General features: G+C 36.9%; 1 protein-coding gene across 1 annotated transcript; it reads right to left on the bottom strand.

Moving 5' to 3' along the window:
• Positions 1-15,423: 15,423 nt before the first annotated feature.
• LOC128857461 (putative uncharacterized protein DDB_G0282133) lies at positions 15,424-43,328 on the bottom strand. Its single transcript, XM_054093217.1, has 3 exons — positions 43,014-43,328; positions 15,967-16,339; positions 15,424-15,557 (listed from the first exon to the last, which is right to left on the bottom strand). The coding sequence occupies exons 1-3, from the start codon at positions 43,326-43,328 to the stop codon at positions 15,424-15,426; spliced, it is 822 nt and encodes a 273-aa protein (XP_053949192.1).
• Positions 43,329-72,089: the final 28,761 nt, after the last annotated feature.

Here is a 72,089-nt window from a genome sequence, read left to right as displayed (position 1 = left end):
TTGCGTGCTGTCAATCATTGCGAAATTTTCAAAGAACGTAGGTACAATGCCACCACAAAATCATGCAATCACAAGCAGGGCACAATGACAATAGCCTCTGGTAAACCCACTACACACTTTAACCCGCACAGCAGTGCCAATTCTTTGTTTCTATGCATCTGGATTTAAGTTTTCCGTTGTGCCCTTACGCTCTCATGCATTAGTTGTCCACTTCCAGTTTTGGGATGAGCTTGGCCTTCAGGTTGCTGTGCTGCCAATACCAAATGACTGCACTTAAGCTGTTTGCTTTCGGTTTGGCACATTTTCCAATTCTTGCATTCAAACTCTATTCGAATGGTGTTTGGCATATTTTTAAATGGCCATGCAAGGTTTTGTCCATGTGCATGTGACTCTTGTGAAGCATACAGCTTGACAGCCACGCTGCTGTGTGAGAAACCAGTTTATTTCGACCCTGCAGGAAAATCAGCTAAATAATATAACGAAAATTTAGATGACGGAGTTTTGGAAAAGTGCGCTCATTAGACTTGGTCGGCCTGCTTCATCGCAGGTATGTCATGATCTGGTTAAATTTTTGCACAATTCTTTAAGAAAATATTAACTGTTTTTTGAATGAAGAATTTTTTTTATCATAACAATTTTACAAAGCAACAAATTTTACCCTCAATAATAAATTTTCTGTGCACAACTCTGCCCAAAAGTCAAATTCTTCTTTTTGTTCAGCGGCCAAAAACGAACTGTATGTACACTTGTGCCTGTATAAGCTGGCGCAAAATTAATCACCCTACCGGAAGACTTACAATTTTTGCAAACTGCCTCGTACGTCCATCAGATTTGGCACTTGCGAATCAGACAGCTGCATCTTACAAACAAAAAAGCAGTGGAGCACCTAAAAGTGAAAATAAAGATTTCCAACGAGATAATTTTTATTATTATTATTTTTTTTTCATTTAATAAATAAGATGTTAAAAGCTAAAATGGATGATTAATTTTGCGCCCCTTGTATATGAAAAAAATTCATCAAATGTCCCAAGTACAAAAATTAAAGTTACCTATTTCGTTCATACTTAACCAAATATTTTCTGGTGCTACTAGTAATTTAAGAAGTACGATTTCCTAACACGATTTCCTGCGAAGTTTACGAGTATCACCATTGCAAATTTTACACTTTCTTTTAGAATCAAAAGCTTTAATGCAATATATTGAGTATTAGAAATTTCTTGCCCCAAAGGCCCTGCTAGAAATCTACATGGGTATCGCTCTTAATTACGTCGCCGTCAACTCAAAGAAAGCGAAGGTTATTTTCATACTCAAGACAGCGAAGAAGGGTCACGGTTCGGTCAAGGGATTCAAACCTATAAGTCTTAGCTCATTTATCCCAAAAATGTTTGAATGATTGATCGATTGCCGATTATCTTCAGAGCAGCGTGCTTACCTAAAGGAAAACCCACGGAATCCACCTTACATGAGATGGTGGGACAGTAAAAAATCTCTCAAGCGCAAACAATTCGGTCGTTATAGATATAAAAGTAGATGCACTAACGTTAGGGCAGAGTCACTGACAAGTATGATACGTTAGATACACTAGCATTCAAAGCCGAAGTGCAGGACTTGCCGTGCGGCTCACCGCACTAAAAGCCCACCCCTGCTTCGCTTTCGTCGAACTACCGTTAGGTACAGTCTGTTACATAAGAGTGTGGTCACTGCTACACGTAGATAAAAAATAAGAGCGTCCTGTTTTTTTTTTCTGTGACATAGAGGACACCTCAGTCCTTCTTGCTTTTTGTATAAAGTCAGCTGTCTGTCAAATTTTTTGCATGAAAAAGGTCCCAAATTAACGCAAACTCCTGCTGCGAAATGTATGGGAAAGACGAAGCAGTTCGTTAGAAAGTGGATAAATCGTTATAAAAAGGTTGGTAACTTTGATGATTTTCCTGATCGCGGAAGTGCAAGCAAAGCCTCAAAAAAAGACGAAAAAAAGATTCTCGCATTGTTCTCGAAAGACCTAACTTTGACTTTACGTGGAGCTGCTGTGAAATTGAAAGCAACAGATGTTGACATATCTTATGGAACGATTTGCCGGCACTTGCTTGCCAATAAACTGAAATATCGCAGTACATTGGAAAAACCAATGTTGAGTGCATAACACGTTGAAAAAAGAGTGGAATAGGCGAAGGAAAACTTGGACCGCGATAGGAGCAACGTAATTTTTTCTGATGAATCCTCCTTCTGGGTGATTCCGAGCATCAAACACGCCTGGACACCCTCCAATAGTAGGATGGTTCAACGGACTGTTAAACACCCCGTCAAGGTCCATGTTTGGGGATGCTTTTTAAACAAAGTTTTCGGTACTTTGTTCTTATTTACCCAGAATTTAAATGCCGAAAAAATGAATAAAATATATCAAAAGGCTTTGTTACCATCAGCTAAGCAATGGTATATCAAGAAAAATGAAAGGTGGATCCTTCAAGAGGACAACGATCCGAAACATAGGAGTCGAGCGTGTAGCGAGTGGAAGGCGCAAAACGGAGTTGTCACTTCAAATTGACCACCGGATGCAAATCCCATAGAAAATGTGTGGGCTCTGATGAAAATGCAGCTTCGCAGACGCAAGCCATCTAATTTAGATCAACTTTCTCGACAAATTCAAAAAAATTGGAATTATTTTCCAGTAGAATATGCAGAAAAACTATTGGAAAGTATGCCCCGACGGTGTCAGGCCATAATTGACAATGCAGGAGATTGGACTTGCTACTGAGGTATGTGCATTGGGTATTGACGACCAAATTATCAATAAATTTGTGAATTTTCGAAAAATCAATTGTTGTTATTATTTAACAGTGACCACGCTCTTACGTAACAGACTGTATTAGTTCGCAGAGGAGGAACGACATACTATCTTTCTATGAAAATTTGCGGATACGCTCCACGCAACGAAACTTTGTGATGGGCGTCTTCATGTGCGAATTTATGTAAATAAAATTTTAAACAACCGTGTCCTGTCAATATTTGGGTAAGTTGGAAATCCACATCCGCACATGTCTTGTCTAGCCAACTTCATACAGAAGGAATCAAGCCGAAGGTCACTGACTCTACCATTTCTGCTAACAACTCTTCTTCACTGCTTGACAACTCACCCTACTTTTTGAAGATTCGGCCAACTCCCTCGCCTAAATATCTATTGAGCAAGGCCCAGATAATACAAGCGCTGCTTCTTCTGATACAGTTCGGAACGTGCTACTTACTCTTATGCCGCAAAGCCGACACAAGGATCTCATTTCGCGTGCTTATAAAGTTTTATCAAGCGCATCAGAGCTGATAAGAGCACCGCACATAATAACACTTTTTACCATGCATGAGTACAGCAGCCTATTTTGTTGTCTGGGCCCTGCTGAGTTCACCATGAGCCGAGAGAGCACCGCTGTTACTTTTCGGGCTTTCTCTACTGCTTATTCATGTGGCTTAAATTTATATAGTACAGGTGAAGGGACCTATCTGTCTCTAGATCTGCATCTGGTCTCTACTAGGCTGTAGGGAAGTTAATGTGTGGGCAGGAGGGGCTAAAGCCACTAGTATCATTTCGCCGCTACTTTGGCTAGTTGCTTTTGATGTTGAAGTTCTGAGCGATGCCTGGGTCCTAATGGTATCGGAAGCGTTTCCCTCAATCATGGCTAAGATCTTGCAATGTTCATCATTGATTGTAGTCAGTCAATAAGCTGCTAGTTTCTACGTTACTATGTTGCGATTATTGTAAAAAGCTGAAGTGTCTTTATTGTGTGAGCACAATTGTATGTCTCTATTTTATTAGGAAAGAATTAAACAAATATGCTTGATTTTAGACTTCGAAACCAAAAATATGTAAAATTATTTCTAAGGCACTTATTCGTAGTAGAGTAAAATAAAACTAATGTTTTTAGAGGACAAAGGTTTCATATTATTTTCTAAACAAAATGTTGCCCAGAATGTAAAAAAAATACTCTGTGATAGTAGTGGTGGTGGAGGTGTTGCTTGAGTTACACAGCCCAAGCCCAATTCGCACATAAGATGCCATTTTGATACACCTCTTGTAGAACCACTGCTTTTTATTAGTCGGAACATTCTGATTTGACTGTGTCGTCCATTTTCTTTTCTGCAATTTCTTTCCAGTTAACTATCGAGAATTCCCCTAGAACTCTATGTCGTAGAGCACTCAAATATGGGCACTCATACAGACAGTGAAAGACTGTTTCTTTAAATTCTTCTTGATTGCAGCTTCTACATTTTTTCTTGTACGGCCACCTCATCTCCCAGGCATAGTCTTTCAAAGGCCAGTAATTATTAAATTTTGTACAACTATGTGTCAGAAAGTCTATTAGTTGCCAGTTTTTCCCTCTCTCTCTATCGCTCCCTCTCTCTCTCCCTCTCTCTCTCTCTTCCTTTCTTCAATTCAATTTTCAATACCCTTCATTCGATATCTCCATTTACGCAGCCTTGTTTCTGTCAGGCTGCTCGTTCTTCTCTGCGCCTGTTTATTTCCTTCTCCTACTATTGGTTTTGGTAGCCTATTTGAGTCAGTGATAAATGCTTGCAATGGTGTTACACATACATATACGTACGTATCGCTGTTGTCTACTCACTCATCTCCATTCTTGTTTTTGGCAGCGCTTTGCGGACGATTAACTTTCTTTGAATGCGTACTATGGCTCCACAGCCAGTGTGACGCACAGTCTGAGCAATCCCTAGACGCCACAAGAACTGCCACTCACAGCTCCTGCCGCTTGTTAAAGAGTAGAAGCAATTTCCCAACTCACTTCTTTTACTCAACTCAATACCTCTCACACACTTCATGGTTTTTGCTTGCTTTGTAGCCCTTTCGTTCACTTCCATCTTCAGTTCTAAAAGTAAGACAGCCCTATTTTACGCTCATTGGGCTCAATGAGTTGCTTACTACGAGTATAACCATTTTTCCATCTTTGCTGCTCTCACTTCACTTCCATTTCCCAAGCGAAACGCCATCTGCATGCTGGTCTGCCCACAAATATGTGTATGTGTATGTGTGGCTGTGTACAATTGGATGTAAAATTGATGGAAACCCGTATCAATTTTGACCATTTTTGATATGTGTCCATCATAGCAAGCACATTTTATTTTCGCCCACACTTTTACCCCATATACGTCACCTCACTCAGGGGCATTACTCAATTGTACTCACAACGTTTTGAATTCATCATCTGTGATTGTAATTTATGAAGGCAAACAGCAGTTTAGGAAGAGGAATTTTGGATATTATCATTGAAGTGTTATTTATGCTTTGGGAATACTCAACCATTTCGGAGTCAGTGCACACGAAAATCATCATTTCTTGTTTTGAGCAAAATGACTTTGTTTGATGTTCTGGCTTCACTTTCCGTAGGGAATTATTCTCATGCTTTTGCTCGACGGCAGCATTTTGGCAGTCCACTTATTTGTGCACTCACACTAAGGAATGGCGCTCTTGTAATTCGACAAAATACAAATTTATGAAAACTTTGCGTATGGTTTTAAAAAATTCTTGGGAATATGTATTTCAAATGGAATTTTAGAAATATTTTTAGATATTTAAGGAGACCTTCAAAAATATGCTCTTCAACGGATTTTTCAAATTTTGGAGATACAGCGGATTTTGTGACGTGGCGTCTAAACCAACCGATTGGAGCGAAACACACAATGAACGGCAGATGATACCGGACGGCTTGAGGACTCGTCCATTCCAGAAAATCTTTTGTATCCCTCACAACCTTTATTTATTATATACATAAATATATACTTTATAATTCTATAATATACACCTGGAAGTATATCGCCGACTAATCCAGAGTGAGTAGTAAATATTATGTTATTCTATTGGAATTGTTGCTCCAACTTCAAACGCGATTTTCTCAAAACTGGATACTTTTTTTGAGATGGTCGTCGATAGGAATACTTTATTATACATCTGCCTATCCCGCCTGCCTCGGATTTTGAAAAATTTAAGTTTGAAGTATTTTTTTAATTTGTTTGTTTTAGATCACTACAAGGGTTGGAATAATGTCAGCCATGGAGCACTGTTGTTTATGTAGCCCCTCACTCCGTCGGCCTGTAATTCTACGATTTTTTTTATTAATTTTTTTTGTATACTTTTCCAATATTAATAAAAAACCATAAAAAAATGGAGAGTAAAAATGTTTTCCATTTTTTTTTATCTTAGTTTTAAAAATGCCTAAAATTAAGGCGTCTAGACCAGAATACCCCCTTAAGAATATCATTACTTAGGTCATTTCTGATTAATTTGGTTAAGTGACATGATGTCTAAAACGGAACTGTTTTCGAAATACTCAGTTGTAAAAAGTATATGAAAAAACTGCCTTACAATGCCAGACCATGCACCCTGCTTTGTAGACCGCATCCAAAAATGCCGGTTTTATGGTCTGGTCTTTCTCCACCAGTATTTCCCCAAGGATAAAGTTCTGGATGGAGTCCATTTGCTCTGTTGTTAGGGGCGTATTCGGATAGTCCCTTGAGAGCACTGCCATTTTGACTTCGGTTACTACATCCTTGTAGGAGGCAAAGAGCTGCCTCTTCACGGATGTGATGGCGCTGTTTGCTGCTTGTTTTGCAGCTGCTGTTGCTGTTATTTCTGCGGCGTTGGATGTAGACGGTTGATCGTCTTTAGCCCGCTGCATCGAGGTAGTCTCTGGTGGTGTCTGTTTCGATGACCTCTGCCGCTTTGGACCTGGTTTAATGTCATCTGTCTACCTTGCGGGCATGGAAAGCAGAGATTTGGCATTTGCCTCCTCTCTGATGCGCTCTTTTTTAAGGAGGTAACTGAGCCTATTTTTGCCTGCCCCACTCAGTTTTTTGGGTTGCTCGGCTGTATCTGTGCCACGAGTAAGGGGGAAAGTTTGGTCCGCTGCGCCAGTGCCCCAGTAGCCCAGTAAGGCACTTATTGAGATGGAGTCTTGACTGAGCGCTCAAAGTTCGCATATTAGCGACTAGATACTCCCTAGCCACTCATCCATCGGCATTTGCTTGTCCACCTCGAATCGGGAATTTGTGTAGAGTTTACCATCCTGGTAACATTTATAGGCATATAGATATAGAAAAATGCTATTTTTTAATATAAATAATCGGATGTTTATTTCAATATAAAGAGGAAGGTATGCCATTAATAGTGAAAAATAACATCAGAGAAATGACCACCACGACCACGCTTACAAGACAATATCCTTTTCATGACATTTGCCATAACCGAATTGCAAAGTGGCTGCCCTATGTCCTCGATAGCCCACGAATTCTATGTTTGAGGTCTTGGACCCTCGGTTGTTGGCGTAGACCTTCTCTTTCACGTGGCCCCAAAGAAAAAAGTCACAAGTTGTTAAATTACAAGATCTCGGTGGCCAATTGTGATCACCCCGAGAGATAATACGGTCCGGAAACTTTTCCCGTAAAATACCAATGGTTTCGTTGCTTGTGTGGCACGTAGCGCCGTCTTCTTGAAAATAAACGTTGTTCAGATCAATACCGTCCATTTCTGGCCTTAAAAAATCGTTAATCATCTCTCGATAGCGCAATCCATTCATCAATAACACCTGTTATTGGAAAACCCTATACAAAGCAAGCCGCTTTTCTTTCTACCTCCTCATTTTTCAATGTTATTTCAAGGGTCTGGCGTTTTTCTGTTTTTAGTTAAATAGTGTGTCAATTAATAGAAATAAATTTTAAAATTTTTAATTTTTAATTTGACAGCTAAATGGATGCTTCATAAAATTTAAATTTTTTTTTTTTTTGATTTTTTTTTTCAGTTTTGAATTTTGAATTTTCCACTTATCCCATCTTAAGAACTAAAGATCTGCAAATTAAATAATAATTTTCAGAATTACTTTAAAAATTTGTATGCCTTTTTGATGGTATGAATGTAATTAAATTAATTAAATTAAATTAAATAATATTAAAAAACGTATTTTAAACACAAAAAAACACAATTCAGTATTTTGCATTTATGTTTCAAATATTTCTGTTTGATATAAGTCAGAGCACTTTGACACTAACAGTTTATAAAATTTTATAGAAGTAAACAAAATTTTGATATTTTCAATTTCATTATATTTGGATTCATATTTTAGGCTTATTTAGACTTTTTCGTTGTAAGGCAAAACTTTTTATCGAAAATAAGTGCTCTTCTATGTGCAAAGTAGTCTGATCTGTACATCAACTATTTTTTTTTTTTTTTGCCTTTTATACTAAAACCAAACATATGTGCTAAACGGATATATACAAGTATGTAAGTGCATATGCACTGAGCAATCCTCTTTGCCAACTAATGCATATCAAAAGCCAATTACAATCAGAAACGCATATTCGGGAAAATAGTCCATATTTACTAAAAGTATTTGCTTTTATGAACTTTATTTTTTAATATTTTTTTTCCAATTTTTGCCTACAAATGGATGAGTGCAGTATTTTCCGTTGAACAGAGGAGCAAAAAAAAGAAAAATATGACAGAAAGCTTTTCGTTTTCGATCTGTGTACACAAACGGTCGAAGTGTATAGAGAGAATTGGGTAGAAATAGTCAGCGTCAAAAGCAAGTGTACACCACATAGGGATAAGTTTTGACTATTTATTTATTTACTCTGCATCTCAATCTCAATTTTTTTTAAATATATAGCTCATACTACAAAAAAACCATATGTATAAAGCTAAGTTTTGAAATTTGTACAAAATTTGTGAACATTCGGGAAACTTTCATCAAAATTTCAAGCATTTTACTCAATAATTTTTGAAAATTTTCGGGTGTTTCATTGAGTTTTGTTATAACAAAGTGCAAGTTTCAAGTGGTTACAAAATCGCGTAGATATTTGGCAATTTCTTTTTCTGATGGTGTTCTGTGTTTTCTTTCATATGCAAAAAATGTGGAGTAGCTGTTAAATGGAGAAAATTCACAAGGAACGCAAAAATATCAGTATTATTTTTGATCTACTCAAAAGTTTTTCTTTACTATACCAAAATTGAATGATCTATGAAACTACATACACGAAATTTTTGTGAAAATCTTGAATAATAAGTTTGAAAATTTGATGAAAATTTGCGAATTTTTGTAAATTTTGTACAAAGTTTGAAACTTTATTTTATACGGTTTTTATTGTATTGTAGTATGAACTCTGTTTTATATAAGAAGATAAATAAATAAACAGTCACGCCTTCTCAATATATGGTGTTCACTTTCTTTTGACGTTGACTGTATAAGCTAGTACAGTAGCGAGTATAAAATAATGTGTGATTATTACTTTAGGTTTTTTGGAAAAATATAATGTTTGACAAGTTTAGTTCCTTTTTTTTTTTTTTTTGATGGGTTTCATTATTTAACCAAAACCCTACAAACATATTCTGCGGACTATTTTTGGACTTTTGCACACAAGCGACGGCAGGCTATGGAATAATGACCTTTATGAGCCCTCCGACGACATAGACATAGCGGATGGCTAGGTCATGTCGTCCGAAGGGATTTTTGTGCCTCTGAAAGTATTCCTTGCGGTACCAGCTGGTGGTAGCATAGAAAGAGGAAGGCCTCCTCTGCGTTGAAAAAATAGGGGGAGGATTTGGCTTAATTTGGTACGACCAAATCATTTCCAGCTTTTACAAATTCCGCTTGTTGAGCAACTGCACAGCATGACTCGTCAAGAAATTTGTTTTCTTTTTTTATATACGAGGTGTGTTCAAAAAATATCGCGAATTTTGTGTTTTTTTTCAAAAATTCTTTATTTATTCATTAATATCTATTTTATCCCCTTCAAAGTAATTCCCATGAGATATTATGCACTTGTGCCAACGCCTTTTCCAATCTTCGAAGCACTTCAAAAAATCACTCTTTTTTTCCTGTTCAGCTCCTCCTTCGATGCCGTCTTTATCTCGTCAATCGTAGCGTGGCGTGGGGGGGAATACGGTGGCTGTGGCATCATTAGTGTGTTGTTTTTCTCAAAAGGTTCGCGCACAAGCCACGATGTGTGAGGAGGGGCGTTATCGTGATGCAAGAGCCAACTTTTGTTCTTCCACAAATCCAGGCGTTTCAGACGGATTGCTTCGCGCAAATCGCGCATAACTTGCAGGGAATATTCCTTATTAAACCGTTTTATCCTGCGGCAAGAACTCATGAGGCACCACGACCCTGCAATCGAAGAAAACGGTAAGAAAAACTTTTACATTCGGCCGAACTTGGCGCGTTTTTTTCGGTCTTGGTTCCTGCGGCAGCTTCCATTGAGATGATTGAGCTTTGGTTTCCACGTCATAACCATAAACCCATGATTCGTCACCAGTTATGACCGTCGGGAGCAAATTTGGGTCGACGCGGACAGAGTCCAACATCTCATTAGCAATGTTCATGCAATGCTGATTTTGGTCGAAATTTAGCAGTTTTGGTACGAATTTTGCGGCGACCCGTCTTATGCCCAAATCATTGAAAAAATCGAATGGCACGAGCCAATCGATATGTCTAGGTCCTCAGCAACTTCTCTAACGGTGATTCGACGATTGGCAAATTTTCTTCACTTCATCAATTTTTTTGTCTGTTATTGACGTGCAAGCAAAGCAGCTGTCAACAATTAACTGAACATTCAAAATGGCCGAACTCGTTGGCATGAGTGAGAGACATGAGTACCAACATATCGCCACAAAAAAATCGAAATTCGAATATACGTAGCCAGCGAAAATTCAAAATTTGCGATGCTTTTTGAACACGCCTCGTATATATTCTTCTCTTCATCTTTATTGTAGGATAAGGTCCTATTTTTTCACCGAAAAAAAGATATATGTTATTGTTTTTTGTTTTACAAATACATAAATATAATTACGGCATCATTCGGAGACGGGATCCAGACCAGTCCAACATTCGCCAACGCTTTGGATGTCTTCCAGGAGGTCGTGATGTTTAAGTTGACATTTCATCACAATCTTTGCCAACCGATCGTCTCCCATTCACGTTACATTCCGATTCCATTATTATCTTCTCTTGCGGCTCCACTTAACGTCAGCGATTTCACAAATCTCTCGTATCCCCATTTCTCTCGTATTCTCATTTCTCTCGTATCACCCATCGTTTCGTTTAAGATTGTGCCTTCTGTGGCCAACTAATGCATGCTGCGTTTGCATTTCGGCAGTAGATATTCACTGTGTTTTAGTTGTGATGGCGCGAGTTTTAATTGTTATAATTGGCCTGACGCCTGTCTGATGTATGTGAACTTTGCTCTTGATGCTCATTGATTTCTGTGTCCATATAATAGCGCGTAAACACCCGGACACCCGTGCGGCTTTTTCGGATGGATTTCGCAATGCACTAACGACATTCTTTGAAGATGTTACTTTTGCGCGCAACTATTTAAATTTCATGACCTGCTCGATGCTTTTGCCATATAGTGCTAACTTTGCATGTTTAGTGACTTTGGTTTTGATGTGAATATTTGCTTGTTGTATTTTTGCGCGGATTTTTCAAAAGAATATAGTAAATGTTGAACATTTTTTAAATCAATTTTTTTAGTTAAAATTATTTGGCAGCTTAAAAAATTCCATGAGCTATAAAACTGTAGATACGAAATTTCTCTAAACGCTCATATTAAAAAAGTTTCAAATTTTTATCCGAATTTTAGCTCGTAAGCCACTGTAGGTATTAAAATAAGAATCATCGAGCACTCAGTTAGGCTCGTTACTGTATTTAATGGTTCAATAAGTTTGTTAGTATTTATGTACGAATATGTAAACAGCCCCACCTTCTCCCACTTCGCAGTAAACGCCGACCCAATACCATCTTGACACCACTCCCTTAATTCACCACTTATTTGATCAGATTTTCATGCTTCACCAGAGTTTATGCCAAACTTTGTCTTATTTCCTCTACTCTCCGCAATTGCGCGATATGGATAAGAACGCTGATTTAATCAAACGTCTCCCCTCATAACTTTTTCAACTACCCACTTGCCGTTTATGGCTTTCCTGCTCGGACTAATAAAACTTTTCTTATCATTCATTATTGATCACCAAACAACATTCGTATTCGAGATGAACGTGGCAGCATTTGTGGTAGAAAAGTTTTGTTCAGACGAAAAAAAAAACAACAAAAAACAGAAACAGAAAGACAGCACTCGCAAAGCAGTCGATATGTGTGCTGAGGGAATAAGCGCAACAAGAGCATACTAGAGTGTTAATTTTGCAGTTGTTGTTGTGAAGTTGTTCTCACTTCCTTTCCTTTTACCCGCTTGCAGGTGCTTTGTCTACCTCTCATTCGTATTCATTACGCTCGTATGAAGGAGTGTTTGACGCAACTTTGCATAAGCTGCAGAGAGATTAGTTTAAAGGTAGGCAGGTAGGCAGGCAGGCTGGCAGGTAGCGAAGTGTGCGGAAGTATAAAAGAAATAATGAGTGTTTTTCTACTTTCCCCCTCCGTGCAGTGAGTGTTGTAAAATTCATTGTCTAACAGCAATTCAATGCGCCTGAGTAGAGGAATTAATTAAAATTGGCATATTCCTGCTGCAGTAACCTGCAATAACGGCACTCGACAGCAGCAGCTATAAGCACAACCAGGTATGAACATCCAGTAGCTAAGAGGTAGGCAACTGAAGGTTCACTGCTTGCAAATTACTACAACAAAATGCTAGTACAAAAACAACAACAGAACAGCAATTACGTTGGCAGAAATTGAACTCATGCAGCAGCGTTTCTTATCGTCGAAGCTTTGCTTTTGCCGGCAGTTTTTAACCATTAAATGCGCAATTATTTTTCTGTTATGCATATTGGAAAATATTTATATATTCAAATACATTCAAGAAGCTATTTGGTGCACTAATAATCATAAAATAGTCATCTCGCCACTTTCGGAGTATTACTGGGACGAATAATTGCAAGTACAAAAATGAAAAATTGAAACAAAATTTCTCAAAAGTTAGTCTCACCTCTGAAATTATCAGTGCATTGTTTAACTAGAAGGATAATATAAAAAATTTTCACAACCTTACATGCAAAACTATAATTTTATCACCACATGCGAAAATTACAACTATCACTTATTAATATTTTATTGCTTAGATATCATTTCACTTTGCGAAAAGAACAACAGAAGAAAGGATAAGTGCTACTATCTGTTAAACTACAAGGTGAAGTCCAATACTGAGCTAAAATAGAAACGACAGGTGCTTTGTTCATTTATGAAAAATAGTCCCCTCTTGCCTCGATATACTGTTTTGTGCGATCTTCAAGCATTTCTAAAGAGTGTTTCAGGTCATTGACCGGAATGCCCTTCAGGATGTCGGTAGAAGCCTTTTGGATGGCCTCTACGGACGCAAACCTTTCATGGCCAAATGATAGAACTCACACGAAGCCATATCAGGCGAATACGGTGAGTGATTGATGGTTAAAATGCGATTTCTAGTCACAAAATCAGTCACAAGAGTGGATCGATGAGATGGTGCATTATCGTGCAATAACCTCCAGCTTCCTCCTTCGCGGTATTCAGGGCGAATTCGACGAATGCGATGCAACAAACGTTTCAAAACGCCAAGATTGAAAATTACATTGACGGTTTGGCCCGTTACCACGAACTCCTTGTGGATCGTAAAAACAAATGAGCATCGACTTGATTTTTGTCAATGTTGTAAAGGAAGTTCTCGTCTTTCGAATGTTGAATTCTGAGCAATTTTTGGTCCTCAATTCACTAGTGCGGAATGAAACGTGCACAGACCTTTCGTAAGTCCAAATGATCTGTTAAAATGCGATAAATCGATGTTTTGGAGATATTCAACTTCGATTCCATTATTTTCAACGATGATTTCGGTTCATTTTTAATAAATTTGATTACTGATTTTAGGCTGGCCGTATGTTAATTGTCATTTATGCCGTCACAACCATCTTTGTCATCATCATCAACTTTGTTCAGCAATTCAAATGTTTCGGTAAACATTTTGCTGATCTTAAAACAAAATTTGGTATTAGCTCTTTGTTCGAAACTCATTTTTGTACCGATGACACAAACCACAAAGATACTGACACTTTAGACGCAATAGCTTCGCTTCCACTGAACCGAATGACACCAAGCTTTCACTGGAAATCAGCTAGGGATATAACCTCTAACGCATTTACTCTATAAAAATATGGCAAACACATTGTTATGTCGCCAGACTTGTTTATTTTGGACTTCACCTTGTATATGTTCTTCGTTTTGAAACTTGTAAAAAGTTCATACAAGCAAAAAGCAAATAAACTAAATGATTACGAGTACAAGAGTAAATTTTCAGTTCGTTGCATTAAGCAGCAACGCGCATTTAAGGGTTAAAATAGCAAACGGTATCCTGTGCACATACGCCCAGCGGGTTTTTGCTATTCAATAGAATTTATGGTTGGCAAAGTTGCATGATATAATTATTTTTAGTAATTACTAATATTTGTAATTTGTTGCTGGAAAGGAATACGGGAAGCTTTATCGTATGTAAAAGATTATGCAAATTGGTTCCTTTAAAAGGAATAGAGCTATGATTTTGAATTCAAATTATGTAAGGTTGAGACTCCGCTGAGAAAGTATGCAATATTTGCAATTGAAAATATATCCATACAAGCGAACTCGTTTCATTTTATTTAATTTTACTATTATACAAGGAGGCGAAAAATTAATCACTCTATCAGAAGATTTATAATTTTTGCAAACGACACTTTTGAACTAGATAGCTCCAGTATACAAACAGGCACGCAATGGAGCGTATAATAGACAAAATAAAGATATCTATTACACAATATTTGGTTTGTTGTTTTAGTAAAAAAGCTGTTCAAAAACAAAATTAATATAGATGATTAATTTTTCATTAATCGATGTGTATATGCTCCGTTGCGAAATTATAAAATCTATTTGGTAATTTTTTAATTTGAAATGTTTAAAATAAGTATAATTTACACTATAAAAAAAACTCTAATAATCGAAGCTTAAAATTTTGCATACAATTTGTAAAAATCGAAAAAATTCTATCAAAATTTTAAATTAATCGAATTTTTTTTTTGAATTTGGGTTTAAGGTGACTTACCATTTTCATTGACTTTAGACAACCTTTTTCTTTTGAATTGATTTGAATACGAAGCTATCTTGGATAAGTAGTAATATATATGTGTACCGAGATTTGTTGAAATATATACATTTTAACTCGCATGCGCACGAACGTAAGGACGGACAAATACGGCTAAATTTTGACTTCTCTTATCCTTCTGAGTAGTTTGATATGTACTTATATCTATGTGCATATCTATTTCGATTTCTTAACGCTATGACATACAACCGTTATGCCGACAAAATTATAATACTCTTGGACACAAGTGGGCGGGTAAAAAAATAAAATATGATAGTATCAGTAAAGATATGACTCATGTGGCATTATGCAAAAACTCGGGACTGTTCGTATTCGCTCTTATACTTGTATGCGTATATTCGAATTAGTAGTCGATTTCGGACTAGTATTTATATTCATGTTCTTATTCAGTATTCGCATTAGTAGCCACAATCTAATAGTATTCATATTTCTATTCCTTTCGCAGTCGAATTCTTAATTCAATTCATATTCGTAATGGCATTCGTATTAGTATTAGTATTCGTATTCGCATTAGTTTTCGTTTTCGGATTTGTACTTATATTCGAATGAGTATGCACACTCGTATTCATATTTATTTTCGTTCTAGTATTGATATTCGCATTGCTATAATTTTATTCGCATTTCTAAAGGTATTCGCATTTGTATTTCTATTCATATGCGTAATCACATTAGTATTCGTATTTGTATTAGTATTCGTATTCGTATTCGTATTTGTATTCGTATTCGTATTCATAGTCATATTCGTATTCGTATTCGTATTCGTATTCGTATTCGTATTCGTATTCGTATTCGTATTCGTATTCGTATTCGTATTCGTATTCGTATTCTTATTCGTATTCGTATTCGTGTTCGTATTCCTACTCGTATTCGTATTCGTATTCGTATTCGTATTCCTATTCGTATTCGCATTCGTATACATACTCATTTTCGTTTTAGTATTGATTTCTGCATTGGGAGTCATAATCTTATCCGTATTCTTATTCGTCTTAATAGTCCCATTCTTATTTCTATTCGTTTTAGTAATCATATTAGTATTCATATTAGTATTCATATTCGTATACGTATCCACAATCGCGCTTATATTCGCGTTCGCATTCATACTCATTTTCGTTTTAGTATTGAAAATCGCATCAGTACTCACAATCTTATTCCTATTCGTATTCGCATTCTTTTTGGTATTCGTATTCTTTTCGTTTTCTAATTCACATTCGTTTTCGTATTTGTATACATTTTTCTATTCGTAATCGCATTTTTATTTGTATTCGTTTTTCTATTAGATCGTTCATTATGTTCTCTAATGCAATCTGCAGTTTTATACTGTCTCCGAGGTGCAAATGGGTCTTATATATATGTATATTCTATATAAATATAAGGGCGGGTCGATTTAAAAATCGCTCATTGCTCTGTGAAAATTGTATTCTAGGGATCAAAATAAGAAACTTTGCCGAAGGAACCATACCTCTAAAACGAATTCCGATGTCGAATAAAAAATTAGAAAAGTATGCTAACGGTTTCGTATTAAGAATGGCATTAGGAAACCCATTTTTAGCTTAAGTCTGCTTAAACTATTCTGATATACGACCAAAGAAGTATTTATCTTAACAAATTTAGGTCACTTTTAATTCCATACATTTCTGCACATAGTTTTCGTATTCGGCTTTCAATGTTCGTACACGTACTTTTTGCTTGAAAACAATATTTTGTATTCTCTCTTCACTTCTATTTCACCGCTTAATCATTTCAACTTCATTGCATATTAGGATCAATACTTGTGGCATGCTACGCTAGGCAGCAATAATATTCAAGTAGCGCAGGTACAACCGCTTGCTGGGCAATCGGCAATGATAGGAGCACCCCGCCGAGAAAATCACTGGTTACGGACAAGGTCTCATTAATTTGGAGGAACATTATTGACTACTTCGCATTTCTTTTGGTAATTTTGGGCAGCTGTTAATATTCGAAAAAGTAACAGTTCTTCGTGCTCTTCACAAATCCCTCATTAATTCAAATTTGAAACTTCTCTTACAGCTACTTTATTTTTTCGATAGTTCCCTAATAATGTTTCTTAGGACAATTTGTTAAAATTAAATTTCCTGGGCATTTCTAAATTATGATATTATAACTTAAAAGAGTGTTTTTGTGACTTTCTTCTGGTAAAAGAAGGGAAGCAATGGCTAACAATATTACTTTGGGGAAAAGGAATTTGAGGAGAAATCCATTATTTTCTCGGTAGTTGGCTGTAGTGATCGATATCTCGTAAAGTATGGATTAAGCAATTTAAAGTTTCTGCTCTTTGTCAAGGTGACATTTCACACTAAAAAATTCGTTTGCTAATTTTTGTTTGTTCCATTCAGTTGTCAGTTACAGCGTGTTAACAATGGAAGTAACAAATTCGTTAGATTTCACAGTTTTTCTTTGATAAAGGCGAACATGCGAAAAAGTAAGCCAGGCCGCTGAAATTATGAATGGTATTTATAGAGCGGCCGCCGTAGCCCAATGGGTTGGTGCGTGACTACCATTAGGAATTCACAGAGAGAACGCTGGTTCGAATCTTGGTGAAACATCAAAATGAAGAAAAAGTTTTTTCTAATAGCGGTCGCCCCTCGGCAGGCAATGGCAAATCTCCGAGTGTATTTCTGCCATGAAGAAGCTCCTCATAAAAATATCTGCCGTTCGGAGTCGGCTTGAAACTGTAGGTCCCTTCATTTGTGGAACAACATCAAGACGCACACCACAAATAGGGCAAGGAGCTCGGCCAAACACCCAAAAAGGGGTGTACGCGCCAATTATATATATATATATATTTATAGAGCCGATACTGAAGCAGCTAATTATGTGCAATTTTATTTTTGTCGATTTCGCAAAGGCGTTTTTGATGTTAAAGGAAATGGCGATAATGTCGATAAAATCACAGAAATGATTGGAGTTGACCGGGATGTTAGTAGTCATAGCATTACCGAGGAGCTAACGATCGGCCATGAAATAATTGTAAGCCACTTACGCATAAATATTGGATTTCCTTTTCCTCAAACTAATATTTTACTTGTGCTGAAACGAAAACTGTTTGCGCTAATTCAGTTCATCCCTACAGGGTGTGTACAATTTATATTATGTACGTACGTATGTACATTCATTTGTATATAAAGCATAAGTATAACATCCATTACTGCTTACATCCACTCGAAACGTATTCCTTTACAAACGAATTCCCATAAAACTACAAGTTATAGTAGGCAAGAACAGCAACAGCTAAGCTGTCGAGTGGCCAGGTGCTGAAGCTACAACAACAATGTGGTATGAGTGTTACAAGAACGCAAACAAGCAAGCCAGGGAGAGAGAAGGACAGGGAGAAAAAGAGGTAGAGAGAGAGAAAGAGTAGAAGCCTCCCTGCATTCACGAAAAGCTTGAGAAAATACCATGAATGGCTTAACTAATAACTGCAGAATTCCGAGTGGAACTGGTGGCATCCACCAGGAAATGTACAGTTATAGGTATTTGCAAAAACTCTATACAACTTTCAATGCCTGTGAAACAACATAGCAGCAGCAGCATTCAACTGCAGACGAGTTTACTACCGAAGCTAATTGAATGAAAAACCAGCGCTGTAAATCGAGGGAAAATTTTGACAAAAACAAACGAAATCGAAGAACGACGGCTGTATGGCCATGGCTGAGTGTTTTGTGAATTTGTGTAAGGTAAAATAAATAAAAACGAATAGTTTTTATGTTGTTGCGTTCAACAGTATATCAATAGTGCTGGTATGTACTTATGAGGGCGGGTCGATTTAAAAAGTTTAGTTTCTTTTCTCATGTAAAGCCCAAAAATGGTGATATTTTGAAATGATTGTATGGGGAAGTTCCCAGGGGAGTTCCAGGGGGTGTGCCACTGGCATGGGTGGATCGGCCGTCCAAAGTTAGTGGGGGTCGGTCATACATTTGGACTCAATTGGAGCACTCTAAATGGGTCAAAGTGGGATTTAACGTTCGACCCAAATTGGGGGACATCAGAATTCGATTTAGAGGTATGGTTCCTTCGGCAAAGTTTCTTATTTTGATCCCTAGAATACGATTTTCACAGAGCAATGGGCGATTTTTTTGCCTCCCCACAAATCGACCCGGCCTAGTACTTATGTATGCACTTATAACGGTAATGCTCCGAATTGCTACATATTTAATACGTAGTGCCTTGCGAAACCCGAACAACAAATAGTAGTGGTAGAAATTTTAACAGAAAATCATCAGAATTGGAATGGAATCCGATTTACAAGAAAAGGAAATTAAAAGTCCATATGAAGAAATGTGGAAATGTTAAACCAAAGAGTGTTAATATCTAAAGGGTTGCAACATTCGGATTGCAAATGAAAATGAAGTTATTGAAATTGGGTAAAGAAAAATGACAGGAATTTACATATAAGTTTTCATTACAGTAATAATTTTAACATTAAGAACAGCCTGTATTCGCGCTGCCTTCTGATGAAACGTCAAGTCAAGTTAAGACTAATTCATTTTCATTCCCTCTAGAGTAGGGTTGTCAGTTAGCCTTTAAGTTCTCACACTCATGTATTAATGAACTCATTGGACTTTCAGTCATAGAAAAACTTGGTATTCAAGTAGCTTCACTGAGGCCCTCAGAAGATGTAATAAAACATGTAGAGAGCCGTTGTATTGCAAGAAGTTATATCATTTTGTTTCCAAAATACCCTTCATGCCGCTGCACATTAATCCCGTTTGAGGCAGAATACTACAATCCGACAGATGTTGTTAAAATTTTAGAAAAATTTTACTCAAAACCGACTTCCCAAATTAAATAACCACGTTCTTCCGCTTACATCGGAAGTTAGGTATCTTGGAGTGATGCTTGACTCCAAACTCCATTGGAAGTTATACAATGAAAATCGGGTATATTTTTCTACTTCTGCAAATCTATGTTCGACAAAAAATGCGGACTCAAGCCACAGATCGCGCTTTGGATGCACAACGTGGAGATTCTGCCAATTTTAACACATGAATGCCTGGTTTGGTCGACAACTCTTTGGAAGAGCTATATTCTGAGTACATTGGAGAGGGTGCAAAGACTGCATGCATCACCGGAGCATGCAGAACTTTTCCCAGTGCTGCCCTGAATATCGTTTTGCATTTACTTCCCATCAGATTTTTCGTTATATCCATTGCTGCTTCAAGCGCAATCAGAATAGAGGAGGTTGGCCTCTGGAGGAAATCATTCATGGGACATGGTATTTCTCTGCACCTCGGACGGATCGCTCTATCCGCAAACTGGAGTTTGAGGGATGTGCCAGGGCAATCTTTCCAAGTAGGCAGGAATGGAGGTGCAAATCTGTACCGATATGGCACCTCTGTTTTCACTTACAGCTCCAACATAGAATCGAGAGTCGGAGAAAGGGATTTTCTAAATCAGCCAGTTTATCTAAATATTTGCTTAAAATTACCGAAAACTGCTAGTAATTTCAAGCAGAAGTCTTTGCGATCCAGCAGGCATGCAAAATGCTCAGGGAATGCGAAAGCGAGGGAGATGTTAACATTTTCTCCGATAGTCAAGCTGCGATCAAGGCTTTGATTACGCCATGGTGAAGATACAAACTAATCAACTCCTGTAAGAAGGAGATCAAATAACTTGGGTGTGTAGGTAACATTTCTCTGATCCGAGTTTCAGGATATTGGAACATAGAAGGAAATGTAGTTTTAGGTGACTGAACTGGTCTCAGAGACCTCCTACCCGGTTATCTGACTGTTTTTAAAGTGAATTCCACAACTTGTTTCTCAGAAAAGCGCAGAAAAAAGGAGTTCCATTTTTTCGTGTGCTATTTCGAAAACCCTGACGTCCCAGTACAATAGACGGAAAGCTCTCAAAGTCCTGAGAACTCCACGTCATTCAATTTCTAAACTTGTAGCCATGTTTACTGGTCCCTGGACGATCGGCTTACACGCGGAAAAGCTGGGTTTACCATTAAATTCCTATTGCAGAAGCTGTAGAGGCCTTTCAGAGAAGGAGACTGTTGATGCGGTTTGCAGATGAAAATTCGCTCCCACAAAAAGGCTTGGCATGACGTTAAAAACAAAATTTGTATGAATCTTTCCCCAGATTACGCTAAAAAAATAAACGGAAATTGTCTGAGATGATGTCAGTTTATTATAGGCAGCGCTAATTTTATGATAGGTGGCGTATTAACTATAGCGCGCCCTTCATACTGAAGTATGTAACTAAAATTTTAAGGTAGACCTTTTTGTTGTGTAGACTTTTTTTCATTTAACAGGCATGAAACACACAGTAGCTTTGCTGAAACCATTCAACAGCATTTTACTTGCTGGAATGCACCTACCTAGAGTATTCTTTCTATAGTCAGAGTATTCCCTTCTTTAGAACATCTGCTTAATTTTTTTCTACTCACTATTTCAAAATATTTTTCAATGATTGCTTTCAGCATTCTAAGTAAGATCACGTTGAATATGCAATTTGGAAGAGAGCAGAAAAACTGTTTCTATTTATTCAGCACGAAATTGTAACAGAGTCCAAAAACGAGAAGAAGAAAAAGAAAAATAGGAGTGCATTAGCGCGCAATAGCAAAGCATATTGGTGGAAAAGCAGCAAAGAGTATGCGGCACCAAACGTTGATTATATTTCAGCTATAACACAAGCCGACTGGTTAATAGCCACACACACACAGAAGCATGTAGAGGATATGTGCCTAAAGGACGTTCGGCTTACTTGCCTGACGACTTGTGAGATGTGCAGCTGGTGTGCCACTTATACTGGACACTTATATTCTGAAATTTTTACTGGTGACTTGTTGTACTTTTTCTGCGTCCGCTTTGCCGCACACTGCTACTCACAAGCCTGCTCTAGCCTGTATAGTACGCAGGCAACAATTGCTGCTGACAACGCGACGACCATGACGTCAACATTGGTTGGCGGCAGCTGCATAAACTTTTGCACAACTTAATTGAAAATGAAAATTTCAGTAGCTACTCAAACGAGGCGGCAAACTTTTTTTCGGCAAATACCAGCCGAGTAGAGAAGATAGCCAGCCAAGCAATGAATATAAGGAAAAAACAGAAGTAAAACTAGAAAACAAATTGCAATGAAATAAAATAGAGTAGCGCCAAACTTTCTTCTGCCTTCAACGGCATGTGGCAGCTTCTACGCTAGCGACAAAACAAATGGAAAATTTTCAACAATTCGTAAAGTTGTAGATGGAAAAAATTAAAATCTATTTGTGTCCAGTGTTGCCAACTAACTACAACGACCACTCAACACTCGCAACTCAACTTAGCTGAACTCCTTCAAGTTTCACAATTCATTTGTATATTCATTCGTCTTTCGATTGAATTGAGTTGAGTGGTGATTGTTGTTGCAACAACAGCAAATAGTTTGAGCACCGACTAGCTAACAGTTTGAGATGGTTAGTCAAGTGGTGGGAAATTAATGATTTGCAGCTCGAGATGGCAGGTTGTTTACAACAACCACAATGAAGAAAATTTACCGTATTTTCTTGTTTTTATTTGCCTCAGGCAAGTTGCAACTCATTATTTCTTTTATTTTATGGTAATTGTTTTTTATTTTACTTTTCTTGAGGAGCCCAGCAACAGGAATTGAATTTGAATTCGAAAACCTTATGCATTTGATTTAATTAATGCAAATGTTGCAAATTTGTTGTCAAGTTGAAAGTTGCGAAATTGCAATGCCTGCAACGCCTGCAGATGGCTGCCGCACAGCTTACTATTGGAACTTGCAACAAAAACTTCCAATTTACTCGCACAGTCACGAATGGAACTATGAGCGGTAGCGGTGCGGGCTACGAATTGAGTTCATTTTGTGTAAATGAAATGCCAGTTGGTAGAGAAAAAAAATTTCATGAAATGCAAATGGTTGAAGTACCAGACTGGCACTCACCAAGTAGTGTTAAAGCGTCGTAAAAAAAAAAAATAATAGAAAAAAGTAAAAAAAACAAATAAATAAAAATGTGAAATTCAAAACCAAAGTCCAAATTTTATTTATTTATTTATTTATTAAAAGAGTAACAATTATAAATAACTATTCCACTTAAAGAGCTAAAGCACTGGCTACTATGGCCTTCGGCTATTAGTATAATGTAATAAATGACAGCGTGTCTTATAGCCTTAACTTACATCGAGATACATAATCACAAATCTTATTTAAGTTGCATACCGTTGTCTGTTTGAGGAGTTCCGATGGTTTGATGCTTGAGAAAAAGGATGTTCTGATATTTTGTAGGGAAGGACAAGTATCTATCAGGTGAAGTGTAGTAAATTCGTTGGAGCCACAAAAAGGGCATGTAGGCTTCGGTGAACCGCTGAGCAGGTGGGCATGTGTCATGAGTGTGTGACCGATTCTCAGTCGAGTAAAGGTTTTTGCTTGGTGACATAATGCAGATGGAGGGTAGGTATTTTTTCCCTCAAAGGGGTTAAAGTTTTTATAAGGATGCTGATAAATGTTCCATTTAGTTGCTGCGTTATCTGCGGCAAGTTCTTTCGCTAGTATCTTTATGTCATTGCAAGTGATATAGTTAAATGTGAGTAGAGGTTCCTTATTCGCCTCTTTCGCTATCTTGTCAGCTTTTTCGTTACCATTTATCCCAGAGTGCCCAGGAATCCACATAATTTTGATTGCACCTGTGTGTATTGAAATTATATTGCGGCTTTTTGTTATCATCGGGGTGTCATTTGTGGGATTTAAGATAGCATCGATTGAGGATTTGCTATCGGTGCAAATTAAGTGCTTGCTACATTTCTGGGAGGCAAAGATTACTGCTTCAAGTAACGCAGCTGCTTCAGCTGTAAATATTGAAGTGAATCTTGGCAAAATTCGGGCACAGATGATAACACCTTCTGCGTTTGTCACCGCAATCGATGTGCAGGTGTCGGTTTTTGATCCGTCGGTAAAAATGATCTCCCAATCTTTCTTTAATGGGGAAATGGTTTCGAGAAAAATCTGGTTGTATTCGTTTGTATTAGTGGAATCTTTTAAATATTTGTATAGATTGTTCAAAATCGTCGAGTTGGGAACGACCCACGGTGGATGTATTGCAGGTTATAAAAGTACTGGCTGAGCAATGATATCCAGTTTTTCGGCTTCTTTTAGAATGATGGAGATTGTTGATTCCCGGCTCTTTCTGTTTAATTTTTGAGTACTAGAGTTGGTGTGTTTAAACAAAAGTCTGTTTCTACATTGAATTATCTTCAAAATACTTGTCCTTGTATTGTTGGCCACCCTTTCCGAGATGGTGGGAAGTCCAGCTTCCGCTAAGGTAACGTTTATGGGGGAAGTGGGGAAGGCCCTGATGCTTCTCCTGACTGCAGCATGGTAAGGTGCTTCTAGGCGGTTTAGATGAGTTTTAGCGCAGTGTCCGTATATAACCAACCCGAAGTCAATTTTAGATAAGATTAGAGATCTAGTGATACTTAATAATGTACTTGTATGTATCAAACAGTGCTTTAAGGATAAGTATTTAACTATGTGTAGTCTAGATAATAGGCTTAACCAAATTATTAACTGAAATTTCTCAAGCCACTTTTCATACCCATGCGCCTTAATGTTAGCCTAACGAAATTGGGAAATTCTGTAGGTAGGTAGATAGGTAGATTAGATGGCAAGAGTACCACCCCAGGTACACTACAAGTAGCACTTATGTGCCGTTTCATTACCATAATGTGGACCACTACCTGCGAAAAAATTTAGAGAAGAAAAAACCTTCTACAGCCATCCAGTGCTGTTGATGTAGTGGAGGAGAGAAAAAAGATCTAGGCTGCAGAATTTCTTCAAGTCATCCCCAAAGTGCATGCTAAAGATTCTCAAGCGTCTAACCGCCAGAGCCGGACATTTACAGAGAAAGTGCTCAACAGTCTCTTTCTCTGCTGGATCCCCACAGCTTCTGCAATAGGAGTTGTACGGAATTCCAAGCTTCTCCGCATAAGTACCGATCACCCAGTGACCGCTGTGGACACCGCAATGAGTTTGGAAATTGAATGGCGGGCGATTCCCATCACCTTAAATCTGTATTATATATAAAATTAATTAAATAAAAATGTACAGAATAAATGGAGGAAATTACTACCAATGTATGTCTGTTCATTCGTCTGTTCAACGCATGCCCCGATTAATAACTGAAGCAATTCAAGGAAGCACGCCACCGTCACCTTCACAGCGCTATTAAAAAACAGTTATTTTAAATTAAGAAAAAGTATAAAAGAATTTGGTTTCACTAAAATTTAAATATATAAGCATTTTAATTTATTTATTCTTCAATTTATGACTTCTCCTCTCAAATTAAATTTTTAAAGCAAAATATTTAAAATCCACAATTTCCTCCTATCCACTGCAACAACCCTCTTCTTCATACAAGTGGCCCACTGCAGCCATCATCCTAGCTCTCTGCTACCCTTGGAATTCACTTATAAAATGAATAGGATTCTTTACTGTAGAATTTCGTACGCAAAATTCGCGCGTAGTTGGGGTGCTTTCTTGAACTTGCAAGGGAAAGCCAATATTTTCTTCACTTCTCACAAGTAAATGCTTGCACACAAAATAGAAGCACAACAAAAAGGTCAAATAAAATTAATAAAATTTCGTAAATTCCTTGTTTAAAATATTCGCTAAATATACTTAGAAAAGCATCATTGGACTGATTATATTGAGTACATAAAAAATTTATAATAAAAAATATGTGGAAGTGCTTTTAAAAAAATATATTTTACAGAAGATGAAATTATTTTATTATTTCTTTAAAAAAGGAAAGTTATTTTAATAATTAAAAGGTTATTTACATTTGAAATAGGATATTAATTTTGAGCATTTTTGTCACTTTTGGCGTTTTTGTGCTATGTAAAGTGTTGAATGCATCGCAGATAGTTTAAACTATTTAAATTTCTTTCTATTAGGTGATTGTGTGCCACTTTCAGTCTTAGTCGCTTAGATCCTAATAAATTTCTGTCCACTAAAGTCAAGTGATTTGTAACGCTGAGCTAAAGCTTCTCCTCATATAGTCCGGGAGCCAGGGGTCGATTTTTGACTGCGTTTTTATACCTTTAAATTCTTGACTATACGAGGGGTGCCTTGTATATGTCAGGATTTGGCAACCCTGGTATTGCAATCTGGTAACTGACAGCTGTATCGCAAAGTTTGGCATTTTTTGGCTTTTACGTACTCAGAACGTTTTGAAATAGCAGCGCTATTTGTGTTGTTTACAGTAACTTAAAAGATTCATCTCGGTCCAAAATGGAATTAAATCGTGAAAATTTTCGTGCGATTATTTTTTATAACTTTCGACGTGGATTAACTCAGCAACATTGCATGGATGAACCTAATTCGTTTTTTGGCGATGAAGCTCCATCAAGGACCAGTGTTTATCGATGGTATGGTGAATTCAATCGTGGTCGTAGTTCACTCCAAGACGAATTTCGTGAAGGTCGTCCAAAATCAGTTGTTGTTCCGAAAACCATTGATGCTGTGCGCGAACTGATATTGCAAGATCGTCATGTGACCTATCGTGAGATTGAGACAATCTTAGGCATTAGTGGGACCAGCATAGTACATTCAATATTATTAATCGCTCGAAAAAAGGCTCATGTCGATTGGTCGAAGAAAATGCTCAAAAAATACGATAGCGGGGCTTCGAAACACGTCTATGACAGCAGTCGACTGTATGGGTGTTTCAAGATGAGCCAAATCCAACAAAAGTTGTTCGCGCACGAAGCACTTCCAAGCAAATGGTCGCCTGTTTTTTCGGAAAAACTGGGCATGTCGCAACCGTATCATTAGAACAACGCAGAACAGTAAATTCTGAGTGGCGCACAACCATTTGTTTGCCAGTTGTCTTGCAAGAAATTAGGAAAACGAATCGCCAAAGACGGATCACTCTTCACCAGGACAATGCGAGCTCTCACACATCGGCTCAAACAACTGCATTTTTGAGCACCCAAAACATCGAATTAATTGGTCATCCACCGTAGAGTCCTGACTTGGCACCGAATGACTTCTTTTTATTCCCGTACGTAAAAAACAAACTGAGAGGTCAACGTTTTTCGACACCTGAAGAAGCGGTTGCGGCATTCAGAATGCATGTTTTGGAGGTACCTCATTCAAAGTGGTAAAAGGGCTTCGACAATTGGTTCAAACGCATGCAAAAGTGTATAGATCTTCATGGAGAATATTTTGAAAAACAATAAACCACCGCGGTGGGTGTGATTGTAGGAGGGTACGAAACGTGTCGAAAAAAAATGTCTGCCAACTCATTTTATACCGGCTAAAATTTAAATTTAAAACTACTTTATGCCGATTGAAATTTTTTACATAATTTTTGACACATACAAAAATTTTATAATGATGGTCAGCTGCGTTTATAGCGAGGGGAAGACCATCAGCCGAAGCAAGAATGTATAATTGCGTTCAACTGACGTATTTTCCTCCCTCTACGGTGCAGCTGACTATTTTTTTTATTCCCCGAAATGTCAACAATACACAAAAAAAAAATCAGCCGGTATTAAATGAGTTGTTCAACATTTTTTTTCGACACGTTTCGCAGCATCTCACGCACGTACCCACCGCTACTGGACCAGCTGACGGTTGGTTTCGTCATCCATTGGATGGCGTCTGCCTTCAGTATTAAAATCAGTCGGCATGAAATGATCAGGTCAAAATGACCCCTGGATCCCAGACAAATATTTCCTAAATTTTCTGAAGGCCAACCAGTTGGTGCGTCATTTTTGTAAAGCGAAGAAGATCAATTAGGAGTGCAACTTTGAGTTGTGTTGTTTTTGTTGTACTATATGGCCACATAAAAATAAAAATTCAAAAATATATAGGTTAGGTTAGTTTAAAGCTTGTGTCCCCTGTGGGGCACACTAAGGCTCATGGCCCATTGTGATGCCGTGTGGAGAACTAGCTCTTATCCCTCCTAAAACCAATTTGTACTCTTCAAAAATTTCGCAAGATCCTTAATTTCGACAGAGCCGAGGTCTTCCAATTCATTAAAGGATTGTCCAATCAAAATGGCGAGTCTACGTCTGGATAGAGCAGGACTGTGACATAGAAGGTGCGGGATCGTCTCTTCCTCTTCCTCGTCCAGACAACTTCTGCAGAAGTCATGTGTTTGTACACCCATTCTCTGGGCGTGCCTACGTAATAACTAAAATTAGTGTGTTAAGACTGTGCTTATCTCTTCTTAGTAGAAGTTCCGTGCGTTTAGCACTAAGAGTCGGTCACGGTTGATGGGCGATTTCGCAAGTGGCTTCATAACGTCATCTTTCACTCGCTACTCTTACAATTTCTTCGCGGATACTTAGTTTACATGTTTGCAAGGGTATCCCTATGTCATTATCTATGTACTCATCAGTCAATTTGGTACCGATTTTCGCTAGTTCATCGGCTCTGCAGTTCCCCTCAATGTCGCAATGGCCAGGAACCCATGTTATCATAAGGTGAAATAACTCAGCCATCTCGTTAAGAGATGCGCGGCATTTCCTGGCTACATTGGAGGTTGTCGACTGTTTTGTGAGGGATTTTATCGCCGCCTGGCTATCTGTAGATGTAGATATCATCTCCAGGTATCGCATCACACTGCACCAATGTAATGACTCTCATTATTGCCATCAGTTCAGCCTGAAAGACGCTACAGTAGTCGGGAAGCCGAAAACTGAAGGAGATCCCCAAATGCTCGGAATACACACCTCCTGCCCTCGCGATTTGAGCCATCTATGTATACATGGATGGACTCGCCCTGTCTTACCACGTCCCGTTCTCACTCTTCCCTCGAGGGTAGGAGGGTCGTGAACGTTGTAATGGCAAGTATAAGAGGGACTGTATAGTCCACCTGTCCGAGAAGCCCCAACGTGCCATCCAGGATTTTACCATGGTCATAGTCTGTGTTTGACCACTTACTTAAAGTGCTTAACCTTATTGCCGCTCTGTGCGCAATGTATCGTACTTTGCCTGTAGGTATACCGAAAGGAAGTTTAATATCACATACAGCGCCTTCGATGGTGTGGTTGACAATGCACCGGTTATAACAACAGATGCAAGTCTTTGAACCTTGTCAAGTTTTTTGTTGTTAACGCCCTTCTCAAGGGCTTTCCACCATATTGCTCTACCGTAGTAGAGAATTGGTCTAATTACTGCTGTGTACAACCAGTGTATCATTTTGTAATGAGCCTTCCGCAGGAGTATAACGCCGTCGTAGCTTAGCGTACTCTATCTGCAACTCTGAGCCGCCAATTCAGCTTCCTATCCAGTACGAATCCTAGATATTTAGCGCCCTATGTTACTTTAAGGGGTTTCCCCCCTAAAAATATTTGTTGAAGAGCAGATGTCTTATGTTTTCTGCTGAATGGTATCACTTCCGTTTTTTCTGGACTTACTTCTAGTCCTAGACTTTTGCACCAAAGTGATAGTCTGTTGAGAACTCTATGTTCGAGATCACACAGTGTTGGAAGGTGTTTGCCCGAGATTGTTATTACAATATCATCATTTTTCCCAGTTCCTGAGGAAGATTAATGACGGTCAGGTTCCACAGAAACGGAGAGACTACTCCACCCTGTGGTGTAAAAAAAATTAATAGGTATATATAATATAAATATATAAAATATAAATAATTAACTACTAATACATTGCAAAATGTCGCTGTGCGCCCTCTACATGCCACCTGCAACAAAACAAAAGGTAGGTAGGTATGTATAGTGGTTGCCAATTGACACACCTAGGTTTGATATAGGCCCATTGTGATATACCAGAGCTGTCCCTTCTCCTCACTCTACATTATCCTCATTGTACCAACCTGTGGCTTTAATATATCCAACAACGCTTGCTATTTTTAAATTGGCTACTTCTGCCAAGTTATTCAAGGAACTTTTTCCTAAAATATTCTTCTATCTAAAGCCATGCACCCGCATAGAAAGTGTTCTATAGTCTCTTCTTCTTCAGTGTCGTTATAGATTCTGCAGTAGTCGTTACAGAGTGTTCCTAATCTGCTGACATACCTGCCAATCAGACAAAGGTCTGTTAGAGCCCCAAGAAGATTTCTCATGTCCTTCCTGTTCAGTTTCAACAGCCGGTTTATGTGGCCCATGTTCCATTCAACGAAAGCACGCCAACAGTTTGACCAGTTTTTTCTATGTTTCGTTATTTTTTTGAATATTCACTTTTTTTGTATAAAAGTTTAGCCGTCGTCAACAAAAACTATATAAATAAAAATGTCAAATTTTATGCAATAAATAAAAAAAATTCACAAAATTTTTCATCCCAATTCCACGATTTTTAATTGAAATTTCTGGATAGACTTTTGGTATGCAGTTTTATAGCTTATTACATTTCAGTACAGTAAGGTGCAAGTATGGAGTTGCTATAATACCCCATTGATTTTTTAGAATATCTTTCCTCAACGAATACAAAGTCACCTATGAAATCCCCCTGCTTGGGCGCGGTATGAAAGTAGAGTAAATTATATATGCACCAACCAAAGCCTCAGTGTCGACTTTTAAAGCATTATTTTACAGTGGCTTAAAATTCAAATCTGTTCTAGCATCACAGCAGCTTTTCATTTAAATTATTTGTTTAATTCATGCCGCCTTTTACATAACATAAATATATAAGCACCGTTTATTTGTCACAAATAATTGATCCAATTATGGCAAAGAAAAAGGTTTTTGCAACAAAAAGGCAAAGTAATTGCTTGTCATAAATCTAAATTATCTAGAGCTTAATGCTGTTGTACGCCAAAGTAAGTGGCGATACACAGAAAAGCAATCCAAACACACATAAAAATGCGCTTTTTTCGCGCGTACTTCAACACGTCCCCTGGCATGCATTTAGGCGCAAGAGGAAGCTATTACGCATGGAATTGCTTAAATGAAATGAGAAAACAATTAGTAGCAATTTACAAGGCAGGCAATTAATTTCAATGAAGCAAATAAGAAAAGTTACCTAAAGGAATGAGTAAAAGTAGGGTAAGATGTCTCCCTTACACATCTTTGCCTACTTTTGCTCATTCCTTTAAGTAACTTTTCCCACATCTTTGCCTACTTTTACTCATTCCTTTAAGTAACTTTTTATGGAGAAAGATTATTTATAAAGAATGCACATAAATATATGTAAGAAAAGAAAGAAAGGGGGATAGTTATAGGGAGAATGTTAATGGTTGTATGGCAGTAATGCCAGTGAAGTAAAAATGATTTCCAGCGAGGGGTGAAAAAGCGCTAAATATACAAAATGGCTTGTGTTATATAAAAAAAAATATAGTAGCAGTGAAAAAAAGGTGAAAGGTATTTAAAAAAAAATTGATAAACTTAAATAAAAAAAAAATAAAATATACATTAATTTTCTTACAGTTGAGTGTATAAAAATTCGACCACATAGAAAGTTTATATTCAAAGTGTCATAAAGTCTTTCAAACCCAAAAACCTCAGAGTGTAGACCACTTTTTAGTATAATTACCTGGTGGGCATTTCACAATAGTTTGCGTATTGGGAAATATCGCTGTGTAATTGCATTGAAAAATAAATTTATTGTTGCAATTTAAGTAGACTACCGAAAGTGGTAAGAGCAAATTTGTTTTTTTCCACAGAAAAAAATTTAATAAGCGGCAAATAACTGAAGAAGTAGTTTAACCTTGGACAGAGGGAGTATTACAATAAATTAGTTTTTGTATGGTTTAACCTATCGCTATTAGGTTGACGGAGGTTGGCCTCTGGAGCCTATTTCCTGCAGGACATAGTAGTATCTTGAAGCAGATCTCCCCTTCCTTCTCTGTTCTTCGCACTGATCTCTCCATCCGCAAACTAGGATTTGAGGGTTGTACTGGGGCTATCTTTCCGCGCAGGCAATACTGGAAGTCGGCGCGGATATAGGTACCTCTGTTTTCACTGACGAATCTCAGATGGAATCTGGAGTGGGAGCGGGGTTAACTCTAAATCAGCCAGCATTTCGGTCTTCTTTAAACTGCCGGAAACGAGCAGCGTTTTTAAAGCAGAGGTCTTCGCGATCCTGCAGACATGCAAAATGCTTCGCGATCGCTGTTGAGAGGAAGACATTAATATTTTTTCCGATAGTCGAGCTGCGATCAAGGCCCTGTCGTCGCCGTAATGCAATTCTCTTCTGGTGAACTCCTGTAAGGAGGAACTCAAACATCTCGATCGAGCAGGAAACATCTCCCTTATCTGGGTTGCTGGGCTCAGGAATATAGAGGGAAATGAAGTTGCCGACGAGCATGCCAGGAATGGGTCGACAGAACCGGTTTTAGATGTCCCCCTCTCAGATATCGGTGTCCCTTTGACCGTTGTTAAAGGGAAACTGCACAATTTCTTTCTAAAAAAGCGCATCGTGTGCTATTTCGAAAACACGACGGCCTCAATACGATAGTAACAGAACGCTTAGGGCGATGGGAATACCCCGCCAATCAATTGTGAAACTCATTGCGGTGTTCACTGGCCACTGGCTGATCGGTACTCATGCGGAGAAGCTTGGAATTCCGTACAAACCCTTATTGCAGAAGCTGTGGGGATCCTGCGGAGAAAGAGACTGTTGAACATTTTCTTTCTTTGCAAATGTCTGGCTCTGGCGGCCAGGCGGTTGAGATTCCTTAGCATGCCCTTTGGGGATGACTTGAAGAAATTCTCCAGCCTAGATCCGTTTTCTCTCTTCCACTACATCAACACCACTGGATGGCTGTAGAAGGTTTTCTCTTCCCAAAAATGTTTCTTTGCACAGGTAATGGTCCACATTATGGTCCACAAAACGGCACATAAGTGCTACTTGTAGTGTACCTGGGGTGGCACTCATGCTATTTTACCTACCTACCAACCATAATTTAACCAGAGGATGAAATAAAACTCGATGAAATAGGACAAATACTAAAATTTGTTGAGGAAGTTGTGCTCAGAGAAATACCTTGAATCCATGAAGAGTGCGCAGTAGATCCATCAGGTCGCAGTGCTAAATCCTCGCATATGAAAAACAAACAGTTTACCCACTTGTTTTAGGAATTCACCTGCCAGAGACCTGCTAGTACTCATTAGAGAGGCTGCAGGTATCTTGGGAAACCTGTGCTTTTACTGGTCAGAGTTCCTTCGTTATGCTTTAGACAAACCCCTTCTCTATCTCTCTACAAACGCTGAGGTCACAAAGCCGTTGCTAAAAGAAATTCAGCTAAATATTTCGAATTTATACTAAAGGATATACCAAATAAACTTACTTTTATTAGCCACTAAAAATATGGAGACTCTTTAGAATTAAAAAAAAAAAAAAATCAAACAAAAAATTCCAACAGTTTCACAACTTTTTGTTTTAACACAGGTATCACTAAGTGGTTACTATTCCTTGGTATTGATGTAATAAGAGTACGCAAATAAATATTTTTTCTCTACATCTTAATTCCCAGCTAAAAAAGGCAAATCCGGAATCACGTCATTTTGTACAAACTAAAATACCGACTTTAACTTTTACTGAAATTTGTATTTTAACTGCAAAGTTGTTTTAGTCCAGCTAACTCTCTTCTTCTTCTCGTCTTCTACGAGGACATCTCTCCGTTTTCACCAGTAACTGAAAAATGGGTTTTCGGGCGAAAAGCTCAAATGGAGTGAAGATAACGCGCGTTATTAAAAACTAGTGAAACAGAGTCTTAAATTATTTTGGTGCAGTTAATTTTATGATCATGACTGTACTTGAGCATCAAAAATCAATGCCGCTTCTACCTTTTCAACACACCGCAAGCACTCAACCAGACATACTTCGCATGCTCATATGTACTCATATCCGAAATTGTGTGTGTGTGCGTGCATCATTGCATACTTTCCGGAGCACTATTACAAATTACAATGCCGCTTAATGCGCATTAATACTTAAGGCCTCGAATTAATGTCATGACATTATTTATCAATGATGACCCGAACCAAATAGGCGATAAGGTTTCAGCATCAGAAGTGCGATGAGTAAAAAAGAAGATACAAGTCGACGTTGAGCACTAAAGGGAAGGACAAGCACACGCTAGTAGATATACAAGGCGCAGCCCAACCACAAAACCATTATCAGCATTTTCAGCATGTTTAACAGCAGCTTCATTATTATTATTGCAGCTCTACATTGACGTGAGGCCGACGACATTAAGCGACGGCTGTGAGGACGTACACACGCATGTGTGTTGCTGAGTGGTCAGTTACTTATTTGGAATGCTGGTGGTGGTGGTGCTGGTGATGGTAGGGTGTAGTGGAAACGCCGAAGCAACGAGAAATTCGTTCGTTTTTGTGACAGGCTTGTATGAGCTTTGTGTTGCCCGTTCTCTGAGCCATCGAAAACTGGTAAAATTAATTTCCGGCTTTTGAGTGGCAACAGTCGACGCGTCGTCTTAGTTGTTTGCATAAGCTGGGCAGCTATTTTTACTTGCTTTTTTTTGCAATTTTACTTTTTTATTTCTGTTTGGTTCAGTACTGAAATATTAATTAGATGAAATTGGAATTGTGTTTTAATGTGACGGATATTGATTTGCGAATTGAAATTGAAATGAATTGTGATTCGTCTTTTGGGATTTATCAAAATCACACGGAAGTGAGTGATTTGAAATGAGAAAAGTTTTATTGAGAAGGAATGTTGAGTTAAAGACCATAATTAAATTTTGAATAAAACATATTGAACACTCTCATATAAGCTATTTAATGAAATCAGCAAGAATTTTATAAATAAGAACAACTTCTGAACTGCCGAGAAAATAAATCTCGATCTCAGCCTTGTTCGGATTGGTTTATATAGAGGAGATTAAAAGCTTCCACTGATAATATTACACCACTGTAAAGAAATCTGCACAACTCAAGAGGATATAAAAGTGAATACGGAGTTTATTCACAAACTCATCTTCGCGATTTTGCAGATAGCGGAAACTATCTTGACAAAAAATTTTGTTTCTTCAGGATAACGACACTTAGTATTTGGTCAAAAGCATGAAGGAATGAAGAACCAATATCACAAAGCTTGATGTAGTCGTTCTGCCTAAGCTAAAAGGAGCCACAATCGAGCTATCCAAAGAAATCAAATATCTTGAAGTAATCCTCGATAGTGAACTCCTCTGGAAATCACACGTTGAAACAAAGGCAGTGCAAGGGTGTTATTAGGAAAACGCGGGGTATTTCTACTAGCAAGGTCCTATGGATCTACATGGTTAAGATAAAACCTATTATCACCTATGCATCAGTGGTTTGGATGAGTAGATTCGCTCTCGTGAGAGTCAGGAGAACCTTATCGAGACTACAACGCAATGTGGCCATCTGTTGCATCGGAGCTTTTCCGACTACTTCAGACCCGGCATTAGATGCTCTGATTAGTCTACCACCACTTCATATTTTCATCCAACGGAGGCTTTGAAGGCCATCTGTAGGCTGAAACACAATGGGAATTGGTACGGCCCCTGTCCTGCATCGGACAACAGAGAAGGCATGAACTTCGATGTAATCGATCGGTGCCCCTTGACTCCATGCCATCAAGAGTCGTGCTTGACAAGAGATACAGAGAGGTGCTGACAGAGGCTCAACTGTGGTCGAACTCTGAAAATGAGCCCGGCAAACACTGTTTTCGCATTTTCACGAATGGCTCCAGGACCGAGCACGGCTCCGGCTCTGGGGTTTACGTGGAATCCAGCGGGACAAAACCCCACTTTGCTCTTCGAATGCATGCATCTGTGTTTCAAGCGGAGGTGTAAGCTGTTCAAAAAGCGATGAACTTTGTTGTGGAAAACAAATGGAGAGGCAGATATGAATGCATCTGCAGCGACAGACTTTAGACAGCCCCCCAACCCCTTCAAGGGTAGTCGAGTACTGTAAATCCATGCTGAACTATGTCGGTAGACATAACAGCCTGATGCTAACATGGCTCCGGGACACGTGGGTATCGTGGGTAACAAGAACTCTGACTCTTTAGCTAGGGTGGGCTGTAAGGCCAACTTCTTTTAACTCCCTTATACAGCCATCAAAGCCACGGTTAGCAAACGGGTTACTGTAACCCATAAGCGAGCTTGGAAGGCTGATAAAGGCTGCAGATGAACGAAACTGATGTTACCTGTCATGTCCGATCGACTGTCGCAGTTCCTGCTGTTACTAAGCAGAGGGGACTGTAAGCGACGGGATTGGATTGATCACGAGCTACTTTCTATGGGCAAAGCACATGGAAATGTTGGGCATCTCAGACAGTGCACTCTGCCCAGCGTGTGGAGAAGAGGATGAGGGGACCCACTTTCTGTGCGTCTGCCCCGCCTTCGCTCGAATCAGGCTTGAGGTCTTTGGCACTGATGTGTTAAGAAGCGACCACCTTAGCTCCTTGGCACAAGAAGAACTGCTCAGATTTCTTCGGAGGTCGAGTAATCAGTATGGAGCTGGAAGGCGAAGTTGTGCGTTATTGGACCAAAAAGAAATTCGATGTATATTATTTGGTTGAATTTTGTAAACGAATAAGACCATAGTTGGGCATTTAATATTTTTTTGTTTTTTTTTTTTTTTTGGTTTGTGCAAATATCATACAATCGCTTAAAATTCATAGCATAATCATTTTACTTATTTTCGCTTGTTTTCGTATTGTAAGTTCGGAGAAATTTTTAAATCACTTCTGAATTTTAATTGTATTTATCTTTCTTCTTTGATTTGGTTTTTGTTGTTTTATTTAATTTTTATTTTTTTTTTTTTTAGTATTTGGTCTGTTACTATGCGCCTTTCCGCTCGAGTGCCGATGCAGCGGGCAAAAATCAGCAGCATTAAAAGTAATTAAAATTTCAAATAAAATTCCATCAGTGTTACAAGCTGAGCTGGAAAGTAAAGCCGAATCAAGCGGATACCTCTTCCCATAAAAAATGAAAAAAAAACGCTTTCTGCCTCTCCAAAACTTCACAATTCCAGTAACTCATTAAAAAGTGAAAAATTATGCCAGGAAAACAGTTTACCAAAAATATATTTTACTGCTCAGGCAACCACAAAATTTTGTTAAAAAAAGTTCAAATATTCTGAATTCTTTGAATTTTTTTCATGACAAATACTTTTCTAAGTAGTGATTTCTTCGTCAAGAAAATGCACAAACTTTCAGACTTTATGCTGAAAATGTAGGGAAGTAAAGAACACAAAAAAAAAAATCATTTGAATTTAAATCGACTTTCAATGAGACAAGAATAGCTGCGCAATACAAAAACAAAAACGAAAACAAGCACAAGCACAAGCAAGCAGCAACAACAATAAAACATTAAGTTTATCACTTTGAGTTTTGAGTAAAGCAAAACTTTTCACTTTGACTTTGCGAATTTTTAGCCGCAATCACCTCGAAGCAGCTACCGATGGCCTCTCTCCTGCGTCTTGTCCTACAATAGAGTGTTGTTGTTGTGAAGCAGTTGTTGTTGTCATTGTTGTGAAAACTTTATCGTTTGTCTGCACAATATTTATGCATATGCCAAAAACATGTCGGCAACGATAACAACAACAACAACCACAACAGCCTCGATGGCAACAATATACAGCGAGGCATTTTAGGGCAGAAAAGCAATAAAATACAGCAATACATTGAAAGCATTAACACCAATAACGGCTATCAGGCACACACACACGCACACGGTACGCACAGATATTCGTATGTATGTGGAGGCAGACAGACAGTCAAACAATGAGACTTACTTTCGCGGAGGCATAGAGAAAACCGAAGAGACAACAAAGAGGCGCTTGCAATTTATTGCCACTTGTTTTTATTGGGATGTTGGTTTCGCTGTTACTTTCGCTGCTGCCGTCGAACAAATAAAGCCGATTTCCATAAAGCATTTGTTGGTAAATTCAAATTGAAATATAAAGCGGATTGTTGGCACCTTAAAGCCAAAAGGGTGGCACAAGCAAAACGTATTTTTTTTATTTTTAATAAAATTAATTGAAGACAAAGTAACTTTTTCGGCAAAATTATGACTTGAGGCTATTTTTCCTGAGTTTCTACTTGTGGTTGCTAATTTCTAGTGAGAAATAACACTGCCAACTTTTTGGCGCTTGTTTGTTGGTGCAAACTTGTAGGAAATATATTTTTGGTGCCTACTTTTTGGCGTTATATTTCCTTGGTGCCTACTATTTGGGGTGTATTTTGGTCCCAATGTTTTTGGCGTTTTTTTTTTGGTGCCTCCTGTTGGGCGCTTATTTCCCTTACCTGGCTAGTGCCTGTGCGTACTATAAAGTGCCATCCATTCCGTCGTCGGATTCAATCGTGTTGCCTTGCGGTAATATGTGCCGTGGCTGCGGTCCTGGAATCACTGCGTTTGTGCGGGTGATAAACGCTCGGAGTAGTGCGCGTTGCTGCCACGGTTTGTATCTGGCGTTTGCCTACACCGGTCGACACTGTTCCGTTTTTTGTAAATTTTGTCTCTTTATATTCTCTGAAAATGTTGTGGATCTATTTAGATATATACTCTTTCCCTCTCTCTCTGTCATTCTCGCTCGGGGCTCTCCCTCTTTCTTTGTCTGCCTTGAAAGTTTCACTTCTGTTATGTGTACTACGCTACACGCACTCTTTTTTTTTATTTGGAAATGACTGCAAAATAGCCTAAAAATTAGATTTCTTGCCTATATCTCAAAAGCGCTCATCCAGAAAAATAAATAGAAATTATTTTTATATGCAGCAAACCGCAAGTAATCTCAAAAACACTTTTTTAACGAGGTTTCACTTTTTAATAAAATATTTCTACTAGTTTTACTAGTCAAAATTTTTGCCGAAAAAGAGCTGCTATTGTGAAAATTTGCTATGCTCAAAAGATAAAGCTTACTTGAGGCACCCTGTGCAAGCAAGCAAACATACGCTTTTGAAATAAAATTTCGTTCCTGGTATCAACACATTTGTGCTTGCTAACGCTGAAGTACCCTCGAGATTTACAAGAACATACTTATACGAAATTTTACATACGCACAACACTTATTGTACTTAGTATATTAAAATTGAAATTGAAATTCACAAATAAGCGCAAGAAAAAAGTCATTATTTTTATTTAAAAAATTTTTTGTTTATAAATTTTTTATGTATACAGTAGGTTCTGTTTTTATGCGGTAGATACGTTCCGAAAGAAACAGCATAAAAAAAGCTACTAGTTCTATAGTAAAATTATAGATACGTTTCTAAGTGCTAATACCGCATAAATCTGAAATAATGTAATAAAATCGCATAAAGAAAGGGTACTAGTCCCATATTATAACTATAGATATGTTCCATAGACCGCATAAATCTGAAATAATTAAATACAATAATATCGCATAAACAAAAAATTGTATTTTTGAAAATTATATCTCTATTTAAGAAACGTCAGAATCGAAAAATAAATTTAATTCAGAAATAGAATCAGACAATACCCACATGTTGCGCAATCGTTTAGGATTTCGAGTAAAATTACTTTCGTCACTTGAGGAAATGTACACGTCTGATCTAGATAGTTATGCAGGCGGTTCCATACTTGTAGGGTTAGCATTTCTGATGTAGTCTGTGATGAGTTTTTGCTTAGCTGGTTTAGAATCTTGTTTATATGTACAATTCCCGATAGGTCGACATGCATTTTGTAATTTAAAAAAAACCGCACTATTTCAAAACCGCTTAAAAAAAAGCCGCATAAAAACAGAACCTACTGTATATAGATAGTTCTGATTGATATATATATATTACATAAAAAAATAATAAAAAAAAAAAACTTTTAATTTAAGAAATAAAAATAATGAATTTTGTCTTGCATTTATTTGTGAATTTCAAAGCACTCTTCATCGCAAATGCCATTGAAAAGAATTTGGAATGCACTACTTTTTTCGGTATGCGAAATATTGAAAGCACTTTTAGATCTTCTGGGACCGACAAACCGGCTAGAGCATCAAGTTTGATACTGAAATGAGTTTAAATATTGTTAATAAATAAACAAATAATTTGCTCCGAGCTCTTCCTCCTTTTTAGTGGTGTGCGTTTTGATGTTGTTCTACAAATAGAGAGATCTACTGTTTTTAATTATTATGCAAAATTAATAATATACATATATTAATTTGATTAAAAATCTTGATGTGTTGACCCAATTTGGGCATAGGTAGGTAGGTAGGTACAGAGGTTGTCGTTTGACGCCCCTAGGTCTGCTGTAGGCCCATTGTGATACCACCGGGGCTATTCTCTCTCCTCACTCTACATTGTCCTCATTGAACCAACCTGACTTGACAAGGCTAGTTATTTTTATATTGGCTACTTGTGCCAAGTTATTCAGGGAGCTTTCTCTTAAAATATTGAACCTTCTTCTATCCAGAGCCATGCATCCGCATAGAAAGTGTTCTATAGTCTCTTCTTCTACAATGTCGTTACAGCTTCTGCAAGAGTCGCTATAGGCTGCTCCCAGCCTACTGGCATACCGGCCATTCAGACAATGCCCTGTTAGGACCCCGAGAAGATGTCCTATGTTTTTCCTGTTTAGTTTCAACAGTCGGCTTGTGCGGCCCATCTTCCATTCCGGCCACGTATTCTACTAGTTGCACAGGTCAGGGACTGAGACCATAGCCTGTTGTCAGCACTGATAGTGTGTTTATCTATAAGCATCTTGCAAGTTGCTAAAGGTATACGTATGTTCGCTTTGTCTGGTTGGATCGGTAATGTGGTACCGTGGTTTGCATTTGCCTTCTATGTCTCTATGACCCGGCACCCAGAGCAGGTTTATTACAAAGTACTGTGATAGTTATGTCAAAACATCGATACATTCTTTTACTGCCTTCGAATTAATATTAGGCGATTTAAAAGCTTTTCATTTGGGCACAAGAATCGCACACGACTGCTCTCGCAACTGGTTCTAGCAGGCTATAAATTTTAAAATTCCAATAAAAGCACCACACATTGACAGCTTTTGACTACTTATTTATTTGCTTTCTAATTTGAGTATTCGTTTTATAGAAATATAGTTCATTCTATAACAAGTGCTACATGCAAATATACACAACGCAAGTTCTAAACTTTGCCCAAGAAAAATTTGAACAAATTCGAAAAATTTTCAGCAAAATATTCAAAATTATTTTTCAAAATTTAAAAAAGAAAATTGGGTATGGAGGTTTATGGTTCATTCAGTTTTAGTACAATAAAGTGCAAGTTTGAAGTCACATAAAATTTAACTTACGTAAAACAAGGTGCCGAAAAGTCAACGAGTGATTTTAGTCACTTAAAACATGAGTTTTATTATACCAGAATTAAATGAGCACAAAAACTTGCTAAAACTCTGAATAGAAACTATGAAAATTTGATGAAAATTAGCTGCAAGCTGAGAAATTTTACACAAAGTTCAAAGCTTGAATTTGTGAGGATTTTCGTTATAGAATGTCGTATTTGTTAGAAATAAAAGTGCTTAAAAGTAATTGAAGAAAAAATATTGTTGAAATTTGTCACTACAACACAACGACCGCTTCATTACGTCTCACACTTAATAATTTATGAATGGGTAGAGGCTCCCGTGCGACCTCACTTTCGCTTTCCACTAATGCACCTGATTCAGAAACTTTAAAGAGTTGTATTAAAAAGTACTTGAAATATTTGCAAGACTTTATATTTTCCGCTAAATATAGAATGAAAACATCAATAAGCTTCTTTCTTCAATCCCTATTGGGCAATAAATAAATAGAACTTAAAAGTAGAAGTAAGAACGAGGTTTAATGCTTTGTGCAAAGTATCATCCAAGGAGTATGAAAAGTGAGAAGAAAAAAGTAGACATACAAATAATAATAAAATAAGATCAAAGTCAAAATTCACGGCAACAACCTGGCGCCAGTGAAGCGAAGCTTATACACTTGAGTAACTCTCACACACCTTGAACAGCTACGCCAAGGTCACATGCCTTGCGAAGGAAACACGCGTTTAATAATATTGTGCTTTGTTGTAGCAACAAATGTTGCTGTTTCCTATTGTTAAGTTCACTTTTATGTCGCAGTTTGCGTGAGTGTGAGTAATATCCTGAAGCAATTTGGTTCATATGAATGTGAAAATTAATGTGTGTTTGTATGTATTTATGTACGTGCTAAGAAATCTATGGCACAGTTTCAATTTTATTTGCATGATGGCGCCATTATTTGATTGTCAGTGAAAAGTTTGGTAACACAAAGGAGTGTAGGGAAAAGTGACAGTAAAATGAACCACAGAGCAGAATCTAATGATGTTATGAGAATGAGACGGGTTGAGAATTGCAGTCTGAGATCTAAAATGAATTTTTAACGCAATTTACAAAATAAGGCTTCAAGTGTGTGTAGGAGAAGATTTTCATAAAGCAAAGTAAAAGAACTGGATGTGAAATGTGTATTTTCTTCGATGCGAAAAACGATAGTAAAAATTTAAGATGGTAATAAAAATAATAAAAAAATAAAAAGATAATAGCAGTAATAATAATAATAAAAAATTGCAATTAATGAATAAGAAAAATAAGTCGATAAAAACAATAATAAAACATCGCAAATATAATAGTAATAATAATAATAATAATTAAAAAAAAAAAAGTTACAAAAAGTAGGACGATAAAAAAATCTCCTTTATACTTCGTTCAATAATGTGTGTGACTAATTAATTAAAACACATTTTTTTGCCAAAATTCGTTTTTATTCATCAACATAGTCCCCTTTTAGGGAGATCCAATCATTCCAACGCTTTTCCAATCTTTCGATACCGCCTTTGTAAAACGATTTTTCTTTGCCTTCAAAATAGGCCTCAGTTTCGGGGATTACTTCATCATTTGAGCCAAATCACTTACCACGTAGCATCTTTTTGAGGTCTGCGAAGAGCCAGTAGTCGCTGAGGGCCAAATCTGGAGAATACGGTGGATGTGGAAGCAATTCGAAGCCCAATTCGTTCAATTTTTCCATCGTTTTCATTGATTTGTGACGCTGGGCATTGCCTTGGTAGAACAATACTTTTTTCTTCGCCATATGAGGCCGTTTCTTTGCGATTTCGTCTTTCAAACGCTCCAATATCGCTATATAATAGTCGCTGTTGATGGTCTGCCCCTTCTGGAGATAGTCGATGAATATTATTCTATTCGCATCCCAAAATACAGACGCCATAATCTTGCCAGCCGACTGCTGCGTCTTTGGTTGCTTTGGGCGGTTTTCACCGGCTGCATGCCACTCAGCAGACTGCCGATTTGACTCTGGGGTGAATTGGTGGATCCATATTTCATCCATTGTGATGTACCGACGCAAAAACTCAGACTTATTGCGCGTAAACATGTCCAAACAGCTCTTTGAATCAACGACTCGTTGTTGTTTTTGCTCCGGTGTGAGCAAACGCGGCACCCATTTGGAAAACACCTTTTTCATACCCAAATGTTCGTGCACTATGGTGTGTACACTGCCTGCTGATATCTTTAGAATGTCAGCAATCTCCCTCACTTTCACTTTACGGCCGGACATAATGATTTTCAGTATTTTTTCAACGTTTTCCGGAATAACAGCGTCATTTGGCCTTCCAGTAGATGCAATGTCATCGGTGTCTGTACGACCACGTTTGAATTCGGCATACCAATAACAAATGCTTCTTTTTGATGGAGCAGAGTCCGAATAATGTTTTTCAAGCCATTACTGGCATTGAACAGTATTTTTTTTCATTAAAAAACAATGATAAATCAGCACACGGAATTGCTTTGAATTCCTTTTTTTTTAAAACTCAAAAGTAGCGTCACTTAAAGCACTGTAACTTGTAAACAAATGGTCGGATTAACATATGATTTTGACAGTAAGCCTAAAAGGTTGCCAATTTTCGAAAAAAATATTGATTTAGTACTAGTGCCGCCATCTATGTGTCAGTCACACACATTATTGAACGTCCTGGCCGATTTTTTCGAAATAAAACGGCTTAGAATGAATTGAATATTTGGTACTGATTTTTCTTTAAAGTTATTTTTCTTAAATTTATTTTAGTTCTTGCTTAGCAACGCGCGCCGGGCACACCTGTAAGAAAAAAACATAGAAGTATTAAAAAAAATAATACTAAAAAATAAAAATACAGAAAAAAATAAAAAAGTATTGGTAGGTAATAATAATAATAATAAAAATAAAATTCAAAAATTAATAAAAGAAGTCGATAAGATAATAATAAATTGGTGAGGTAGGGTTCAAAATGCATTCGTACTTACAGTGACCGTCGTCTACTGCGTAGAGCGAAAACAATCACTCGTCCTTTTCTGGGGAAAAATAAGTCGAAAAAAACAAATAAAAAAAACAAAAAAATATAATAGTAATAATAATAATAAATAAAAGAAATAATAATAATAAAAATAATGAAACGATGCAAAAATAATAGTAAAATAATAATAAATGAAACAAAGAAAAACAAATAAAAATAAAAAAATAAACCAATAAAAAATTAAAAAAACAGATAAAACGATGAATAAACAATACTAATAATAAAACAAAACTGAAAACAAAATAAAAAAATTAAATAATAAAACAAAAAATTAAAAAAAAAACACAAGTATTAAAAAAAAGTCGATAAAAGAAATAAAACATTAAAAAAATAATAGTAATAATAAGAATAATAAAAAATAAAAAATCATAAAATTGTATCGGTAGATACCTATGAAAAGACACTTTTTTTTAATTTCAAACGTTTATTAACAAAAAATGGTTACAAATTTAATCTTCAAAACAATAGCCATCGCTAGCGACATATTTTTCCCATCTCTCAGGCAATTTGTGGATGCCGCGTCAAAAAAATTGGCTGTCTTTGGCCGCAAACCAATCATCGAGCCATTTTGGGTCACTCCCAACTGCTCTGCCATCATTTCTTGCGTTTGACCATCATCTTTATCCAACAATGCTTGCAATTCAACGTCCTCAAACTTGTTGTATGAAACGCAACAAACATAGAACTGAATATTGTTGACAGATGACAGACGAAAAAACAAGATATTTGGGAAGGTTTAAAAACACTCTTAGCGACATCTATGGACTAATAGCTGAAAGTCTAATTTCATAGGTATATACCTGGTAACTTATTTTTTTGGTTTTTCTTTGTATGTTCGATTTGTATGTTTGTAAATAACAAACAAATGGTGATGGGAATTATATGGTTTAGGAAATAGTAATTAGTCATATCTCCAAAAATGTTAATTTGCGAGTCCATGTTTATTAAGGCTTTTTTGCTTCACTCGGTTCATACTAAACCTCTTGAAAGTATTACAAAGGCACCACATTTTGACCAACTTTACTCATTAGTTTTTAATTCGCATTATTTGTTTACAAGAACGAGTTTATTCCATAACAAATATCTTAATAGTGGGAGCTTCAAACTTTGTACAAGATTTAAAAAATTTCGAGATATTTTCGAAAAAAAATTAAAATTTTGATGATTACTTTCGAAAAAAATTTGGTACGCTGTTGTATAGCCCATTAAGTTTTAATATAACAAAGTGTAGGTTTGAAGTCGCTGGTTGGTTTTTGATCCGCGACTGAAAGAAATATCCTGCATTCGTTGTATGAAGAAAATGCGGAACACCTGCAGCGAAGAATTAATCAAAATTCACCGAAAATTTTCAGCTTCTTCGAACTTTGACTTTTCGTAATACAGTATAATGGGCTATAAGACTATATACCCATTTTTTCTTAAACTTAAAGTTTTTCTTAATTCACCATTTTTCTTAATTCTTTTTGTAATTTAAGAAAACAATTTGGGATTTTGATCAAAATTTGTTGATTTTTTATAAATTGCAAAGTTTTTTATAAAGTACAAATTTGAGACTAGAATTATTATCATCTCTCTATAAAGCGAACTATATTATTATAAAAAAATAATTAAAATTAAAGCATAAATAAATAAAAGGTCTATACTTGTCAACATGTGTGGCTTTTATAATAATTTCCTTAGATATCTTCAAAATTTGTTTTAAACAGCCACATGAAAGGATTCACAGTGATTGCAATTGGCCAGATCGTTGTATTTTACTGAACTTTGTGGAATATTTTTCAATACTTGTATACATAAAAACAAAACAAAAGTACTCTAGCAAAGAATTTCGATATTCTTCATTGTGAGACTTAAGACTTCCCCAACCATCACAAGTAAGTTTTTGTGGAATTTTCTCATTTTTCCTATCTGTTACTCTATCAAATACCTATCTTCGCATTGCTTTTACACGAGCCGTAATGTATGCTTTCCCATTTTGCAGCACCTGCATATTTCCCACGCGCGCATTAGCTCACTTACTTATTTTATATGGGCTGGTTTTATATTATCTGTGTTATTGTTTTTGTCACGATTTTCTACAGAAACATATCTCATTACTTTGCGCGACATTCAACCTCTGCCGTTCCACCTGCACAAGTCAAACGTAGCAAAATTTACGCCTCAATATTTTTATATTATTCAATTTCCATTTAAATTTATTTCACACATGCGTATTTTTGCATATTTTACAATTTTTAATATGATTTTTATGCACACCTGTCAATTCTGTTTGCCAGCTATCTTTGCGATTCATTGACTCACTGAGAAAGCGGTGAGCTGTGTTACAGCGGCAAAAGCGACTGTTGCTCAGCAGAGCAGAGGTGCGACACAGTCTAGTGATTTATGATAATCATAACATTAATGCGATGTCACAAGTCACAAAAGAGCGTGACACACTGACTACGCAACGACACTAATAGAATGTACTAAGTACATGGACGTACCATGCATAAGTGTGCATGTGTGCATGCATGTAAGGGAGCCATGTGCGAGTATTTACGCGCATAAGTTACCTGTGTGAAATGTTTAGGTACGCAAAAAATTTTAAAATGAGATTTTTATGCATTGTCAGCTATAAATATTTATGTGGAAACGTGAAAAATTCTATTGAATGTAATGTGTATTTGTGTAGCAAACACATAATAGCAGTTAATATATCGTTCGGCATGGCGTATGAGTAACTTTTTGCTTGATAACGAGTAATTTCAGATATGAAATTTAATGCGTGATTGACGTTTATTTAGCGCATAAATTAAAAATGTTCAAAAAGCAATTATTTTCGATTGAGTATACATTAACTTATTATCTGCAGTTTATAAACGAGATGTGTATATTTTTCAAGCTATTGTTTTTTTTCATTAAAACTGGCATTTAATTACCAACAAGATGAGTGTACTTTTACGGTCTTTTTATTTGTTCAATGGATATATTGCCATTCTCGCCCCATCTCGAGCAGACTAATCATCAGTACGCACAGGCGATTAACTAAATTTTCAACATGATTATTTTGCCGAATACTTATCACAAAAGTAAGGGAAATTATATTTCAGATGAGCCTGGGTACAAGCAAGTTACGACTATTCAGACTGTTCTTCAACACAGAAAGCTTGATTTAGAGAATTTTTCATCAGAAAAAATACCAAAAAATGAAAGCAAAGCACCGCTTGCCGCATTTCAAGAGGCAGTCACGCACTAAGGCAAGGTGTATCTTTTCGGAGATGGGATGCTGCAGAAACTGCAAGAACTACATATGTGGCGGAAAGATGTCTCATCTGCTTGCTTACTGTTAAGCAATGTAGCTTAAGGGTGGCTTCAAAAAAAGGGGTTTCTTCTCAATTTTTTTTCAAGGCGAAAAAGCGACACACAGGAATAATTTTTTGCATTTATTTGAAGGCCTGGTTGAAGAGTAATTAAAAATTTGTTAACATAAATAAAAAACAAAATGGCGGACATATGAGGGATCTCGCACAGCTTCTCCTTGTGCGCTAGTAAAATCGCGTGTAAGATTGCGGTCGTAGTTTTCACCTGAAACACAAAAGAAAAATATTGTCTTATTCAGAAGGCTTTCCCGCATAAAATAGACTACTCTTATATAAAAATATGAAAAAATTAACACACAATTAATTATTGAAAAAAGTGCTTTTTTCGCTATTTTTTTCAAAAAAGGTGTTAAATAACATTACAAAATGAATTTTTTTTGTATTTTTTTAGTTAACTATTTGCGCATTTTATAGTCTTCATATGGATTATTGGTTTGAAACGATAACTTTCGTGGTTTTTTTTTTTTAATCTTACACGCCATTTTCAAAAACATGGTTTTGAGAAAACGTGTTTCAAAGTTTTCAGAAGGTAGAAGGTATACCTGTACTCACACGACGGACGGTACGCAGGCCTGTCACTCCGAAATCACTTTGAATTCCGCTAAATATAAGTTTTGAGGGTATTTTCTCCTATAATATATCTATCGATTGCAGTAAAAAAAATCGATTTTTTGAAGCCGACTGATAAGAGGCCCCCCTTAATAAGCTTGAGCCACTCGGGGAAAAAACGATCATCAGATGCACTGATTACTAATATGTATTATGAGTGGATTTAGTACTATTTTACCCCTTCATGGATTGAGAGCATTTCGATGAGCCCAACTATTTCAATAAAATTTAGTACAACTACGACAGTGTTGCCATCTTTACCATTTCTGTTAAAGCTGCTTCGCTCAGCCTATTAGCGTTAAGTTAATACTCTTAACCAACAGGCTAAGGTCGGGATTTTATTTGTCTTCTACGACAGGCATCCATTATCCCCGGGAAATTCTAACCAACCTACTTAAATATAAATGTGGATGAATTCATTAATAATTATTTAATATCAGTTTGGGGAAACAAAAATCCATTATTTTCCCGGTAGATGGCTGTAGTGATCGATATCTTGTAAAGTATCGATCAAACAATTAAAGTTTATGCTCGTTGTCAAGGTGGCATTTCACACAAAAAAATATTCTTTTGCTGATTTAATTTTTTTGTTTCATTCAGTTGGAAGTTACAGGGTGTCAACATTGGAAGTCAATAAAGAGAAAATTCAGTACATTTTTTTTTTATTTTTATAAAGACGAAAATGCAAGCTGAAATTGGGAATGGCATACAGAGCCGATACTGCAACAGCTAATGAGGTGCAATTTTGGCTTCGTCGATTCCGTTCCGAAACTTTTTATGTTAAAGAATAAAATCACAAAAATAACCGAAGCTGACCAGTAATCGTAGCATCGCCCAGGAGCTAATGATCGAGCATAAAACAGTTTTGGCGCAAAAGTCGCCCTTGTTAATTAGGAGTATTTTCATTTAGGTAATTTCTGATTAATTTGGATATTTAAAACCACAAAAATATGATAATGACAAGGTCACATAGAAGATTTAATGAGGATATCCTCAAGCAAAAGATACATGGAGCGGCTGACGCAATGCATAGAATAACAAACATCGTGCGAAGTAATTCTAGGCACAGTATGAGGACTTGTATCAGGAATAGGAGCGGTCATGGTGAGAATGAATTATAATAAATAAAAGAGTTTGATTAAGTTTTCTGTTTTGGTCATGCAGTTTTTTTTTTTGCTTTTTGTTTTTTAGTTTTTGCTTCTTGTGACATTTTTCACTTCCTCACGAGCTGAGTTCACATTCCCCCTACGGGTGGGTGACTTCTATAGTTTGAGTTTTAAAATTTTCGATTCGAATAGTTAATAAAACGTGTAAGTTTTTGGAATGATCTTCCGAATAATTCGCTGCAACAATTTTGTTTTAGAAAATTTGTGAATTAGAAAAGACCAACCGAAAAATCAGTTCCAGTGATGAATTTTATTAACTGGCATACCCTTTAACTAAAACCTGAAAAACTTGTATTCTTGAACTCACATTTTAAAAAAGCGAAGAACGTGCATGCAAAAAAATATATAGTTTTTTAATCCTTATAATCAAATATACCGAAAATGGTTTTACCTTGTAAGAGTACTTCGGAAAAGGTGACAGCGAGGGCTAGAATTTCTAGCGAAGTCAATTGTTTTAGGTATTCCTTGTACGCGTATCATCTTCTTATTTTAAATAACTTATACGAAAAATGTTATGAGATCACAGCGACTAAAATTTTTTAAATTATGTTATATAGATAGTATAACTAGTCAAATTATGGGCTTTCTACGAGTCTCTAGGTTCGTGGGGCTTTAAATTCAGTAATTAAACATTGCAGCTCAAACTTACCCAAAAAAGTGTAAAGAGTAACCGGATGTTGGGGAAAAGTGAGTGAGCTGACTGTACGGTGGTAGGTGATCTCTTTGATCTTGTTCTTCTTCTTGTTCTTAATATTTGCATTCATGATCATTCGCTGTGTCTCTTTAACCAACTTGGAAAGACAAAATTGTAAGCGCGATTGTTTAATTCAATGAAAAAAGGAGCACAAAGCTGGTTACTTACGGATCACGTTTTACAGTTCATGCTACATTTTCATAAAAGGAAATAAAACCATGCAAAACACAGCCTGAAACCTAATTCTGATAAGGGAAGTGGTATTATCAAATTTTCCTAGTAATACATTAACGTAAAATAAAATAGTGTAAACGAGTTTTATACTTTCCCCTTTGCTTTGAAACTGATGTGTTTGCCCAACTATTCACCAAACTGCTTAATATTCAAAAGAAATTGCATAGACTATATTAAAAAGCATTTTTTGGAAGGGAAAATAAAACTCAATCGGTTTGATTTTCTGATATGTTATTAAAGGTATCAGAAGTTGTACAAAAAAAAATTTTTTTTTTAATGTTTTGATACTATTTTTGTACACTGCAGCAATCGGCAAAAAAAAAGAGGTACAGTGGCTGGCCGGCGTGATTTCGTAACTTGTGGTCATCTGAAACAGAAAAAACAAATTGCTTATTAATCAGTGTGCTTGTCCTTCCGGCGGGTAGTAAGATCAAATAACAAAATGGCGGACTTCGTAAGAAAATTGCCTTTTTTTAAAGTGGAAATCGGACTAAAAAATGGAAAGTTAGGGACGAAATAAATTAAATCTACTACCCGCCAGAACTATTGATGTGTAGAAAAACATATCTAAATTTCAGCTCATTCCGTTAGATAGAAAATTTGTTTTCACGATGGCCATCCGGAAAGACGTTGTTTTGAGAAAAACGCGTTTAAAGTTTTAGCGGCTTAGCGCGCGCAAGTACGAGCCGCCCTCATGTATGTGCTATAATTTCGTCAATATTTCGAATTTCGGTCTAAAATTTGTACAGTATATTACCAATATATCGCATTTTCAAAATATGTAAAAAACCGAAATTCGAAATTTTCAAAATCAATTACCAGACTACTACCTTAAGTTCTAATTGTAAGAAAATTAAAAACAGATGTAAAATAAAGTAAAGGGTTTTCCAATAACAGGTGTTATTTTGAACAGCCCGCTATTTCGGTAGATGTCACTTTGAAGCTGTCATTATTTGATATTTTACAAGTAGTAACTACGCCATTAAACAAAAATGGAACGATACACGCTTAAGCAATGCATTGAAATTATAAAAATTCACTATAAAAATGGTGAAAATTTGGCAGAGACGGTTCGTAAAACTCGCACATTTTTGGGTCATCGTGAAGCACCTTGTCGGAGCGCAATACAGAAACTGGTGAATAAATTCGAGCTGTTGGGACAAGTTAGTGATGTGAAGAATAAAATCCGTGCATGTCGCTCAAGAACAACCGAAAATATTGCTGTTGTAGTCGAAAGTACTGAAGAAACCCCGGGTTTATCCTTTCCTCGTCGTTCGTTGAAATGGGGCATTCCACAAACGCCATTACACCGTAGTTTGCATAAAGATTTGGGTCTTAAGGCTTATAAAGTCCAGTTAATGGAAGAACGATGTCGTGTCTTTGCCGATTGGGTCGTTGAAATGCATGAAAATGATCCGGAATTCCATCAAAAAAACCATCTTGAGTGATGAGGCCTATTTCCACCTCGGCCGCTTCGCCAACAAGCAAAATTGTCGGATCTGGGGCTCAAAAATTCCAAGTTATTGTTGAAACGCCTCTCTATCCTCAATGAGTGACTGTTTGGTGCGGTATATGGTCCGGCGGAGTCATTGGTTACTTTTTCGAAAATGAAGCTGGAGCAACAGTTACGGTGAATGGATTGCGCTATCGAGAGATGATTAACGAATTGGATGGCCGGAATGTTCTGGACAACGTTTATTTTTAACGAAACGGCGCAACGTACCACACAAGCAACGAATCCATTGATAGGGCATAACACCTCTTATTGGAAAAATGTTTACACAAAATACTAATAAAGACTGTTTATAATACTAATAATACCTATATATGAGACCTTTTTTTCAATTTCAAACATTTCTTCTCTTCTTCATTGGCGCTATAACCGCTTACGCGATTTTGGTCGAGTTTAACAAAACGCGCCAGTCATTTCTTTCTCGTGCTAACCGGTGCCAGTTGGACACACCAAGTAAAGCCAAGTCCTTCTTCACCTGCTCTTTCCAACGCACAGGAGGCCTTCCTCTTTCTCTTGTATCCATTCGGACGACATGACTCAGCTAACATAGCCGCTGGATCTTTATTCGCTGCGCTATGTTTTGTCGTCGTAAAGCTCATACAGCTCATCGTTCCATCGCCTGTGATATTCGCCGATGCCAACGTGCAAAGGTCCAAAAATGTTACGGAGAATATTTTTCTCAAACACTCCAGGCGTCGCTTCATCGGATGACGTTTATTAACAAAAAATGGTTACAAATTTAATCTTCAAAATAACAGCCATCGCTAGCGACACATTTTTCCCATCTCTCATGCAATTTGTGGATGCCGCGCCAAAAAAATTGGCCGTCTTTGGCCGGAAACCTATCATCGAGCCATTTTTCGACTTCTTCGTGAGAATTGAGGCGCTGCTCGAAAAGTGCGTAGCCCATCGATGCAAACAAATGATAATCGGAAGGCACCAAGTCTGGTGAGTAAGCCGCATGCACCAGCGGTTCCCAATCGTACGTCTCCACCAATTCCCGGGTCGCTCTTGTTCGATGTGGCGGTACATTGTCAGTTCATGTGGCACCCATCTTCCGACCTTTAAAATCATGCCCATGTCTTTCAAACGTTTGGAAATGGTTTTTTGGGTCACTCCCAACTGCTCTGCCATCATTTCTTGCGTTTGACCATCATCTTCATTCAACAATGCTTGCAATTCGGCGTCCTCAAACTTTTCCGGTGGCCGTCCACGGTCTTCGTTCTCCACGCTAAAATCACCACTTCGGAATTTTTCAAACCACCTGAAGCTCTGTGCTCTACTTAGAGCATGTCCACCATAAGCTTCTATAAGCATTTGATGAGCTTGAGAAGCGTTTTTCTTCAATTGATAACAGGAATCAACGATGTCCGCAAATCGTAATTAGTTTGAATGTACGGAAGGTTTGGGAAGGTTTAAAAATACTCCTAGCGACATCTATGGAATAATAGCTGAAAGTCTCATTTCATAGGTGTATGTAAAACAATTCGAAAGATTTTATAAGAGGATTCATTTGGGATAACAAAAACAGATTTTACGAACTTGCGGTAAAAATATACGGCAAAGCTGCAGGTAAACCAAGTTTCTCTAACTGAAATACAACAAACAAATTATTTAAAGTCACTTTCCTTTGACAACGAATTTTTTTCTACCAAAAATCAAGCTTAAACAAATTAAAAGGTGTAGCTTTTGAAGAACACAAAAAACCGCACACTTTTACATAAATAAACCTGATACTGAATGCATTTTCTAATTTGCGAGATTCAATAATTGAGTCAATATTTGTGTAATAAATGGTTTGAATTTATATTAAATTAAATTAAAAGTGTGAAAACACACAGAGTTTGCAGTTTTTCAAAGCAAAAGCAATAATTTCTATTATTGTTAATATATGTGTGTGTGCGTCTGTAAGCGTCATCCATTGCCACAACAATTCAACAGAATTACATTGTGAAACGCATATGTTAAACGAATGCCAAATAATAAAACAAAAACAACAAAAATGGTGGCAATATGAATTCGCAATTTGACTGTAGGCTGACGAGATTTAATTTGATAAAACCAGAACTCGGGGCGTTTAATTGGACGATTAATTAAACTGATATTTGTTTTTAATAATAGGAATATTTTGCTGCCAATCGTATAAAAGAAAGGTTCAGCGGCTTGCTGAAATGGAGCTTTGTACAAATTAGAGGTAAAGAGACAAAATGAATTTGAGTTTGGTCAACAAAAGTAGAGAAATTTTTTCAACCAAACCACTTTTAAGGAACGAGACAATATTTTATATACATATGACGGCGAGATTATCACCGTAGCCGGTTGGGTTGGTGCGTGACTACCATTTGGAAGTGCACAATTTCGATTTTTGGAGGAATGAAACACCAAATGATAGAAATGCCAGGCAATGGCAAACCTCCGAGTATATTTCTGCCATGAAAAGGCTTCTCATAAAAAAAATCTGCGATTCGGAGACAGCTTAAACTTGGAGATTCCTCCGTTTGTGGAAAAACATCAAACTGGAGGCATCACGTAAGTGGAGGAGCTTGGCCAAATACCGACAGAAAGGGTGTAAGCGGCAAATATGTACTGTGGGCAAAAAGTAAGGTGAATTTATTTGTCAAACTTCACGGGATTAAAATTTCTCTCTAGTTATTTTTTTCATGAGTTGGCAGCACTGTTAATCACATCTGGACCAACTTTCATTTGAATATCATTATCAGTAATATATTTACGCTTGTGTTTACCAAACGACCAAGAGTGCATTTTTCGATTTTTACAATGTCTGATTTGATTGAGCAGAGAAGTGCCATCAAATTTTGTTTACGGAATGAAGTTTCGGTTGCGGAAACGCTTAGCATGTTGCAGAAGGCATTTGGTGATTCGACCATGTCGCAGAAAAATTTTATAAGTGGTACAAAGACTTCAAAGAGGGTCGAGAACGTGTTGATGACTTGGAGCGCTCCGGACGACCATCGACGTCAACTGGTCATCTGTTAACGTCAATAAAGTGAAGGAGTTAGTGCTCAAAAATCGTCGGTTGACTGCTAAAGACCTTACTGATATGATCCGAATATCAGAAGGATCTGTGAAAACCATTTTGAAAGATCATTTGGGCCTACGAAAAGTCAAATCTCGTTTGGCACCGAAAACTCTCAATTTCTTGGAAAAAAGTCGTCGCGTTGATGTGTGTGAAACAATGCTTTCAGACTATCAGGACAAGCTCAAATGCGTCATTACGGGAGATGAGACTTGGATTTATGCTTACGACTCTGAAACAACCGACCAATCAGGCGAATATCGTGCTAAAGGCGAGGCCAGACCGAAAAGAGTACGTCAAAGTCGTTCAAAAATAAAAGTCATGATAACAGTTTTTTTCGATTTTCGTGGTGTGGTGCACTATGAATTCCTTCCACCTGGCCAAACTGGTTATAAAGAATATTATTTGAGCATTATGAGTCATTTACGTGAAGTAATTCGTCTAAAAAGACCAGAATTGTGGGCCAACAACTCTTGGTTTTTGCATCACGATAATGCACCGTCTCACACTGCACTCGTTCTTCGTGACCATTTCGCCAAAAATTCCACGCATATCGTTCCGCAACCACCATATTCGCCTGATTTGGCTCCGTGTGACTTCTGGCTATTTTCAAAACACAAGAGACTACTCCGGGGAACGCGTGTCGAGTCGATTGAGGAGATAAAAGTTGAATCGAAGAAGTTGCTGATGGCTATACCGAAAATGGACTATTTGGCATGTTTCGGGGGTTGGAAAAATCGTTGGCATAAGTGTATTTCATCGAGAGGGGATTATTTTGAAGGGGATAAAATTGATTTACAAGAATAAATAAAGATTTTTCATTTTACAATCAAATTCAACTTACTTTTAGCCCACAGTAGTATATTTGTCCTGCTTTCCAGATTTCTAAAATGTATATTTTTATTGTTGCAGATCTTATATTTAATGAGTCAAATTGGTCAGCCTTGGAGGAACATTTGCTCCATCACCACCGTTCTATGGCCAATAAAAAGAAACAAATATTGATTTTTCAAAATATATCAAATAACAAACCAACTTAATAGATATTCTAGTATTTTTTGTTTTTATACTCTAAAAAAATCGCCATTTTAAGGCTCTCTAGCTGCCGCTAGCTACATATTAGCTCTTAAGACAACTTAACAGCTCTGTTTGAGCTTTGAACTGCTGCACAAAATGTCTCCATTTGACCTGATCCTTGGTTGTTTCCCTCCAATTGGTGGCCTTGAGTTTCCTCGTGTCGTCTTCTAGCTCGTCACTCCACCTTGATCTTGCTCTGCCTCTTGCTTTCGTTGCAAATGTTTTAGCGTTAATCACTTTTCGTTAAGCTCTCGTGGGGTTAGCTCTCATGGTATGGCCTAGCCATCTTTGAGCTTTGATGAAGCGCACAACATTTTCCCCTATTATATGTAGGTCCAGTTCATGGTTCCATTTTATACGCCACTAGCCGCTATCTTTGACTGCACCGAAGATTTGCCTCAATATTTTTCTCTCGAATACTTGGAGCTTGGTTTTTTTCACTTTTTCACTTATTGTCTAAGACGCCGACCCATAGCAAAGTCTTTAGTCAACTAAAAGTACTTTATTTTTTGAACTACATACATTACTTGGATACAGGTAAGTTCATTAAATGTTGTTCATACGCCCTGTGGCCCCCCCCTAATACGAAAGAGCTACATAAAACATACAAAAATATATTGACAAAACACCACAAAGCAGTGATTGAGGATATTATCTCTTAAAAGCTTCACTTACTAACGGTAATACTACAAAATAAAGACACAAAAAACGAGCAATACAAAAACTAAGAAATTCCGAAATAAAGGAATATAAGAATAATGAGCCATTTTATTAACAGACGTGTTCACACTGTGGAGTAACATTTTGTCTGTATAATTAAATTATGAACTACATAATCTGCTTTTATTGACTTAGCGCTCACGAAAATAGGCAGACCAATAAAGGAAAAAAAAATATAAGTACGGTTTATACAACATAAAATGACCACTAAAGCCTTGCTGCTGAGCAGCAGTAGCAAACGACAAAAGTAACAAAAGCAATAAATTTTGCACACAACATCTATGCGCGGTGTACACTACATTCATGTATACATATAGATATGTATATGTATGTGCCCATTTTATGTTAAAAGCAATTTTTGTGCTATCACAAAAACCAGCAAAAACAGCAAATTTTAGCAAACATTTCGTACACCACTGGTCAGTGGACCTCTGCTCAAATTATATGGGCTATGTGTACACATACACGTTCACACATTTATGTACATACACATTCATATATTTACGTACACATACATTTTTTTCTATTGCCTATTACAGCCGGTGATTTATAAGCGTTAGCTGCCAAGCATAGCGCATAGCGAAGTTAGGACATGCCGCAGGCCGTAGGCGTGTAAATACTACAAAAGCTGCCACCAGTGAAACAATAACAGCAATAACAATACTACAAAAACAACATGAAAATAAGCAACAAACTTTACTTTCACTTTTACACGCTGGCCAAAGTGCCATTGGCTATTTTTCTGCCAGCAACCCAATTTTGTGCTTCCGTTTTTGCTGCAACAAACAATTTAGTTGCCTTGTTTGCCACATTTACTTAGCACTTTTAAGTAGTTGTTGTTATTTTTAGCATTCATGGAATTTGTTGCCATTGTTACTGTCATTGTTAATTCATTCATGTAAAAGTAGCAAAAGTGGACGAAAAGTGTGCAGAAACAAAGGGTGGCAGAGTGAGATGGAGAAAGAGAAGTGGGAGATAGCGAAAGTGGAGGCATTAAATAAAACAAATGAAAGCAAAGAAAGTAGGTGGCAGCTACTTATTAAACTAAATGTTTACTCCCTTTCTTCGCAGGCAACTTCTTCAGCAACTTGCTTAGCAATGCTGCAGGAAATTTTGCTGATGAATAACGCAGTAAGTGACTCAGTACTTTAATTGTTATTTATTAAGCTTTCCGCAGGCTTGTAGGCAACTCTAAGTGAAGGCAAAAAGAGCATAGTCCTTTTTGGCGAAATTAATGGAAAAAGTTCGGCATGCGCTTGTTCAGCGCATTTAATTTGATAAATTACATTATTTAGCTATCAATTCATAAAATATAGTTTTACTGTGTTGTTCTAGCTCCTTATTCTGTTTTGTTTTTTTTTTCTTTTTTATTGTTTTTGTAGATATACTAGTCTCTTACTTGTACACCTTTTTCACCTTAATTCATTCTTTTTGCTGCCCATGAGGCGAAGTTGTATTTTTTCAAGCAAGAAGGCAAAATTTTGAGGTGCGACAAATATTCACATTCGTGAAGCTTCCAGCGCCAATTTCCAATTGTTGTTTAAAAAATTAGCTCTTCGTGCATTAAGGAGATGATAAATAAAGACACACAACGAGTGTTTATTTTCAGGGATATAGGATTTATATGAAATAAAGCGCATAAAAGTCATTACTAGAGATGGGTTTAGACCTGGGTATTTACCCAACGCTGGGTATTTTCCATTTATACCCATTTTCATACCCGGGTATTTACCTAATTTCGGGTAAATACTCATTGTCGCGTAGAGTAACAGAAATGTGAACATTTTCGAATTTATTTTGAATTGTTTATACATTTCTTGATGTGTTTTGCTCAGATAAGGCAGTTTTGTCTGCATCGAACACAACAACAATTCTTAATAAGAACCGCTAATCAGTGTGCTTATGGCAATTCAATGTAATGAGTGTGAGCGATGGCAACAACAATGCTGAAGTAACTATTGTAGAAAGATCAAAGTTTCGAAACCCAAGCTTGAGCATCAGGTGCATAAAAAGAATTTCGTTCATTCATTCTTAAATATTCGTTCCCAGCGATTAGTAAATGAAATAAAGTGCGCGGGTTGATAATTATATTTTAAATGATGAGAAGACCAAAAAATTAAACGGTTTGGAAACATTTTCACAGAAGCGGAGGTAGCAATGAAGTTTCATGCTCACATTGCGAACAGCGGTACAAATTTGCAAATGTAAATAAAATGGCAAAACATTTAATAACGTGCATCAAGTGTCCATTATTAATAAAGCAACGAGTTCAAGACATGCTTGCAACCAATGTGACAATAAGCAAGATACAGACAGCAACTGATCCTTCGCCTTCATCTGATTTACATATGCATCTTCCTTCAAATTTAGCACAATACAACTTAGCTAAGGCTATATTTGTAACCGGCGCTCCTTTGGCTATGGTGGAGCGTCCATTGTGGAAGGACTTTTTTAAGGACCTTAATCCACATTTCAAGACTCCAACTAGAAAAGCAATTTCCTCCACATATTTGGATAAAATTTATAGCGAGATGAGTATGGACATTACTCTGCAACTAAAAACAGCAAATTTTTTACATATTCAATGTGATGGATGGAATAACATTCGTAATGAAGGTGTTGTAAACTTTCTCATATCAAAGCCAGAAACTGTATTTGTGAAAACTTTGGCAACACAGGCCAATCGGCATACAGCTAACTATTTATCAGAGGAAATTATTAAAATCATGAAGGAATACGGTGAACAAAAGTTTTTTGTGTTAATTGGTGACAATGCTGCAAATACGCAAAAGGCGTTCAAAATAGTAAAAGAAGCCCACCCGAATGTTGTGCCTATGGGTTGTGTCATCATTTAATTTGTCAGGATTTTTTAAAATGCGATACCTTACAGAAGAATTACTTAGATGTTGTAAATATAATCAAAACAATTAAAAACAACCAAGTTCTAACAGCAACTTTAGCTAAAATTGTGAAAGAAAAAGGAATCGGTGAACAATTAAAACTACCAGCCAAAACAAGGTGGGGAAGTTACTTCTATTTAATGCAGAGTGTAATAAAAACAAAAGCATCCCTTCAGGTCTTAGCAGTTCATGAGCAAATTAATCTACAAGCCGATATAAAATCACAGTTACTTACCGAAATCTTTTGGGAGCAATTAAATTTAAGCTCAAACATATTCGGTTGCATTACAGAATGGATTTGTAAGCTCGAATCAAATGAATTTAATATACGCAGGGTATATTTCGCGTTTAATGAAATTAAAAGTAAGCTTGAATTAGAGTTTGCTTCAACTATGATACTGAATGATGCCGAAAAAACTGAGCTATCAACCATATTGAATACACGATTTAAAAAAACCATAAAACCGATACATTTAGCTGCGAATTTGCTAGATCCTAAGGCACAAGGAAGTGATCTTCATCCATCTGAGGAGGTAGATGCATTGGAATTCATTCACACAATGTCACAGGCGCTAAACATAAATGTAATGGCAGATTTTGCGAATTACAAGGCCAGAAATGATTTCTGGGCAAAAACTTTTGTCTGGAGCTGTTTGGATGGAATTTCTCCAGTAACTTGGTGGAAAGAAATTTGTGGAAGCACGCAATTAAGCAAATTAGCTGTTCGAATTTTGACAGCTCCCTGTACTTCAGCTGCTACTGAACGTTCCTTTAGCACCCACAGCTTCATTCATTTAAAAAAAAAGGAACCGTTTAACAACACAAAGAGCAGGAAAAATAACATATATATCGTGTAACTGGAACTTGCTTTTTAAAAATAGTTTACCACCTTCAGCAGAAAGCACGCACTCAACTCAATTTGAAAATGACATGAATTCTTCACTGGAAGGTACTCAGGACGATATCCCTTCAACCTCAACAGGAATCACGCACTCTACTCGATATGAGTTTTTATTGGATACGGACAGCGACAGCGATTACGATTAAATTTAAAAATTTTTTCATTTGTTATTAAAAAATCTAATTCATAATAAAAAATTAAATTCTTTTAATTTATTTAAATTTTTCTTTATTCTGATTTATACCCACATTTTGGGTAAATACCCAGGTGCTTGGGTAAATACCTGGGTATTTACATTTAAATATCCAATTTTCCATTTGTGTATTTACCCTTGTCCCATCGCTAGTCATTACGCTAATTGGCAAGGCTTATTCTGTGGCATTAGAACTTAAAAATTGTATCGCATATGAATATTCGCACTGACTGAAAAAAAGTGTGAAACCCAAATTTCAACTAGCAGGTTAATTTATCAGCGCCACAAATATTGCTATAGACACCAGAAAACATAGGACATAAATAGGCAAACATGTGTTCTTTACACCATTTAAAGAGCTATACTTTTTTCATACGATATAAAGAATTGTATATCATTCGGCAGGTACTTTGATGGTCAAGAGCAGAAAATTTATATCATTTCAAGAGCGAAAGATTTTTCCGAAACCTACACTTAGACTAAAGTAATATTTTAACTAACTCACTTCTGGATAAACTTATTACATAGTTAGATACCATCAAATAAACAAATAAAAATTCAGTATTGGGATATATAAATAATCTGACAACTACTGGCACTGGTATAGCTTGATTGTTTTTATTATATACTAGTTGTACCCGGCGCGCGTTGCTACGCCAACAACTGAAATAAATTTAAGAAAAATAATTAAAAAAAAACCAAAAATCGAAAAAATTGTGACATCACAAAGTTTAGTCTCAATTCGATGTTTAGTCAAGAGCTGTGGGATACACAATATTTCTTGTTTTTCGATCTGTTGCGTAGATGAATAAATCAGAAGGTTTTCCGGCACGTGAGCAAGCCGCATGGAGCTGTCCATGTGAGAAGCATGGATTCTCCAAAATTAATCCCCACACTTGCAACGATTGTCCTTGTGCTTTGTTAATAGTCATTGCGAAAGCGAGTCGCACCGGGAACTGTAAACGTTTGAATTCGAATGGCATATCTGTCGAGATCATTGGGATACGTGGCAACAGTACGTCTTCACCTTTGAATTTTCCAATCAATTTTCCAGTCAAAATTGTTGGCTCGATAACATTGCTCATCATTTTCTTGACTGAGAGTCTGGTTCCGTTGCAAAGTCGTGGTGGATTTATGTTTCGAAGAAGAATGATGGGTGCGCCAATTTTCAACGTAAGAACGTGCGGCGGCATGCCTTGCAAATCAAGCGAATTCAAGAATTCAGTTGGATCGTTGAGAACCTCGGCTTGATTCTCCAAAGTATCGATGAACTTATATGTTGTGGTTTCACTGGGTATTCCATGCTGAATGGTGAAGTTGATGGTATTGACATGTTTTTGGCTGCTAATATAGCACGCGTACTGAGCCACTGATGGTTTTTGTAGTTATGTGCAATGTTTGGGAAACCTTTTAACTCCAATTCGTTGATGCTTTCTGTGATAATACAGAAGTTTGCTGACAGGGTGATACATTGTGTAGATTCATCAATTTTCATTCGCCCATTTCCAATATATAATAATTGTTTTGCATTTTTTCCAGCCGATGCATCCCGTTGTAGTTGTACACGCATGTTAGTTTTCAAAGTCGATTTCTGTAAATTACGCCATAGAACTGATAATTTAAGACATGCATTAAGTTCATCAGCGGGTGTTGAACGTGGTGTAATGGGCAGTGTTTGTCGGAAATCACCAGACATTAAAATTAGAGCGCCACGGAAGATCCGTCTGTTTCCTCTCAAATCTCGCAGTGTACCATCAAGCGCTTCCAATGCTTTCTTGTGAGACATTGTACAGTCACCCTGGTGGCGAGTTACATCTATGAGCATATTCTACAAACCTTTTCCGTGAAAAAATACATATACCTATATACCAATTTTTATAGCAATCGGTCCAGTAGTTTTTGAGTTCATCGATGACATACGGACAAACATTCATTTTTATATATAATATAAGAAGATATTAGTAGCCTAAGTAAAAAAAAGATGTTGTGAAAGAAAGTAAAACGTTTTTGGGTTCAAGTGGCAGTCAAGCAGAAAGTTTCTTCTGTTGCTGCCGCTGTCATATCAAAATTTGTATCAATTCCAAAAACAAATACAAGGTCTTTATAGCGCCAAATAACAACAAAGGTATGACTTGCATTGATTCTACTTTCCAATCAATTCAAAGGTGCCAAAAATCTCCTTCGGTGAACAGCCTTACCAAACTATTATTTTTATCAGGGCACAGAAAGTTGTTGCCTTGCTAGGCTGTTTGTTTTTGAGGGTGCTTTTACGAGTATACTAAGATTTCTCAGAAATAGTATCTATTAGGGAATACTACGCAGCAGCTTGGTAAGCAATGGGAAAACAGCAAATATTAGTATGGGGAAAAATAAATCCATTATTTTTCAGTAAAATGTTTAACATCCTGTAACTCACAACTGAATGGAACAAACAATAAAAACAGCAAAAGAATTTTTTTAGTGAGAAATATCACCTTCACAACGATCGATCCCTACAGCCATCTGCTGAGACAATAATGGTTTTCTTTTTACTCGGACTTGTAAGCAGCAGTATTGTTCCTCAGCTCTATATAATCTCTGCAGCAGTTAAACGAACAGATTTGAAAAGTTTTTGAAGCTTATCTTTTCACAGATTCCAGCTTGGGAGGCATAGAGAGCCTTGGAAATAAATAATTGATTGCAAATGCCTAGAGGGCCCAAGCCTTATGAGTATTTTAATTTGTCTTAAATACTTAGCATGAAATGTTTTATAAGCTTAGAAAAGCTGATTTACAGTAGCGCTTAAGCTCTGAAGCGATAGTGTATCTACTGCGATGAATATCAGACCCAAAATGTGTTAAAATTCAATGTCGCTAAGTTAGACCTCCTGATTCAGATTTTTTTTTCTTTTTTGTATTAGTTTTAACATGATCACTCAAGAGCAGCTTTTTTATGACAGAAATACACTCGGAAGTTTGCCACTGTCTGCCGAAGGCCACCGCTTTATGAAAAAAAATGTTTCTATCATTTTGCTGTCTCATGTACGGAGATTCCAGCCTACGTACTCTCGAATGGTAGCCATGCTCCAACCATTCAGCGGCTGATTAATCAAACGCTTAGTGAAAATTATTTCATTAAATAAAGGGTGGTTAAGTTTCAAGGGCCGGTGTTGATTTTGAATAAAATACAATTTTTTTTTAAATAATTATCATTTCTGTTTATTATGATGATATTGGTACAGCTCAATTACGTATGGAAAATATCAGCCAAATAGCCGCCGCGGCCTCAGCGGCACACCTCCATCCGATGGTCAAAATTTTCGATGACACTGAGGCATAATTGAGGTTCTATGCCGTTAATGTGCCGAATAATCTCATCCTTTAGCTCTTGAACTGTTGCTGGCTTATCGATGTACACCTTTTCGTTGACGTTTAGCTGTGGTTCACATCCATCATCGGCCTTTGATATTTAACCACCCTTTATTTATCATTTCTGTTATAGTTATTGAAAATATTCACATCCTTAAAATGCTTTGTTGAATTCTGAAAAAATTCATTAGCCGCCACTGCTGCAATTTTTTTTAAATTACTTTGTTAAATAATTCTCAAGTTGATCACACTTCAGGCATGCACATATAACTATTTTTATCATGATGGTTCGTCAAACATAAACAAAACCAATGCTGCTTATGTCAGTTGCCAAAATATTTAATTTCTTCATTACTCCTCATCTTCTCCATTTATTATTCTTCTAAAGATATTTCAGAATTGCCATCGGCACGCAATTTTTTTCATGCTATACAGCAATCTTCTTTTCATTTATGGATAATCATTACCTTTTTTCTTAGCTTTTTTCTTATTTGTGTATGCACTGAAATGCCAACATTTCGTTGCTATCCACTAAAAAAGTAGAAGCAAACATTTCCTCCTACTACTGCTTTAAAGAAAAAGCCTTGGTAAAACGTATATTCACGAAAAAATACAACGCATTAACGAAAGCAAAAAACTTGAAACAAAAACCATCTCATTGCTAAGAAGCAGCACTCAATAAATCAAACTCGGAGGCATTCTTTTTTCATTTCTCTATAAATCTACTTTGAAACTTTTAACATAGCAATCACCTTATCCTTCAATTTCCATATATTTACGAGCATCTCACAAATTCTGCTTATTCCTCTTTCAGTTCTGCAAAATCCGCTCAATTAATGGCTCGACGCATTTAAGCAATTTAACTTTCCATCCGTAGCAGAGATAATACTCTGGTTTGCCGGCTGACACAGTCACACACCTGTTCGCTTGCTCGTGCGCTATGTCTCAACTAACTGGGAGAACTTTTTTGCTGCTGATTTTCACTTCTCCGATTACTAGCAGTTTCACAAACTATCTGAAGAAACTTTTCTTGTTCAATCTACTCCCACTTTGTCGGTATTGTACGAATGTATGCAAATAATAAGCACAGAAATTCAAATGCATGCCCAAGTGCGCTGTGTTGGCAAGTACCACACATATATGTACATGCGAACGTGCAAGCATATGAATGTATTTGAGCAGATGCGTATGCAAACAACTTTCTGATAAATCATCATCTTCCGGAGCAGCAGCAGCAAGCCAAACTTTAACAGAAATCTCATTCAACAGCATCAATTTAGCTAAAGACTATAATCATTGAGTACGTCATAATCTGCAAGTAATCAGAAGCAGATTGGCTTGAGTAAATCAGGTAGCATCCTCGCATAGTTCTTGAGGAGTTCAAAAGGAGTATAGAAGGATGAGTAGCCTAGTCATCATCTTTACTTAGCATCATTACCAATCATGATAATCCTATCATTATTATTATCATCGAACACATCTGCTTCTTTATCTTGAGCAGCTTTCCTATTTTTCCTAATCCTTAAAATATTGCAACTAACTCCTCACTTGCATGCTGCAACATATTATTTTTGCGCAATAGCTGTCAGAAAAGTTATGCATAACATTTAGTTGCGAAGTATTTGCAGATGTGTGTGTGAGTGAAAAACTTTCTTATATGCATAACAACAAAAAACAAAGTATAAGATAAAAATCTGGGAATTCTTGAAAGCAGCGAGCAGCGAATATTTGGAATATATGAGAAATCACACACGAAGTCTGTTAGAAGCGAATGTTACTCATACGCCGTGCGCTACATAAGCGCATAACTTAAGTTCGTTGGTGAATTATTTAATGGTTCATGGTTAATGGTTGTAAAGGGTTAAGGTATGGCCCTTTAGCACTGCGACCATATTGATCTATTGTGCACCCTATGCAGTCTATTGACTGTTAAGTATGCTTATGAATTGTACCAGCTCCTTCTGAGGGAGTGATTGAAGGTCTTCATCTGTAAGCATGAACTTGTTTAAAAACCTTTTCCTTCTATGCGTCAACCCCGGACTCTTTTAGCTTTGAAACTTAGGAACTTTTTGGAGTGTCTAAGACCCTCAACGTTGTTCCAATGCTGATTTAATAGAGTTTTGGCCTAGTATTTTACTTTCTGTTTAGGCTGTTTTTGTTGAATCCGAACATAGGACTAGGTCCGATGAAGTTTGCATCTGCCCCTTTTTCGGCTTGAAAGTCTGCCTTTTCGTTGCCGTCATATGCCTCATGTCCTAGTACCCAAATTAATGAGACATTGTTTTTGGATGCCAGGTTATTGAGTACCTTATGGCATTCTAAGAGAGCTTTTGAGTGGTAGGTATAGCTATCTAAAGCTTTTAGAACTGATTGTCTGTCCGAGAGTATTCTAATCTTTACTCTCTTGTGGTTTCTACGTTGCATGATGTTTGCTGCTTCCATTATTGCGTATAATACCGCTTGGAAGATGGTGGTGTCCCTGGTGAGAGTGAATGATTTGTGGATTCTGGGCCCCACTACTCCTGCTCCTACACCATAAGGTTTTTTTGATCCATCAGTGTACCATTTTTGTGAATCATCATTCATCCATTTTGGGTTTGTTTTTCACTCGATCCTCTCAGGAAAGGTAACTGTGTATCCTTTTGTGAAACAGAGGGTTGGGTCAATGTGGTCTGAGACTTGAGCCATGCTTATGGTGTTTTTGACTTTATTTAGGATACTTAGGTGACTGGTGAGGTTGCCTAATTTGAAATTTTCTTTCATGTGTAGCATGAGTGCTTGCGTAGCTGCTTCCTCTTGGATTGCTATATGAAGTGGTGGGAGATTAAGGAGTGCTTCCATGCCAGCTGTTGGGGTAGTTCTCATAGCCCCTGTGATGCATAGGCAAGCAAGCCTTTGTACTTTTCCCAGTTTGGTTATCGCTGTTTGTTGGATAGATTTGCTCCACAATACTAGTGCCCCATACAGTATGATTGGTCTAACCGTTTGGGTGTATATCCAGAGGGCCATACTAGGCCTGAGGACCCAGGATCTCCCTAGTAATTGTTTGGTTGTCCACAAGGATTTCGTGGCTTTTTTTGTTATATTATTTATACGTGATTCCCAAGTGAGTTTTTTATCTAAGGTTAAACCGAGATACTTGACCTCTTCCTTTAGTTCTATCACTGTTTCATTTATTTTTTTAATACATCATTAACTATTATTTTCGAATTGTAGAGTACACCACGGGAGAGCACTTTTCACACGCAAGAAAAAAGATGGTAAGCTCAGTGCGAGTAAATTTGAATTTTTCGTTTCTCATTTCAAAGTTTTAGTTCGTAATATGCATTCGTGAAATTTTAGTTTCCTAATTGGCACAGAACTAAAACTTAATAGTTTTATCGGAAAGTATATTATAAGTAGACCATTTTAGGAGAATAAAATCATAATATGGTTTGTTTGATTTATTTTTTAATTTGGAAAGAAATCTCGAAATATTTTCCAAAGAAATATTTATACTCGTATTGCATTAAGTGTTAACAGTGTTATAAGGTGATTTATAATAATATTATTTTCAACCTTTTATATAATAGTAAAAACTAGCAAACCCGGCCCGCTTCGCTGGGGACACTAAAATAGAATAGATATGGTTTAGAACAGAAAAGATATGGTTTTCATATTATTTATTTCTTTATTCAAGCGCTTTGGCATAAACAATATTTTTTGTTTTTCTATTTGTTTTTCAGTAAATAATATTATATAATGTTGTTGCCTTCCCAACACGTGAACAGCCAACGTATAGTTGACCATGGGTGAATACTGGTTCTTCTAAATTCCTCCCGTATATTTCTAAAGTTTGCCCTTGTGATTTATTGATAGTTATTGCAAATGCTAAACGAATGGGCAGTTGCAAACGCTCGAGTTCAAATGACAATTCAGGTGGAATCATTGGAATTCTTGGTATTAAAACGTCTTCATTCTTGAATTTGCCAATTAAAATAGTTGCTTGGGTAACATTATTCATCAATCGTTTGACTACTTCATTTTGTTCTTGACGTTCTTCTGATGTCGCGTTATTCCGGGCATTTCTCATGCGCCTATTATTATTTGTCGAACGACCAATATGATTACGTGATTGTCTTGGCATTTGTACTGTAATAAACATGATTGTAATTATGGTATTCTGAAATTTTAAAACATGTTTTTTTCAATTTTGTGGATTATATTTTCGATGCATATGTGTTTAAAATGTGTGTCCTGACCAAGTCCACATGGTCAGGATTATTTTATTTTGTTGTGGTTTTCTTAAATCATATCTTTTCTTTTGAAAATTGTTGACAATTTGCATGATAAGACTATTAATTTTTTCATCAAAGTTACGCATTTTTCGTGCTCTTCTTTTGCATCCTTTAACAATTTCTTTTGTTTCTTCATTTTTTTTACCATTTTTTTCACTCATGGTGTATCGTAACTTATCGCATATGAACCGAAAAAATAAATCCACAAAACATAGTTTCATTTGAACATTCGGATTTCACATTAAATTCTCAAATGTCGTAAGAAATTATTCACTGTTCCAAAATCCACTCCAAAAAAATTCACAAAAAATGTTTACACTTTGCACTTACGTCTTCTCCTTATGGCATCCAAATCAGAAAGAAATATTGACACATTGTAACTCACACTGTCAATTTGACAGTTCAGTTCCGCCCCAAGCGTTAAAAAAGTAAACGACATTATAGCTGGCTCAAAAGAACTCTGTACGCGTTGCCGGTGTTCCGAATTACAACCAAACTTTACGAAACCCATTTTCAATACTTACTTAACAATGTGCGTAAGTTTGGTTTAATTCGGTGCAAAGACACGGCGAGTCCACGTTTTGGCATATATTTTAAGACCCTAGTCATCAATAGGTATGAAAATTACACCGTATTAAAGCACTTATCAACAGCTTCCATTTGTATTGTACAAACACATCCTAGGGTTACCTGGGTCCACGATTTGGCCTATATCTCGAGACCGTAGTCACGGAACGGTATGAAAAATACTCTATACTATAGAAATCATCAACAGCTTCCATTTGCTACCCATATTGTACAAACACATCCAAGGGTTACCCGGGTCCACGTTTTGGCCTATTTCTCGAGACCCTGGTATCCGATTCTTAAAATTTCAAAACACAAACCTTCTCCACATGTGTCTCTTCAATGTGGCAAAGTTTGGTTAAAATCGGTTAAGTCATTCTCCGTAAAGTTCATCGCGAAAAACGGCTGAATTTTTATATATTATATATACCGGGAAAGAGGGCGAACGACGCAATATTTTTTATTTTTCGTTTGTCATTTGTAAACTTCATTAGTATACATTTCATCATGGAACGCTACACACTTGAGCAACGATTGCAAATCGTGCAAATTTTTTATGAAAATAATCGTTCTGCTGCTGCTACTTTAAGAGCATTACGGCAATTTTACGGTCCATTTAACAAACCGTCCCGTTTTGGGGTCATGTGAAGTCATTGGTCTACAGTAACAAGCCGGCGACGATTTGTGAGCTCAGAGCCAATATTGAACGCGAAATTGCTGGAATTTCGGCCGATTTATGCAAAAGAGTGGTCGAAAATTGGTTTCAACGATTGGACTTCGTAAAACGTGCACGCGGTGGTCATGCAAAAGAAATCGAATTTCATACTTAAATGTATATGTTCAAACTCGATAATAAAAAAAAATTAGTTAGAAAAGTCAAACCGTTTGTGTTTTATTCAAAAAAGTTCAAAAGTTGAAGCGCTCGTACTGAAAAACGCTTTACAAACATTCACCTATTCGATTCCTACATAAAACAACCAGTTTCTTACGCTCTCCTCTAAAGTCAAGTATCTCTATTGAAAACTTCACCCGAAGGTCCATTGGAAAAAACTGGGGTCTCAGAACACGTTGTTAAAGAGAAACTGCACAATTTCTGCCTGAAATAAGCACATGGAAGATGAAGTTCCATCTTATCGTGTGCTTTCTCAGAAATACTTTGGCGTGAGTACGACATAGTGGCGATCACTGGTTACTGGATAATCAGAACTCATGTGCGAACAGCCCCCATTGCAGTGACTGTAGGGATTCGGCAGAGAAAGAGCCCGCTGATCAATTTCTTTGCAAATGTTCGGGTGGGATGGCTAGGGGCTTGAGGTTCCTTAGTGTAAGAAACGGCTATAAGCAGTTCTCTAGCCTAAATCCCGTTTCTCTCCTTCACTATATCAAGAGCACTGGATGGCTGTCGCTGATTTTTCTTTCTTTAATTCTTTTAAATTTTTCGCAGGTAGTGGTCCATAATATGGTATCGAAATGGCACTCTAGTGCTTTCTTGTAATGCACCTGGGCTACTTTAGCTGTCGCACCTACCTACCTACTTAAGGGGTTAGAGGTAGTCAGAATTTTCAAAAAATTCGATTATTTTTTGCGTTTTCTCAAAGTAATAAAATAATCTGAAAAATATTGTGAGAAAATTTGAAGTGAATCCGACAATTACTTTTTGAATTATTAAACAATTAACAAAGAGCGCTCGGGTGTTCCGGAACATTCGAGAGCAAGTAGCTAGCAGTAGCAAAACTTTAAATGCGTTTTTCTCAAAACTATGTTTTTTGAACTGATAAAAATCATTCTTTTTTCGGGTCTCTGACTACACCTAACCTCTTAAGGGTCAGTAAATTATGTGAAATTTCTCTTCACAAAATCAAACATTGCGTAAGCTTTTGCAGCAGTACGGCAAATAATAGCTGTTGAAAGAAAAAATAGATGAAAAAATTACGCCAAGATCTTTGATCTCATTACCATATTAACCTTGTAGTAGAAATGCGATAAGACGTAGGTAGGACTCAACATTCATTCACTTATGTAATTATATGAAAATCGGTTTTGCAAAAGAGTTAGAAATTTCGTACCACTTAGCTGAAATTATTATTGCAATGGACTCTCATTAAAATTGCACTTCTGGCATTGAATTCACTTTCTCTGCTCTTAAGCACTGAAAGCCGCTTTTAAGCAATAAAATAATAAAGCAATTGTTTTACAATACTTTTCTTTAAAATAAAAATTGTAGTAACATTTGAAATGAAGGTTGCGCTGGAAAAGATGTACAAAAGCAAGTAGTCTTGATGAACATCGTATATTTTCCCATTATGCCTATACTGTATATGGATGTATTGTACATTTTACCTTCACTTATCTCTTTATCGCTTAAGTGCTTACAATAAGAACATATAAGCAGGTATGTGTGTATAAATAAACGCATATTTGTGTGTGTGTGTGTATATGTGAATTAAACTTTCGTTTTGTACTTTCGAGAATCCGCTTGAGCCAGATAGCACTCGAAAGTACAAAAGCATCAAGTACAATAAGGATAACTGTATGCGACAAACATGCACATATACATAAATTGAATACTTAGTGGAAGTACATAAATACATATATGCAAATGTGTGAAAAGGATCAACGCTGCGTATGAGTGATTTCAGTTAGTGATATTATGTTTTCATATACTTGTTAACATGTCTGTCTATATATGTATGTGTGTGTATATGGCATGTGTATAGCAGCCAGATAGCAGACGCACGAACACAAAAAACCCAAAAACAAACAATGAGATGACTTGAAATACTGTGGAGGCATAAATTAAAAATTTACATTTTAATTCATATATGAGGGTACATCAAAGGTGTATGTAAAACGACAAAGGCAGGTGATAGACCCTACTGAACAAAAATTTTCGAAAGAGAATTCAAAGAAATATTTGCAGAGATATTAGGATGGAACGCGATAAATGGCTGTTCACGCGAAGGGCCCCACTTGGACAAAGAATTAAAATACGCCAGAGTGATGCCATACAGCAAAAAAAAACAGAGCAGACGCAGGGTTAAAGGAAGAAAGGGCTTTAGATTTTAGCACGATAACAACCAAACGATGGCTAAATACTTTTTGCCTACAGCTTCAACCTACTGTTGAAATTCACCAGGAGAAAGATATGTAAACCTGCTACATGCGCAGGGATAGCAAAAACGTAAGAGCCCACAAAACTAAATCATAGCCCC

This window comes from Anastrepha ludens, chromosome 3 (genome assembly GCF_028408465.1).
Source record: "Anastrepha ludens isolate Willacy chromosome 3, idAnaLude1.1, whole genome shotgun sequence".
Taxonomy (NCBI): Eukaryota; Metazoa; Arthropoda; class Insecta; order Diptera; family Tephritidae; genus Anastrepha; species Anastrepha ludens.
Note: the sequence above shows the minus strand (reverse complement) of the source record. Positions and strands in the feature narration are given on the sequence as shown.

Coding starts and splice junctions, on each gene's coding strand:
- LOC128857461 (XM_054093217.1), bottom strand. CDS start 43,328: ATGTTTACGCGCAATAAGTCTGAGTTTTTGCGTCGGTACATCACAATG. Junction 16,340..43,013: donor CTCATATGGCGAAGAAAAAA/GTATTGTTCTAC, acceptor GATTACGAATAG/AAAAATGTATACAAATACGA. Junction 15,558..15,966: donor GAATACGAATACGAATACGA/GTAGGAATACGA, acceptor AATTGAATTAAG/AATTCGACTGCGAAAGGAAT.